Source organism: Phaseolus vulgaris, chromosome 8 (genome assembly GCF_000499845.2).
Source record: "Phaseolus vulgaris cultivar G19833 chromosome 8, P. vulgaris v2.0, whole genome shotgun sequence".
Lineage (NCBI taxonomy): Eukaryota > Viridiplantae > Streptophyta > Magnoliopsida > Fabales > Fabaceae > Phaseolus > Phaseolus vulgaris.
Genome location: NC_023752.2, coordinates 58,783,518 through 58,834,297, shown reverse-complemented (window position 1 = coordinate 58,834,297; position 50,780 = coordinate 58,783,518). Strand labels below are relative to the sequence as shown.

General features: G+C 31.1%; 7 protein-coding genes across 8 annotated transcripts; 4 read left to right on the top strand and 3 right to left on the bottom strand.

Moving 5' to 3' along the window:
* The first annotated feature begins 271 nt into the window (after positions 1-271).
* On the top strand, positions 272-5,298 carry LOC137824287 (glutamate decarboxylase-like). The gene is made up of 7 exons (XM_068629862.1): positions 272-434; positions 537-741; positions 2,054-2,254; positions 2,373-2,587; positions 2,682-2,935; positions 3,043-3,095; positions 4,474-5,298. The coding sequence occupies exons 1-7, from the start codon at positions 349-351 to the stop codon at positions 4,963-4,965; spliced, it is 1,506 nt and encodes a 501-aa protein (XP_068485963.1). The 5' UTR covers positions 272-348; the 3' UTR covers positions 4,966-5,298.
* A 2,231-nt stretch (positions 5,299-7,529) lies between these two features.
* On the bottom strand, positions 7,530-10,371 carry LOC137824286 (L-type lectin-domain containing receptor kinase VIII.1-like). Its single transcript, XM_068629860.1, has one exon. It carries the CDS (start codon positions 10,051-10,053, stop codon positions 7,954-7,956), a length of 2,100 nt encoding a protein of 699 aa, XP_068485961.1. The 5' UTR covers positions 10,054-10,371; the 3' UTR covers positions 7,530-7,953.
* A 13,927-nt stretch (positions 10,372-24,298) lies between these two features.
* On the bottom strand, positions 24,299-25,673 carry LOC137824482 (universal stress protein PHOS34). Its single transcript, XM_068630135.1, has 4 exons — positions 25,233-25,673; positions 24,876-24,985; positions 24,666-24,784; positions 24,299-24,557 (listed from the first exon to the last, which is right to left on the bottom strand). The coding sequence occupies exons 1-4, from the start codon at positions 25,405-25,407 to the stop codon at positions 24,470-24,472; spliced, it is 492 nt and encodes a 163-aa protein (XP_068486236.1). The 5' UTR covers positions 25,408-25,673; the 3' UTR covers positions 24,299-24,469.
* A 1,547-nt stretch (positions 25,674-27,220) lies between these two features.
* LOC137826218 (uncharacterized) lies at positions 27,221-28,640 on the top strand. The gene is made up of 5 exons (XM_068632105.1): positions 27,221-27,357; positions 27,486-27,589; positions 27,679-27,724; positions 27,964-28,080; positions 28,240-28,640. The coding sequence occupies exons 1-5, from the start codon at positions 27,267-27,269 to the stop codon at positions 28,503-28,505; spliced, it is 624 nt and encodes a 207-aa protein (XP_068488206.1). The 5' UTR covers positions 27,221-27,266; the 3' UTR covers positions 28,506-28,640.
* Positions 28,641-33,105: 4,465 nt separating this feature from the next.
* Positions 33,106-37,283, top strand: LOC137824480 (transmembrane 9 superfamily member 2-like). Its single transcript, XM_068630133.1, has 7 exons — positions 33,106-33,763; positions 34,573-34,613; positions 34,700-35,285; positions 35,390-35,527; positions 35,620-35,776; positions 36,113-36,597; positions 36,724-37,283. The coding sequence occupies exons 1-7, from the start codon at positions 33,600-33,602 to the stop codon at positions 36,941-36,943; spliced, it is 1,791 nt and encodes a 596-aa protein (XP_068486234.1). The 5' UTR covers positions 33,106-33,599; the 3' UTR covers positions 36,944-37,283.
* Positions 37,284-37,755: 472 nt separating this feature from the next.
* LOC137824481 (pre-mRNA splicing factor SR-like 1) lies at positions 37,756-43,592 on the bottom strand. Of its 2 annotated transcripts, XR_011083260.1 has the most exons (6): positions 43,425-43,587; positions 42,609-42,990; positions 41,127-41,207; positions 40,657-40,728; positions 40,327-40,465; positions 37,756-38,872 (listed from the first exon to the last, which is right to left on the bottom strand). XR_011083260.1 is itself a non-coding variant. In XM_068630134.1 (5 exons), exons 2-5 carry the CDS (start codon positions 42,894-42,896, stop codon positions 38,000-38,002), a joined length of 1,314 nt encoding a protein of 437 aa, XP_068486235.1. In that variant the 5' UTR covers positions 42,897-42,990; positions 43,425-43,592; the 3' UTR covers positions 37,756-37,999. The 2 variants fall into 2 exon arrangements, 1 of the variants encoding a protein (XP_068486235.1); XM_068630134.1 differs by lacking the exon at positions 40,327-40,465 and having other exon boundaries at positions 43,425-43,592.
* Positions 43,593-49,314: 5,722 nt separating this feature from the next.
* On the top strand, positions 49,315-50,226 carry LOC137826132 (protein OPI10 homolog). The gene is made up of 2 exons (XM_068631991.1): positions 49,315-49,586; positions 49,678-50,226. The coding sequence occupies exons 1-2, from the start codon at positions 49,484-49,486 to the stop codon at positions 50,142-50,144; spliced, it is 570 nt and encodes a 189-aa protein (XP_068488092.1). The 5' UTR covers positions 49,315-49,483; the 3' UTR covers positions 50,145-50,226.
* Positions 50,227-50,780: the final 554 nt, after the last annotated feature.

The window sequence follows — 50,780 nt, the reverse complement described above, 5'->3', positions numbered from 1 at the left end:
ACTATTTGTTAGAAACATTTTTTATATATGCAATACACCTTAAATAGTAGTTTTTCCCAAAGCTATAATTACCTTAAATTGTTTACTTTTAGAAAACTTAATGTAAGAGTGTTGTGCAAATAAATGAAGAATGAAAACAAAAAGTGTTTTGTTATGGGAGATGGAGAAGAGAGAACGCTAATACATGTTGGTTGGTGTGGGGTTACTTCTAACACACGTGGCTATCTCCACTCTATATAAGACCCTAACTCCTCTCACCACCTTCGCACTCTTCCACAACAGATTCATCATTCATCACATCTACACACAGTTTCTTTGTCTTTCTATCTCTCGCGATTATCGAGCGCCATGGTTCTCTCCAAAACGGCCTCGCAGACGGACGTTTCTGTCCATTCAACCTTCGCCTCTCGCTATGTGCGCACTGCTCTTCCAAGGTAAGTACATCGATCTGGATCTCTCTTTTTTGATCCATTGAATGAATGATTAAGATGATGGATTGCTGTTGCGTATGGAAATGAACGATCGATGATGCGTAGGTTCAAGATGGGAGAGCTATCGATCCCGAAGGAAGCGGCGTACCAGATCATCAACGACGAGCTGATGTTAGACGGAAATCCGAGGCTGAACCTGGCGTCGTTTGTGACGACGTGGATGGAGCCTGAATGCGACAAGCTCATTATGGCTGCCATTAACAAAAACTATGTGGACATGGATGAGTACCCTGTCACCACTGAACTCCAGGTAAGTACCGCTCCATAACAATCACTATTACTGTTATTATTAATAATCATAATCAATTAAGGATGAATGATGAGACAGAATAATTCATTTTCATCTAAATCATTGATCCCATACCTTCTCCTTTCTTTCTGAATCCTTCTCTCTAAAAATCCACACACACACACACACACACACACACACACATATATATATATATATATATATATATATATATATATATATATATATATATATATATATATATATATATATATATAAGTCAGGTTATGGAGCTTGTTTTCAACATTTAGGTGTTATATGTATCCACACTTTTAAAAGATAATTATTTGTCTCTTTTTATTATTTTTTCTTCTTCTAAATATATGATAAGTTTACTATTTTTCCTAAAATATTTTTAAGAAAATAAGTGTTGACAATCAATAAGATTTATCGTGTCAGAACTGAAAAGATACATAACTATTATTCTCATTTGACTAATTAAGAGTGAAATGATTTTAATTTTAAAATATGTTTTGAAAATTTAATAACCTTATAAGAAAGATTTATAATTATTGTTAAAGTTTGTTTTGAGTATCTTTTACAAAAATTGTAATTATAACTATTTTTTAGAAAATAATTTAAAAAATTATAGTAAATTTCTTTATAGATTCTATAAAAAAAAAACTATTTTCTACATTCTTAAAATTTTTAACATATTTAATGCCAAATTATTATTATTTTTGTTCTAATCATGGTGTGAAAAACTTATTTTCTTAATATATTTTCTATTTTCTTAAAGGTTATATATTTTCTTAATGTTATGTGTGAATGTTTTTTGATATTATATCTAAATACTCATTAATGAAACTAAAATCAGTCAATATTTATTATTTTTAATAATTTTTTCATTAATAGAAGAAAGTTTTTAAAATATATGTTTCCAGAATTAAAATTAACATAGATAAATTGTGAAATGAATGAAATTCATGTATAATTTATTTTTAAAGTGAAGAGTTGATGTTTTTAAACTTCAGAATTTACTAGCCATATTTCATAGTTGTGGGACCTTTGATTTGGGGGCCCATGTGGAAAAAAATCAAAAGCATACAGAAAGTCCTTTGGTCCAATCAAAATAGGTTGGGCCGGTCCTTTGTTATGACAATTGGCAGCCAGTTATGGGTGAATATATCCCATGTTTTCTACATGTGCTGTAATTATACATAGAGTGTATAATGTAACCATTCAAACTTGATTTCATGGTAGTAAAAAAAAGCTGAATAGTGCATAATGTTTTTGATCTAACGTTAGCATTCAAACGTGTATGCATATGCAGAACCGTTGCGTTAACATGATAGCTCACCTTTTCAATGCACCACTCGAAGACTCAGAAATTGCAGTTGGTGTTGGTACTGTTGGCTCATCAGAGGCCATAATGTTGGCTGGATTGGCATTCAAAAGGAGGTGGCAGAATAGAAGGAAAGAACAAGGGAAGTCTTGTGATAGTCCCAACATTGTTACTGGTGCCAATGTTCAGGTACCAAAAACACACTTGCATATCTTCACCCAATAAAATTTTATCGTGATTTTATATAGTTTTTAATAAATATTTAATTAACGAGACACTGAACTTAATTCATTCTGCTCATGTGAAGGTTTGCTGGGAGAAATTTGCGAGGTACTTTGAGGTGGAGCTGAAAGAGGTGAAGCTGAGCGATGGATACTTTGTAATGGACCCTGATAAAGCAGCGGAAATGGTGGATGAGAACACCATTTGTGTTGCTGCTATCCTTGGTTCCACTTTGAACGGAGAGTTTGAAGATGTGAAGCGCTTAAATGATCTGCTAGTACAAAAGAATCAGGAAACTGGGTGTGTGTGTGGGTCTTAACTATTTGCTATTTTGTGAATCGAGTTTAAGGTGCTTTAGAGATGGAATTGACATGTGAAATTAATTATTGTGTAGATGGGACACTCCAATTCACGTGGATGCAGCCAGTGGTGGATTCATTGCACCCTTTATTTATCCAGAGCTTGAATGGGACTTTCGGTTACCACTAGTGAAGAGCATCAATGTTAGTGGACACAAATATGGTCTAGTCTATGCTGGAATTGGTTGGGTGATTTGGAGAACCAAGGAAGACCTTCCTGAGGAACTCATTTTCCACATTAACTATCTTGGAGCTGATCAACCCACCTTCACCCTCAACTTCTCCAAAGGTAATTCACACATTCAATTGCTTTAAAACTACAAACTACAATACATCTGAGCTTATGCGTATAGATCCCTAATACTTTTTTTTTTTTGCATAAAATTTGCAATGCAGGTTCTAGCCAAATTATTGCTCAGTACTACCAACTAATTCGATTAGGTTATGAGGTATTATAAGACATACTTGAGCACAAAGCATACTTATATTTCATCGGTCATACATACTTACCTATTTTAACAATATGATAATATATATGAACAATTTATATTAAATATAAAAACAAAATGATTAAAATGTTAATATATTAAATTGTTAAATGATTGTATTTTCTGAAGAAAAGGTCACCCTATCATCTCTTTATTTATTTTTATCTCACCTAAAGTTATCCTTTAACATCATATAATACAAAATACATTCATTTTCTAACTTACTTTAACAATGTAATAATATATGTTAATAATTTATATTAAAATATCATATGATTAAAATATTAATGTACTGAGCTTTCAAGTGATTGTATTTTTAAGGGTGTCAATGTATTATCTTCTTTTATCTCATTGGTATCAAATAGTTATTAACATCTTCATTTTAAAAAAGAAAAAACTATTTTCTTATATCTATTTAACAACTCTATATAATAATAAAATATTGAATTAGTTATTTAATTAAAATATAAATTAAATTATTTAATAAAAAATTAATAAAAAGGGTTGTGAGATCGTATTTGATTTGAAAACCACACAATAATAGATATATTAAAAACTTTCCTTTTTCACATGGTGAGGTACTCTACACTTCTTGCAAATCTTCTACTTAGAAGTATATATTTGTTTTTTTTTAATATTATCGAATATTAAGAAACTTTTGAATAGGATATTATATTAGTCATTTATTGTAAACTAATTAAAAAATCTTGATTAATTTTTTTTATATCGTTTTAGTTATATTAATTCTGAAATGTTAATATGTACACCGTCTAATATATGAACGTTTACTAAGTCATGAACTATTTGGTGAAACTCTTTGATAATGTTTTGTTATGATGAACATTGTTTACATGTCTTTCTTTGTTTAGTTTAAGTGATTTATGTCGGTTATAAGAGTATCTCTTCTATAAATAAGATCTTATACTTTAAGTAAAAGATAACTTAGAATTAAAAATTTACTAATGAAATAAATTTTTTGTTATAATCTCATGTTTATTTTTAATAAATTTCTTACTTTGGATATAGATTGGATTTCAGTAAACCATGTTAAATTTTTATGTGTGATTATTTCTTATTTCTTTATTTTGCATTCCATCATCTGTCGATTTTCTATTATTGTTTTTTCTTTTGTGTGATAGAATCTCTCTAGAGGAAATTGATAGCTATTTCCTACCATCTTTATTATCTGAATTTAATCCAAATGCATTTAAAATGAAAAGAACTTTTGTAATGTCATTCAGTTGTGAGATGTGCACTTAAATTATTATTTTTATAACAAGTATAAAAACTTTTAAACTTAAAACGCATCAAAATTGAACTTGACTAATTGGGTTTGCAGGGATATAAAATGGTGATGGAAAACTGCAGAGACAACATGGGAGTGCTTAAGGAAGGACTAGAGGGAACTGGAAGGTTTAACATTGTGTCTAAAGATATTGGTGTCCCATTGGTGGCCTTCACTTTGAAGGAGCACAGCCACTTCAATGAGTTCCAAATCTCTGACCTGCTGAGGCGCTATGGATGGATAGTGCCAGCATACACTATGCCCCCAGATGCAGAACATGTCACAGTGCTTCGTGTTGTGGTTAGGGAGGACTTTTCTCGCACCCTTGCGGAGCGTCTTGTCAATGATATCACTAAAGTGGTGCACGAGCTGGAGCAGCTTCCTGCTAGGGTAATCAGCAGCGTAACGTCTACTGGAGAAGAAGGTGAAGACGCTGAGAGCAAAGTATTGCTTGCCAAGAAGAGTGAACTAGAGACGCAGAGGGAAATCACATCAGTTTGGAAGAAGTTTGTTATGGACAAGAAGAAGATGAATGGCGTCTGTTAGAGCCTTGTTTTGGATCAATTTTACCTATTTATGCAGAGCAGAGCAATTCATGCGTGACGACAACAACCTTTGGTAGGCACAAATTTTACTAAAAACTTAATTATCCTGGTATGAGAATTAGTGTGCATGAATGCTCATAAAATTTTAACTAGTATGACAAATTTTGTTTTATCAGTGCAAGCAAGTTATGTTCTTGTGTTCCAAAATTTTTGTTTCGGACAAGTTGGTTCAAGTAAATGTGTTCCACTGCATATAAACATTTGTATAAATGTTTATACATGAGTTATGTATTTTCTTCATATTTGATTACAGAAGTAAAAATAATATTTATTATTCTTTTCGTTCTTATAATAAACTATTTCTTCTATTTCTTTTCCTAGAGGCTTGTAGTGTTGTTCTCTTGTTTTGGACTTGGCCCCTTTTGACGCGTCAAATTAATAGTTGTTCATAAAGTGATAAGTTCAAAGTAAAGTAGTGTTTAAGAGAAAAATTATGTTGACAAAACAAAACTTTACTACATAGTAATTAACCTATACACTAAACTAAGTACAGAAGTATGATGAAAAACTATATTCAGGTTTTTGTGGGTACAAATTCATTATCAGTGTCATTTTTCTGTAGAAAGCCCCTTGTGTTTCTTTGAACAGTACTTTTTTTTTTCAAACTCAGATAGAAACAAAAGTATTTCTTTTACATCAATCAAAACTGTTAATTTAATTTATTAAATTTTCCTCATTTCATAAAAAAATCATACTTTTAAACTATCTCTAATAAAATTACATTTTTTGGAGGTGATGTTTAGATTAAACTTGAAAACATTTTTAAAATAGTAACATTAAATAAATTTAATTACATTTTCATCCACTGAATATGACATCTTTTTATATTTAAATTAAGAGGGAGTAGTATTTAGAAGTTATTAAGAGAAAGATTTGCAGCTTAACGCTCATATAACATATTGAGGATAACTGAGTATTCCCTTCACCAATAACATGGTTACATCATTTTAGATATGCTGAAATTGTTCTTAGCTACAATTTTATCACTCTTGTTGGTTGTATAAAATAGGAAATAATTGATCTGTTTGGACTTAAAGTTATTCCACTTTTCAACGCAAACAAAAATTTCCTATATTATTATTGTTCTGTCACAATAACTCATACAATATTGGCACGATCGATCGACCTTCTGTTACAAAAGAATAAAGAAAAGTGAGAATGAGTAGAAATTGTTAAGCTGTCATACTTAAATTATGAACATTTGCAACGTAATACATCGTTGTCATTTAGAATTCAAACAATCAAAGAAGGTAGGATCCAAGAATTTAGTCCTATACTATCATTCTGGAATAATTTTCATTTGGAAAAACAATCTGTGGGCTTGATGAAAAAAATATAGAAAACAAACCGAAAAAAAGGTCCAAGCAAAATGGGGAAGACACCCACAAAGAGTAGTTTGTACGTTGTATCACTGACAGTTTTGCAGGAAAGTGGAAAATTTCTAAATTGCAGAAGTGAAGATTTTTATTGAAGCTAGGGAATTCATTATCAATTTACCATAAAGGGGAAGTAATTCATTAAAGTAAACATTTGCCATTCACGATCACCTTAACCAGAGTATGTTACTAAATGCCTCTTCTCCATTGAAACAGGACAAGGCATTGCAAGAAAATAAAGATGAGTGAAAATAGTGTTCACATGCCCACAGAAGAAAAATTACTTTGTTGAGATTAAAAATAGATAACGATTCTGCTAGTGCTTTGTCATGTGTAGCACTAGTTCGTGTGACTTGTTAGAAAAAAGAATGACACATGAAACAGACGTTTACCTGGGCTAAGAAACTAGGACTACAAAGGTTCACTTTAATGTTGTTAGCATCAAGAAGCATTTCCTATTATTTTCCTGAACATAGTAAACTATGCATGATGCATCTGCCCTCTCATTAGTACTACTGCGACAACAAAGAAATAAATTTACCCTTCTTGTAATTTGCAACTAGAGAAAACACCAACAATCTTTCTATAAATTTACTTTTTCTTTAAAAAAATAACTTTACTTTTTTAGAAATGAAAAAAAAAAGAATATGTATTCACACACACAAATATGAAGGATTTTATTTACTTATTTATTTAATTATAAAAATGTATAACTTGGTAGATAAGCAGAAGGAAATGCCATCAATAAGGAAAGTAGTTTAAATTTGTAGCAGAATGAAATGGTATGCTAGTTTCCTTCCTTCATCAATTAAATTGTGAAAAACATCATTTATATCCAGTACCACTACGAATGGATATCCTAATCACAACATTCTATAATAAGAGGCAAGAAACAATACCATTTTCCAACTCTCAACTCTGCATATAACTCGTCACCACAGAATCAAAAAATACATTTAGAAAGTTGGGAAGATATGAACATCAATAAAATAAAAAAACCATTACCCCAGTTTCAATGACTGATAACCATATATAAAGCTGAGGCATTCTTTCGTTATATACAGTGTATATTTCTGTATGTGAGAGATACAAAATCCTGCATTGCCATAAATAGGGCAAAGGAGAAAGCTTCCTTGAAATTTCTAACTTTATTATACCGTGGTCACTTAATTCAAATTATCCAAAAAAGCTTGTTTAAAATCAAATTGCTTAATGTAAACCCACCCGATAAATGGGCGTAAATTAGAAGTAGAACAATAATCTATCTAATGTTACATCACCTTCCCTACATTTCATACCAACGTCTTGCATTGCTCCGCAGCATGAGATGAATCCCTCCAATTAATTTCAGCCAAAATGTGTACGCCAGCACTCTGCCATGAATCATTAGCTCTAGTGGCAGAATTGCTTCAACCCCAAACTTTCTTTCTCAGGGCCCTTAATTGCATGTTATTGTCATTTAGATACAAGAACAAATGAATACATATCTGTATTTACACTATATCAATCAATAATTAAAAATGGCCTGGTCCCAGAGACAGATTTGAATCAGATCAGACTATATCTCCAAGATCGAAGCTGTTCTCTGATGTGGATGTAGAGATGGTGATTATGCCATCACAGTCAGATACACTATCTTGCAAGCTCATTAGTAAGTAAGAGTGGGAAGTACTGAAACCAGTGGAGGGCTTGGTTCTTGGGACAATAGGCACTTCAGCTTCCCCCACCAGCATCTGAACCACACCCCTCATAGTAGGTCGAGCCAATGGATCAGGGTGAGAGCAAGCTAGCCCAACCAAGAGTACCCTCCTCATCTCTGCCTCATCAAACTCCCCCTCAAGCCTTGCATCAGCCGCCAATAGCAACCTTCCTTCCCGGTGCAAACTCCATACCCATTCTACCAAATTGCAGCTAATGCCACCTTTAGCACCCCCATTGCCATCCTTCTCTATCGGTCTTCTCCCACTGGCCACCTCAAGAACCACTGCACCATAACTAAACACATCAGTTTTCTCTGTAGCCTTTCCAGTGAGGAGATACTCGGGTGCCAGGTACCCCATTGTCCCAGCAGCCACGGTGGCATCCGGCGACTTATCATGCTCAGTTTGCCTCGCCAAACCAAAATCTCCCAACCTGGCATTGAACCCTTCATCCAGCATTATATTACTAGTCTTGATGTCCCTGTGAATCACCTGATTCTCACACTCTTGATGCAAGTAGGCCAAGGCCGAGGCCACGCCCAGCAAAATCTTGCGCCGGTGGGACCAGGGAAGCGGTGTCCTAGCCTCGAACAAAGCCTTGTCCAAACTCCCATTAGGCATCAAGTCATACACCAGCAGAATCTCCCCTTTTTCATGGCACCACCCTTGAAGCCGAACAAGATTCCGATGCCTCAGACTCCCAATGATAGACAACTCAGACAAAAACTCATTCTTCCCCTGACTACTATGGCTGCACCTCTTCACCGCAACAGTGTCCCCATTATCAGGCAAAACCCCCTTATACACAGTCCCAAACGCGCCATGGCCAATGATCCTATTCGCATTGAAACACTTCGTAGCCGACTTCAGCTCCTTGTAGGTAAACTGCTTCGGCGTTTTAATGATCTCGGAACCAAGCGAATCAAACTTGTTAACACGCTTAACCTTCTTAGAGTAAAACCAAATCAATGCACCAGCAAAAATAGCCAAAACAAATGCCCCAGCAGTCACAACACCAGCAACCGCTCCCAAATTCTGCTTACACAACCCATTGTGGCAAGACGATTTGCTTTTGCTCTCTTTCTCTTCACTATTAGAAGGAGCCAAAGAAGGAGGCGCCGAGTTCACCGCATTCGCCGTCGGGTTCAGCAAACTCACCGCCGGTGGAGGCGGCGGCGCAGCCGCCGCCGCAGCTTCAAAAGACGAACCAAAACTCCACCACTCTATTCTGTGAACCTCTGTGCTACCCTGCGTGGAACCTGAGAACCCCACATACATAAAATCATTCAAATACTTATCAACATCGAGGCTCGTCGACAAAACGGGATCTTTCGGTTTCAAATTGGAATACGAAACCCACACGCTCAACCCTTTGCTCGATCCATCGAACTCAATCCACGCGTTAATTAGGTCACCGCTCTTCAGATCGACCCCAAAGCTCTCCAAATCACCAACCTCGCTCGAAACGACGCTGTTTAAGTCCAGCCCGACGTGGTTCCCATTAATGTCCTTAAACTCTACGTCCATAAGCGTATCAAACTCCACGGCAATAAAGCTTCCGCCGCCCCCATCCGCGGCGGCGGCGGCTGCGCTGAGTCCAAGAAAGCCCCCGGCGTCGCCGATCGTTTCGTCGTCCGGCGCGAGGACGAAGGCGAGGCCGCCCCCGATGGACGAAGGATTGAGGTTGGCGACGGAGAAGGAAAAGAAGGTGGTGAAGCTGGCCGGAAAGCGGTTTCCCGGAAGGCGGAACCTGACCGGACGGGAGTACAGAGCTCTCCCGGCGCTGGAGGTGGGAACGGCAAGGTCGCGCGTGAGGCTTACGGTGCCGTTGTTAAAGTGAGCGTCGCCGAGAAGCTTGAGGCTTTCCAATGTGAGAGTTCCAAAGTCGAACTCGGTCCCTGCGGCTACGAAGTTGATGAAAGCAAAAATAAAGAGCATTGAGAGATGCGACATTGGCGAAGCAGAGATTGAATTGTCGAAATTGATTCTGTGTTATGTTTGTTGGGTTGTTTGGTTTGTTCTCCTAAAGAAGCAGAGTGAAAGTGATAGAGACAGAGAGAAGTTGAGAGTGAGAATTCACGGGTTCAGAGAATCCCAATACACTGTTCTTCGCTACCTCGACACCTGTCCCACTCTCTCTCAACGGTTCTTTCATTCTTTCTTCCCACACTCATCTCCATATTCTCCTATTAACCCTTTTACTTGCATTTTTTCTTATGACATTTTTAACCAACTTTATTCATCAATTCAACTTTATTATGTTTAATGATTGAGATAAATTTGATGTTTAAGAAAGTGATGAGACTTTGCGTATGAATGCGTTCAATCCAATTCAACTGCAGACAAATTCTTTGTTCTCTCTCTTTGTGCTGTTGTTCTCCTCATTTATTATTTATCATTAATATTTTTTATAAATAAAATACTACTTTTTATACTCTCCATTCAATGTAAAGGTGAAGAAGGGATAAATTAAGATGAAAAATGTTTTGTACAATAAAAACACATACATTGTTTGGCTGTCTAAAACTGTGCATAGAATCAAATTGTCGTTTCATGAATTGTTGGTTTAAATCTTATCTTATTATACTCAAGATCATAAGGAAGAGGTATACGCAAAGACAAAGAAAATGCATAATTATTTGAAGTGGAACCACTGATTATAAACTAGTACAATTTGAAATAAATATATAAGGTTATGTGTGAGATTCTAGAGTTATTATTTATTGTTTGCTCCTTTAGTTTAGGGAGGGGAAATTTATCTAGTCTGGTGTTAAACTCTCTCCTTTTTTTAAGTATATTCCATATATTATTCTTGTAACTGTTTAACTTATATAACAATTAAAGTTGTTGACTAATATAAAATATACAATATAATTGTATGTTGGAAATATTCATTTATTACATTTTTAATTAAAACTATATTTTATATTTAACATAAACACATAAATAAATACATACATAAATAAATATTTCATATTTTATATTTTATATTCTTTCTCATGGTGATAGAAATTTAACATACATACACAAATAATTTTGAATGAATTGAAATTGGAAAACAAAAAATAACATGTAAAAGAAAAATGATGAATTGATCAATCAAGCTTTCTTTCTCCTATGGTTTGAGTTTCTCTTTTTTTTCAATTTTTTCTTTTCTTCTATTAACGATTTTGGGATCGGAGAGTGTGATGATGTTCATATTAAGGTTAGGATTCACTTGATGGTAGATACAAAATAAATAATGATTTTATCAAAATAGAGTTGTTTGAAATAAAATTGAGAGAGTGATTGAAAATGAAAGTTATTTTATTTTATATGTGAAATTTAGTGTGATAGCAGAGTGAGGGTGAGAGTATGCTCTCTTTCTTTCCTTTTTTCTTAGAAAAAATGTAGAGTTAGTTTGCATAGAAAAATTATTCCTTAACATTAATTTAAAAGATTAAAAAATAATTTTATTTCTTAAATAATTCATATGAAATAAAAAATACTCTATTATACTAATAAAATGATATATTAAATAAGGATAAAATTAGAAAAATTTGTGTACATCCAAAAAAAATTATAAAAGAAATTCTCTTTATATATAAGTATAAATTAAAAAATATATCAGAAAATAACCACCACAGAGTAGTTGATTTAAATAGTTTGATTTTGTTTTTGCAAATAAATATATTTAAATAAAAAAATATTATTCAAAAACACATTTTATTATTAAAATTAATTGCAAGCTGAAAAGGTGTTTTTATTAGTTAAAGAAAATAGATGTCGCATATTTAACGTAGCCAAAGCTTTAGCAGAGAAGAACAGGATAAGAAGGAGAAAAGACTGTCTTTTTTGTCTAAAAAAAACATTATTAATAAAGATTAAAAGGTGTTGAAAACTTTAACAACAACAAGTGCAAACCATGGCTTTTATGAGCCAATAACCATAACCCAAAAAGTCTTATAGTACCTTAATTTTGGTGTTCATCATGTCGTGTAACTCTACCTATCAATCAAGACTTCGCACTAACTTCAGTATACTTTTTTTATTATTTTTGCACATTCAATATCTCTCTCTCAACATACATACATATATCTTTTACAGCAACTTTAGTATACTTGGGATTGAATGTTGCCCAGATTCTTGTAACAAATACCATGGGATTAGAAAGGAATAAAGGGAGAAAAAAAGGTTTCATCTTTTATGCTTTTAAAACAAGGATGAAACTGTGGAAACGGTGAGGAAGTTCCTTGCTCTTTCTTCTTTTTGTGTGTGTGAATGTGTATCACTTTTTCTTCCTTTAGTTATTCCCTTTCCTCGGAAATCAGAAAATGATGGCTTCATTTGAGTTTGACAAGGATATGTTATTTTAGAGAATGAGAAAGTGAGAGCATAGAAAGAAGTTTAGAAGAAAAGAGGCAACCGCAAAATGTTGCTGAAGTGAAGCTGGTTTGGTGGAATACAATGGAAACATATTGATAAAAAAATGTTTGGTTGAGAATTGGTGAACACGCAACGTTGTTTGAAGCAATTTGATGAGAAGATAAGACAAAGAAGCATTGGAAGAAAAAGGTGTTCTTAGAAGAGTGGAGAGAGTAGTTTCAACATTTGTATGATTGTTTATTATAGATAAGATGATGGTGGAGAAAGGTATGGTTATGGAAGGAAGGTTTTGGTGCATACTTTACCAAGCTTCTACTCAAACTCTAAAATGCCTTTTTCTCAAAATTAGGTTACTTCTTCTCAAAGTCCACAAACTCAGATCTATTTCTCATTTTTATTTCCACCAACCACTTCTTCAAGTTTCTCACCCTGCAAACAACTCTAAATACACACATACTGTTCTATCCATTTTTACTTAATTAATTACATCACACATTCCCATTCCGTAACTCCCAAACATGCTACTCTAATGTCATATCTACTATTTTATCATAATTTCTCATCAAAATGGATAAATTTAAAATTTATTATATGAGTATAAATAATAAGTTAGGTGGCTTTACTTTCAATATAATTTCATTCGTATTTTAATTTTTAATTGTAAATTCTTGGATTGTAATTATCGATAAATTTATTTATTGTTTTAATTGAAAATTATTTAGTTGGGTTTGTTTTGGCCTTAAATGTGGTGGAAGCGTCTTAAATGGTCTGAATGAAGAATTTACTACTGTAAGTGAGTCGAATCACACGAAAGTTCAAGTTGTTTTTTTTTTAATCTTTAATCTCTCATTAACATGAAACAAATATTTTGCAAAGATATTTTTCGAATTTATGAAATTAAAAATTCCTTATTAAACGCACGGAACAAAAAGAACAAATCTCATTTGAAGATATGATTCAAGTAAATCTTCTTCAAATATCTATTACATCAGCACTAATAAGTTTTTCTGATAAAAAAAAAATCAGCACTAAGTTTAATTATAATGAAGGTGCAAATCTGAACGGAGTTGTGAAACAAGATATTTCGAAGAGTAGCAAGAACGAGATCTGGAACTGATCATAAAAGAAGATGTTTGTTTTATTGATAAAGAAAGAAAACATTTGATAATTGTTAAACAATATAGTGAGACTAATTTTGATTTTAATTTTGTGTAAATAAATATTATAAAAGAAATGTCAAATAAAGAAACGAGGATCGATTTTTGGATCGTAATCGTGCAACACACTCTAAATCTACTTTTATTTTATTTTTGTATTTTTCTTGTTTTGCTTCCACGTGAAAGGCTAAAAACTTTTAGGTTGATTTCCTTATGATTTTTCATTGAAATCTGAAGTTTTGTACAATAAAATTTTGTTCTTCAATTTTCTATTTGACATTGAATACTCTATATTGAAATCTTGTAATTTAATTGCAAAATGATAGGTGTCACTTTATATTTAAGAAGTTGTATTTCTCCACTATTTTTTTTAATCATGAAAAAATATGATATGATAAACATTTTTGTCTTAAAATGGTGTTGTTCAATTTACATTGTTTTAATTTATGTAATTTTGTTATTATTTTCTTGAACATGACTTCTAATTATTATTATTTTAAACTTATAACAAACATAATTTTTATTTTTTTTTAGTGAAAATCATGGAAGACAAGTACAATTTCTATTTTTTTTAAAATTGAAATTATACATGAGAAACACAATTTTTGTTTTATTGTTTTAAAAAATAAAAATCATATTTGTAGAGCAAGATTTTAATTTTAAAAAATAAAAGTCGTGTTTACATGACTTCGAAATAATAAAAATAATAATAAATTGTAGAAATCAAAATAAAATAAGAGAAAAACAATAGGAAAAATAAGGAAAGTTGTTCATCTCAAGTACAATTTTTTTATGGCTGAAAACGAAGGTTTAACTCATACGTGTGAAATACGAGCTCTTCAGTATAAAGTTATGCTTTGCAAGTATTTCCTTTTTTGTTGCATTAATTGTGTGAAAAAAAAAGGATGGAAGAAAAAGTACAATTTTAGAATTACGTATTGAAAAATATTTTTTATAAAAGATTTCTTAATTCTTTATTTATTTTTAATTTAACTATTATAACAAGTACCTATGACTATTAAATTAAAAGCAAGTAAAATATAAAAAAAGAGGATATCATGATCTTTTCCCACTTGTGTATTTATAATTTGCATCTCTACACATCAATAGAGATTTGAAGTTGTATTCTATATGGGAGGTTCATGATTCATGTGATAATGTTGGGTTGGTTAAGAATTTTAGTTCCTCAAAAATATGTAAATTACATTAAGTAAAAAAAGTTAGGAAATTTCCAATTTATATTTTTCTCTCTAACAACCTTATACGAACAATCTTTAATGTTTATGAGCTTAAAAATAAAAGATAATTTTATTAAAAATATATTATTAATATAAATTTCTGATTAAAAGATTAATTTTAAGTATGCGTATATAAATATATTTATGTATTTTTATGGGTAGTGGATAGTCACATGTGTACCATGATATCTGTCCTTGTCGAATTAATATGCTAGTGAAGAAAAACTCATATAAATGGGCACCCATTAAATACTCCCAACGAATTTTATTTATAGTTATTCGTACATGCTGTTATGCATTTTTTTTATCCTATGCAAGAACTGATTATTTAAATGTATTTGACAGTTAAAAGTATAAAAGTACATTTTAAAGCTAGTGAATTGTATATGTGGTTAAGTAGTTGGTTTTGATTGATTCAATTTAATTAATAATTTCAATTTTAAATTTTATATACAATTACGTTAAATACTGTTAAAATGTTATATCATTATCATCTTAGGGAAGGGCACAAGTTTTATTTCTGAAAAAAAAAAAGTAATTAAGAGGTGGGAGGTGTACTAAAAAACACAAGGATTGAAGTTTGTACATCGAAGTGGGACAACCGACCGTACCTTTATTTTAAGTTCAGAGAGCAAATTATCCCAACAAACTACCCTATATCTTTCTCCTCGTTCTTCCTCTGTCCTGATTAAAATAATAATAATAATAATAATAATAATAAAAAAAGTACCCTATATCTTTCTCCTTGTTCTTCCATTCTCCTAATTTAAATAATAATAAAAATAATAATAATAACCGTACTGGTTCGACCAGACGACTCAGTGAGTCGGTCAGCGTTTGGACCAGTTAACCACCTAATCATGGTGATAATGTCACATGATGACACGTGACCGACCAACCCTTGACGACGAGTCAATAATTGACTAAGTCAACAGGGTTAATCCACAATTAAGGATTATTTAGTGCAACCTTAAACAGAATCAACCTCTTAATTCGATCCACCAGTGAAAACTCATTAAGGTAATATAAATAGCACACATTTCAAGAAGAAATGTACGTCATTATCTACGGTACTCTGACATCCGAGTGCTAACATCCCGACTGACTTGAGCGTTGCAGTGCCTTTTGCAGGTACCACCCCCACCTGAGGAGCCAGACGACTGAGAGAAGGAAGCCGAAGAAGGAAGCTTGGAGCATCAATGACCGACCGAAAGTAGAGGCAGAAGGAATCGTTCTCTAGGTCCCAAACCCGTTTGAGAACAATAACAAAAATTATTATTATTAAACAATTAGATTTTGAGTCTAATTCAATACTAAAATTATTAATATCTTGATAGTATTGATCTAATTGAGATTATGTTGATCAGAAATCTCCTAAACCCTAAACATTACATTCAAAGCTATCTGATTTTTTTTTAATAAAAATACATGTTAAGAATTAAAACAACAAATAAATAAAATTAATAAAATTAATTAGAATATTTTAATTAGTATGTATTTTTAACTTCAATTAATATTAAATGTTAACTTATTTCAGATGATATTTCAACTTACTTTTATAATTAGGTTGATTAGATAAAATTTATGTTTTAATAGCATTAAATATTTTAACAACGAAATATTAACTTGAATATTGTATTATCTTTTACAAATCTCCTTCACTTTAACCGAGTAGAATAATTAGATCAATAAAATAAAGACGGAAACATTTGATCGACATATACAAAAATATGTTTTAGTAAGAATGAATACATAATATATTTAATAAATCTTATAATAATAGAGAAGTAACTTTAAATCTAATTAAATTATATAAAATTGATTTATAAAATAATATTTATATATTATAATTTGAGTTTGTCTCGAATGAATACGTGTTGATATTATAAAATATATCTCAATTAACCTCATAAAATGAATATAAGTTTTTAGTCCACTAAAATCTCGAGGAATCATTTACAATTTGCAACTTTTGTACCTGATTAAACCGCAAAGACAGTGTTTAGAAAGTTGTTGCTCATTGAAGCTATTGAAGAATGATTTAAATATGAGTGGTCGTGGTCTTCAGTTTTCACACGGTTGAACTAAATGTCTCAACATCTTCAATGCTTCATTTTCTCTTTCATAATGCAAGTAGGACACCTTTCTCTTTCCCAACATGCCTTTTTTGTTAACAAAATTCAACACGCAGTCTCTGTCAGGATTCAAATGTCAAGATATATATACTCTTATCCTCTACAATCATACACAACTATTCATTCTCATTTTCTAATCTTTTCTCCTTTTTTGCATCACAAATTGTATATTTTGATTTCAGCATGACAACATTTCATAGTGTTGTACTCTGTGTTCTTATTATACGAATGATTGCATTATCAAAGGTGATTTGGTTGTATTTTGGTAATTTTTAAACTTAATTTAATCTTATAAAATCTGTTTATAAGGTGTAAAATCTGTTTATAAGGTGGTATCTGTACTTACTTATATAATATTAAATGTTTTTATCTTTAATCGATGTGTGATTTCTAACACATTTAATCACGCAAAGTATGTCAGCTCATGAGTGAAACTATATATTATGGGTGATCTAGTAGTGACATGATAAAAAGTGACCTAATAAAACTAACAAACTTTCACTAGCATATATTTTAAATGACTATTTATATCATATTAAGAAGTAAATTTTAAGTTGAACTTATAAGATGAGTTTTGCATTCATAGAAATGTTATTATCTCAGTTAGATCTCCAACATTAATAAAAAAAAATTGACTTAATTCTTTTATTTGGTTGCAATGTTTTCATTTTAAGTTATTTTTAAAAATTTTATGACTATTATTTTTTAAATATATATAGTTTGTTTAAATCTTTATTGATTTTATTTTGAAAAAGTATCTCTATAAATTAAGGAAAGATATCATTTATAAACTACTATTAACTTCCTTTTTTAAGTGATGTGAAATTTGTAATAAAAAATATATTGTTATTTTTTCATTTTATTTAAAAACTCTTGAAAATCTATATCTATTTTTAAGAATTTAAAATTTTGCAAAATCATAATTAGTTTTTGTAATTTCTGGATAGTTATACAAATTTCTGCGCATATTATTTTATAATACATTACTTTTAGGTGAAAACATTGTCGATTAAAGAAATCAAGTTAGTCGAATGATGTATTAATTGTTGCAAAGTTTGTAACATGTCGATTCTTTCTTATAAAAGAAATTTAATAATTTTATAAACTTGTTAAACTGAATGTTAATTCTTCATATGATTCAAGTTTAATTTTATTTTCCCGTTTAAATACCTGGAAAAATTTCATCACTTCATGAAAATCAAACCAAAGATCCCATGTACACCTCCACCTCAAGTCAACCCTAATGCATTTTATATGTATTTTTATCACAGTTTGATTCATAAATCACAGAACATTTTATCATTATTAGGGGAATAATGATACGTAGAACACACACAGATGCTCCAAAGCTAGGGTTTACCATTTCTTATTAACAATTGATAGCCAAGTTAGTGTTCTTATAGCCAAATTAATTATATTAATGTTTTTATTATCATGATAATAATATTAATATTAATTTAATTTTTTAAAAAGTCATTTATTATAATTTGTATGTAAAATAGTAGTTATTACATAACTTTATCTGCCTAGCCAAAATTACGTATCAAATTTATTAATAAATTATTCTCGTCAAACTGTTTCATTGTAACATATAATAAAAAAAAAATTAAATTTGTTTTACTGTTAAATTGATAAAGAAATTAGTTGTCATATGGTTGAAGGGAATTTTGCATTTATGGAAGCACGTGATTCCATGAATAGAGTACAAGCATGCGAGAAATGTCTGAATTTTTTCATGATTTGTGGGAGCTTGTTATCTTAATGAAACGTGCTGCGTATGGAAAGTACTTATATATGAGTTTGCAGTAACGTGGATGAATATTGATAAGGGTCCCATAGTTAGTGAGCATAGCTGGAAATATACAGAAAGTGTTGATTCCTATAATCATTTATCATTTATGTTTGAATAATTCAAGTGCCCACACAAATTTCTCAAAACTTTCACTCAATTTTACTTTCCCACATCAATATTTTAATAATTAATAGATCTTCTGCATTTTTTTTTCATTTTTCCTTTTTTTTCTGAGGTCCTCCTCAAGCTTTTCTCACCACCTACTTTTCTTTGAATTTTTTATTTTTGATATTTTAAAAAATGTAAAAGGTTTGACATTTTTTCTCAAAAATAAAAAATTTGGTTGTAAAATATGATTTTTTTTTTCCAAAGTCTTGTATTGTGCATTGTTAATTTTGTACGCATGTGATCGTGAGGTCTGCTTGAATATAAAAACAAGTATTACTATATTATTCAACTATATTTTATTGTTTTTTTTATTGGTTTTCATGTAATTAATTATTAATCTTCTGAGGCTTTTGTAGGAAGTTTGAAAATATATTCTAAAGATTATTTTTTTTATATAGAAGACTTTACTCAAGATTGTATAACTGGGAATGATATTCCAATTAGGTAACATTTCATCATTCAATCATTCAACTATCATATATAAAATAAAATAAATACAAAGAAGCATGAGACCAAATTCATGAAACATAGAAATTTATACTTATCATCTAAACATGTTACTAAAAAAGTCATGACTAATACAATAAGACTTTTGTATCAAACAAAATATTTCTTCAAATTCATACTGGGAAGACTATCAATACATTTATTCATTTTTTATAAAAATATGAAAAATTATAAAATTTAAATCTATGTATGTAAATTATTGAAAACGACAATGAATATAAAATCACTCTCCAATCACAACATTATCCTTTAATAATTCACAATTCAATTCTTGCTCATGTGTTCTTAAAAAATTTGATAGATTGAAAAAAAAAATCAATATATAAATTATTATTAATTGTAGAACTATATTAGCATACTAAAATAAATAGAATTTCTTGTACTACCTCTGGAAATAATAGCACAAGAAACAAAATCAGAACTTTTATACATTTTAACTAACCTACTAGAGGTGGTCTCTATATAATCATAGTTACATTAAAAGCTTTTACAATTACGAATATTAATATTTAAAGACTTCAAAATAATAAATGTTTTTATACTATTGTTGATGACATTAGAAGACAGATTTTGTCCGCCCATTAATAATAAGATTCTGGATGGATATAATATGTATCAAAAGAATAATAATAAAGTTATAATAATTTCTCATTTTCTATATACCTCATAAATGGAAGCACCCAACCTTATATGTAAAGTGCAGCACCATTACTATAGAAAATAACCTGTAAAGCAAAAATAAGAATTTCAGTGTTTCATTTAATTATCAATGGTAAGAGACTTGATACAAAAACAACACTATAATTATTTACATAAGGTACAATGATTTTTTTTTCCACAATGCAATATTGCTATATTTATAAATCATATGACATAATGCATTTTTTATTTTTCTAAGAATAAAATCATATTTTCCCAATGGATATAAAAAATAATAGAGTTGTTATTAATATTTATTAAGAAAACATTGAAAAAAATATTAAAAGATGATTAGTCTATAAAATTAAATTTTAGATTCAGAAAGTCAATTACTTATAAAAAACAAGTATATATTAACATCAACAATAATCAATCAAACATGTTACTTCTTACTTCTAATTTATTTCACCCTAAAATAAAAGATAAACACTTATATATATATATATATATATATATATATATATATATGAGTATATATGGATCAGAATTACGTAAAAAAATATGAGTATATAGATAAATTTTAAATTTTTATTATTTTTAAATTCCATAATTGAAGAATGTAACATCTAATTAATTCATTATTTATATCAAGTTTGATCTCAATTATAAATTTTAATTTAGCCGGTTAGTAGTTATATAATTATTAATTTAAAATATTAATTTGTATTAAAAATATTTAAGATAACAAGACTTGAATCTTTTAAGCCTCAAAAGTAAAAGGTTGCGGCACATGTGATTAATTTTTATCTATGAAATTTTATTTTTTACTAACACTTACTAAATTTTAATCGTTTTATTAGAAAATAAAATAGTAGTTCTTATTTAATTACGTTGTTATAATTTAAATTATTGATGTTTTTTATCGTATATGTTCGTGACAAAAACACATTCTATCGTACAGAAAAAAGAGTATAATAACATTTTTTTACGTGAATTGCTTTAGGTATCAATTGGATTTCATGGTGTACAATAAATGACAAAGAATCTGATGACAAAGAAGACAAAAATGGTTATTACAAGTGGGAATCACATTCACAAATTCATTTCACTCTAATTAAGAAAAATGTTACTTTAACACTTATATATATATATATAACAACTTTAACAACTATATACTGTTTATCATTATAATTTAAAAAATATTTAATCTTAATAATTTTTTAAAAATATATCAATACTTAAAAACTAAAATATAAATTATTTGGATAAATAAGTTTTCTCGAACGTATGCATAAGAAACAAAACTTGGTGTGGAGGATCCAATTTTCACGGGTAGCCCAAAGCCTAACCCAATATATTAAATTAAAAAAAAATATTATTGAAGTACTCTTTTATTTTTTTCAACTCTTTCTTTATGTTTATGTATTTTTTTGACTCATTCCCTTTGTGTTCAAAAGTATTTGTAACTGAGAAAGGAGAATTGGTTGTGTAAGAGTCTGACATTTTGTATATTTTAGTTGTAAGTTGTGAGAAGAAACAAAATAAGAGAACGCCACACACACTCAACTACTTACACCAACATATGCATGTACCACTATTGGCATGGACCATTTTGATTCATCAAAAAAATTGGTGTTTTTGAGATCTGATCTTACCAACCATGATTAGTTTATGTAATGCTGCCAAATTATGAATGCTTTCTTCACTTTTGCTTCCCAAACTCAGTTCTTGACACCATGCTTGATGTGAACTTACTTTCTAAAAGACACAACAATAATGAGCTTTAAAAGATTGACTTTAAGCACGTTAATGTTGATTTTGGATAAATAAGGAAGTTTCTATCATAATAATGAGTTGAGTTGGATGATGACCTTTCATCACCCACTTTTCAAAAATATCTGATTATTTCTTCTTCCAACCCATTATACTGAATTGGGGCTTTAAATGCCTTCTACAAATACATTATTGTCGGCAGTAGCAACATATCTTCAAGCCAAAACCCCAAACTTTGTGATCAATTTCTCTATGCAAAAGGTTATTTCATCCATGCTAATTATATTACATTAATGAATTACTCTCTAATTTCATAAATTATTGGATAATAAAACTAGTTGTGATCATCTAATATGATGGCGATTTATTAGGTTTCGTTTGGATCAAATTTATTTTAATTAGATTTAGTTGAATTAAGGATGTCAAAACAATTCATTTTTATTCTCTAATTAATCTTTCAATTTATTTATTAAAAAATTATTGGATCAAATCCATCCATTAACTTTACAAATCACTAATGATATATTTGTATTAATATTTAATGATCAGCATTAGCCCAATCGTTTTTTTATCACTAAATATATTTAAATTCATTTTTTTTTTTAAAAACTCAATTTATTTTTTTGAAAATCTGTTTACAAAATTATTTTGAAAATTGTTTCAAAACTATGTTTTTAACTTTTAAGGTATATATAACTTTTATGTATGGATTGCTTATGCATCCATAAAAAAAATTGTTAATGGATTTGATTGATTTTTTTTTATCAAATGGATAAAAATATTAATGATAAAAATGGATTATAATTTTTTTAATCAATTCTTTATAATGCGAAACCAAATTTATTCCATTCGTATAATTTGTCAATCTTAGATTGATTTTTTTTTTTCATTTTATAAACTAAACTTATCATAATTTGGTCCAGTTAGAGCATGGTATTAAATTTTTTTAAAATTATCTCATTATAAAAAAAACCTCAAACTTAATATTTTTAAAAAATTATCAGGTTATGACTATATTTATAATAAACATATAAATAATATTTATATAGTAAACTTATATAAAATATTTATATAAAATTTATATTCATATCCGAAATTAACTTTCTCTTTCAGAGTTTTATAGACATGTCATTCCCTACTCGTGTTCATAATCCTTAAACAACCTATATATTAAAAACTTAGTATATAAAATCAGAAAACCCTCACAAAATATTAAAGAAAAAAACCCAATCTAAACAAATACACACACAAAATGTGTCTAAATTATTTGGATTTAACTCATTGAAGGTTTAATTAGGTATGCTTATTTAATTAAATAAGAAAACACAAGCTTTAGATTAAGTTCACTCATTTAAACGAGTTAAGCTCAATTTATACAAGCTTAACATTAACATGTAAATAACCTTTTGACTTGAACAGCTTTGTTTATATCTCTATTCAAGGTGCTACTTAATATAAAAGTTTATTATAAAACACAATTAGCTATGCAATGGCACGCATAGTATTTTGGACAAATAAGTGGAAGAAAGCTACGAAAATGATTTTTTTTTTTTTTTGAAGAGAACCTATGTATGGTTTTTAGTTGGGAGGCTATAGAGTGAATTTAAAAAGTAAAAATGAAAAAAAAAAATTGGTTTCATGTTTGATTAAAAAATATTCAATTTTGCCTTAATTCTACCTTGAAACTCTGTTTAAAATGGAAATAAAAGCAAAATTGTTTTGGAAAAGTCAATTTGTAAAATGAAAAATAATCAAAACATAAACTTTAATCTTAAAATCCACCAAGTCTCTGCTTACTTTGCATTTATGCTTGCTTTTATATTCATGGATGTTGTCGTGGGCCAGAATTTATGTGCGTTGAATTGAATTTGGAGTGGTAATTAGGTAGAACTCATGTTAAGTATCTCTAACCAACGACAAATTAAGCCCATAATTCTACATGCTTAAATTGGACATGGCTTCAAGACTGGACCAAACCCTAACAACTTATTTATGGATCCAATCAAATTCTTTATGGTCATTGCTTTCTGCACCCAATATTTTGAACTTGCATTCGATGTCTAAGGTGATACGATAAAAATACTTTTTTTTTAATAAATAAGAGAGATGCAGATCAAAACATATTCGAGATTTGATATTCCAAATATATTTTCAAATTTTAAATTTTCAGAATACTTTTCTAAAATTTGGAAATTTTTTCCAAAATTTTCAGAATCTTTTTTCCACAATTTTCATATTATATTTTTTAAAATGTATTTTTTATATTCCGAAATTACTTATTCAAAATAGGATTTTGATTTTCTAATTTTGTTCTTAAATTTTATTTCAAGAACACAAAAATCTATTTTAGATTAAAAAATTGATTGGGTACAGTAAAAAATCATCAGGAAGTCTGGGTCACCATTCTTTAATTTCATCCAATCGTAACCAAACCAAACTCAATATATTTAATGTATATTTTATATGACATAACATCATTACAAGAGATGTACACAAAAACACAATCATTGAAAAGTAACAGCACAGTGTTTTCGATTCTTCATATAGATGCATATATACTATTTAAGTACTTATTATTGTTATTCACAATGGGATTCAATGGGAAGATTGTTTTGCCTTAACCACTGTGACGGGACAAGAGGCATTTGTCATCACATGCTTGCTTACACTGCCCAACAACACCCTGCAAGAAACAGTGTTTAAGAGAGATTAGAAAAAAAATGAAGAAAATAAGTTGTGATCTAATGAGGTAACAGGAGGGTGCTTGGTGAATGAATGGTAATAATGATACCTTTTAATGGGACCTAAACCCCTGCTTCCAATAACCAAAGAGTCGAGGTGAAGATCTTCCACAGCATTACACAACTTCTCTCTTGGATCTCCCCAATACACCTTTGCCACTGCCTTTGCCTGTTTCAAACACCAACACAGACACACAGGTTTTCTTCACATATTAACTGCAGAAGCAAATAACACAATAAGAAACAAACAGTATAAATACCCCTTTTGTCTTGGAGGCAGTATCAAGGATATCTATGACTTCAGGATCCCTAGGAATCCCATATTGCTTAGCAAAATTCAACTCCCTCAGTTCCTCCAAAGGCACCAAAGCTGCAAACCCAATAACCAACCAAAGACAAAATGTCAACCAAAACCACAACTTACCATGTACAAAACATTCTCCAACCAATATGAAGAACAAAACTTATATATAGTTCCTTAAGTACCATTTGTATCATTTTTTTAAATTCAAACAAGAGATTCATTTTGGTAATATTCATAATGGAACTCTAATTCTGATAAGAAACAACACAAACAACATGAATTGTACACGAGAAAGGGAAAGAGGAGCACTAACGTGAACCAGTGACCTCAAAAAGCTCCTTTCGGGTGTGATGAGCATGGGGAGGCTGAACATTGATCAAAATGATTTGATCACCTTTGTTGATGAGATTTTCAACTGCCCAACGAAGGGCTAATTTGCTAGTGGCAGAAAAGTCCATGGCTACTCCAACAGTGCGTGTGTTCGGCATAGTTAATTGATGCTGCCAAAGACTGAGGGTTGAGTTCAGTTTTTATAGTTGGTGTTTGCGTTTGGTATTCAGAGTTTTTCATTATTTTGGCCACTGCGCCCATGGTTTTTGAAAAGTATCAGTACACATGAGAAGATTGTTCGTGAAGATAAGCGTTGGAGGGATTTTGTGACAGATGAAGATGGTGTGGTGGAATATGGCATAAAGGCGACATAGAAGAAGACAATGAATGTTGTTTTCCCACAGATTATTCCACAGAAAAACACAAGTTATTCCATGGTAGTGTGCCATATGTCCTGTCTCTCTGATTGGCTTCTAACTGCTTTCTTTGACTTATTAATTACTTGATTAAAAGACATTACTAGAAGCAACTTACAAAATTATTCTTCTTAATATCACTACTCCTTTTTAGCTTAAAGAACAAACATGCATAAATAATAAAGGGAAGAGAAGAAGCCTTATGATTCTAAAATCTAATGTCTAAATGTTTGTTACTAGAAAAATCTCCTAACAACTTGCTTACATATATTATTACACCTTTTGTTGTTCCAAATCCTTAGATTGACGATAACTATAACTATATATATATATGTGTAAATTATTTTTTCATATGGGTGCTAATGATTTGGTATGAAGATAATGAATGGATATATAACTTAATAGTATTAATATTATTTAGGTTCAAATACAATCTTATAATGCAAAATAAATGAGTTTTGATTTTTAATTTTATGAAAATTTATTTTTCATTTCTCTAAAATTGAAAATATTGTTTTTTTATTTACAAAATTACATGACACTAATTAAATGTGATATAATATTAACAAGTAAAACTTCTAAAAAAATTAAAATTATTAAAAGAAGTGTTATTTTTCTATTTAAAATAAAGATTTGGGATAAAAAACAATGATTCCAAAGTTTAATAGGATAAATTTTTTTTAACATAGTTAAAACTAAAATGTACTCAATTTATAAGAATTAAAGATAATAATTTTAAAATTCAGAAAAATAAACGAAGAATTTTTTAATAAATTCAGAACCAGTATGCATGCATAACATAGGAATTAGAAACATATGTGGGGGTATTATTCATTTGCCTATATATTTTATGTATATAAATGTAACATATGTTTAGCGTTAGAGAGATATTAATCTATATGCACCTTGCAATCAACACACTTGTAAGAGTAACGTGTTATGAATTGTTTATGTGTTTGTCTCCGTTTTTATTCAAATATGAAAAATATATATATATATATAACCAATAAATATTAAAATGATTGAAACGTTGTATAAATTACTTTCCATTAATATTTGAAACGGTCAAATAAAATTTAGAAAAAATTACCAGTATTTCTTTTTCCTCCTTAGGAACTTGTGTGTTCAACTAAAAAAGTAAAAAAACAATTATAACCAAAGTTATAATAAGTATAAAATACAATAAAGTGCAAAGATAAGTAATATTGTGAATTGATGCCGGGGAATGGAAATGTGATGAAAAATTTGGTAAGTTGTGATTGGTGCCGCAAAACTAATAAGATGATAACTGTGTTAGTTTTTAACACCAGTCTTAATTGGTGCATAAGATAGGACAAAGTGATGAGATATTTTTAGCTTAAGTAACAATGCATCATCATCTTCACTAAACTGCCCTTTCTTTCAAAAATAACAAACTCTGTTTTTAATTTAATTATGTATATCATCCTTTTCAGTTTTTGTCAACCATACTTTAATCTTATCCTCTTTCAAATTCTATTTAAAAAATTATATATATATATATATATATGTATGTGTGTGTATCTTAAATGAATTTTAGAACACAATTCAATTGGGTTGCAGAAAGAGAAGGCTTTCCCGCTATGTCACACTCACACCTCAACAACTTGTTTTCTGACTGCTTCAGCTCCATGGAATTGAAGATTGGAGCCACTGATACAAATCAAACACTTGGTACATATGCTATATACTATTTTCCTTTTTAATATTCTTATTTATGCTTCATTTGTTTCTTAGAATGCTAATGTAAACACTATTATCTCTACTTGGTTCTTATGTTAATGTGTTTTTGTCTACACCAGACCCTTGGTTTCAATCTGATACATCATCTGGGTACCTTCAAGATGCCATTGCAGGCAAGGGTATTTGGTGCAAGGAACAAAATTTACCATCCTGCTGTCAAAAGGTTATATAAGTTGCTTACAGTGTTCATTCATAGCAAAAGTTTTAGTTATCAAATTGTTATCACTGAAATTTCATTATCTGGATGATCAGGAAGATAAATTTCCAATATTCTCCACAACAGTTCCACCTCTTCATGGTACGTACGCTTTGGTATCTTTTTCTGCCTATGTTCAGGCTCGTCAATTTGTTCTTTTTGCTTTTTTCTCAACTGTTTGATGCAAATTCTGTGGCCAAGTATGTGAAGTTTGGTGGAGTGTGGAGTTGTATTATGTCATAGTAATTGAAATGGAACATAACCACACCTTTGACAAGTTGACACTGCTGTTTTGGCATTATGTCAATACATATCTGATTATTTTCTCATCACCTTTGTAGATTGTGGCTTTACGCATAAAAAAAGGAGCATCAGCACAAGCCTGTCGTCAACAACACAAGGTGACACACATGAAGCTGCCATCAAACATGATCCTGCTCAAAATAGCTATGCATCTGGTGAGTTAAATGGGAGTGATATGATGCTCTAGTTTCATTTATCACATGCTTTTGGCCCTTTTCTCTCTATTCCACAGCTCATTTATCTTGATTTGTTTTCAAAGTTCTACTGGTTCACTTACAGTGTCCATTTTGTTCCTTGTATCTTGGTGTTACCAGGTGAAAGGAAGAAAATTGCTTACCCCTTTAAGTTAGTGAAGTCTGGAGGAGTTGGAGGAGAAACAACACTCAAAGATATCAATTATCAAATTCTCACCACCCCATCAGCATCAAAGCCAATTCCTCATCCTGTGAAAGATTCTGTGAGTCTTCCATGCAAATTAGTCAAAGGAAGTTTTGGTTTGTCTGGAAAAACAGTTACATCCCTCACCAGGATTCATACTAGGGGAAGAGGTTCCATTACCATTATTAGGACCAAGGATTAATAAAGAGAAGTACCGTCATTCATGTGTTACATATGTCAATGTCAGTCCTTTTTTGCTTAGACTAGAACTCCTTGTGATTGCTTTCTTTCTTTATACTAGATATGTTACAATGTAATGACAAAAAGACTTTCTGTTGCAGTATAACAAGTTCCACTCATTATGACTATTCACTGTTGAACTACAAATTTTTACTGGTTGCAACATAAGTTAACTGACCATTTTAATTTTCAAATCGTTTGTCTCAAGTCAATCATGAAAATCTTCCAAATTCGTATATAAAATTGAGTTTTCAATTTATACTCTTTCAGAAACTCCCATCAGAGGTGATGTTATGTTGCAAATACATACCTTGCAAGGGCGAGTATGATTGTTCATAAAAACTGTTTTAAGAAAAACCCTTTCTTCCTTAAACCATAGTATTTAATGTCAGTTCACCCAGGTCTATTTATTACTTCCAAAACAATTATATCATAATAATAATCTATTCAGCAAAAAGGCAATTTGCATACACTTATATCATCATGGTTCAATAGTTGATGACTTGATAAGACTAACAAATTTTGATTAGGAAAAGTTTTAGATGACTCTGATATCCCATTAAAAAGAGAACTTTAAACTTAATTCAATCTTATAAGATTGACTTATAATATGATACTTGTTTATATACACTTGTATACTATGAAATATTCTTATATCTAGTCGACGAGTGATCTCTAACCGTTTGTGTAAGATTTGTTTGTGTAACATTTGTTTGAAGTTATGAATTTAAGCATTTGTATACTCCACAAAAACCAAAACCAATGGAGTGAGATTAGTTTAGAATGAGAAGCAGATGAGCATAAATAAACGAAGTAATCCAAAAAAAAAATCTTAATAGAGATTTTGTCTTTTTCAAACACTGAGTCACCCAAAGTATATGAGAGAATCTTTGAAGGGGTTATGATAGTGTGTTGTGAAAGTGTGTTATGAAAGTATTTGGGAAGCGTTGATGTATGCATTATTTGAGGAAACACGATCCTGAAATCCGCTTCTATGTTTGATTGGAATCCATGTCTATACCTCATTTTTAGCTCTCCGGTCATTATCACCTAACAATCAACGACTGTGTTTCATGTCACACACGTCACAATTGGTTACCATGACACACAGTTCCTATAATATCATCAAATCTTCATTTTCAGGAAACATATATAAACCAATAAAGCCTTTTTTTTTATCATCAAGGAAAATATTATTTTGTATTAAGCAACCTTAATTATCATAATGCTTCGAAATGCAAAAATGATATTAATTTAATCATGGAGAGGGCAAAATTGTAGAAGAAGCAGCTGGGTCTAATCTTAAAATTGGATCATTGCTTATATTTCAATCACTAATAAATAATTAAACTATCATAATGGTGTATTGTATTAGATTTTACATGGTAGGAGAAGTTGATAAAGGAATAAACTTTTAATGATGTTTTTTTTTTGTCTTTATAATAAAGCCTCCCTCGTTTTTAGTTTATTTTCCATTATTGTCGTGTAGAAACATTTGATAATAGTATATGATGATATTATATTATGTTACGTTATAAAAGTGTGTGTAAATCTTGTTTAAGAAGAAGGTTGACCTTTTAAACAATAAAAATGTTTTAAACTAATATAAAAACAATGATGTTAGATTTAGTAAATCTTTAATAAAAAAAATGTCTAATGACATTAATTTTAAGACGTCCTTTAATTTTGATATTCAAAGTTATAATAAAATATAGATCAATTTTTTATTTTACAATTCAAGTTTTATATATTATATTAAAAAAATATTACTTACTCGATAGTCAAATATATCATTTTACAATCTTTTAAATTTCTTGATCTTTTCATATGGACCCACATTTTAATAAAAATTATAATATAAAACAATAGTCCATTTAAAAAAATATAATTTATGCTTCTACTTTTAACATTTTTGTAATATGAAACAATCTTCTTATTAACATATTAGCACTTCACTATAAATGTATATTTCTTTTTAACTATAACAAAACCTCTTTAAATATCTATAAATGTAGGGTTTTTTATTCTATTTCTTGTCCATTGCACTCTTGTAAAATGCATGCTTACCCTTGATGCAATAAGCAACCATAACAAAAAACAAAAAAGAAAGGTTTGAAAAAAATGGCATACAAGGACCATCCACATATGAATGAGTCATTAGTGATTCTTCGGTTTTATGAAGCAACGATACCCTTTTTTTAATCTTTCAACTATTTCTTTATTCAACTCTCTATGTCTTCACTTCTTTATTTTATTAATTTCTTCAAACTATTTATTTAATCCTTAAAATTATTTATTAACTATACAAGTTTTATTTAGTTTATACCTTAAAGCCTCTTACCTAACCAAGTTGGTCCATTTCCACACATAAAAAAAAACAGGTCCACATCCAACAAGGACTCAATCAAAAGTTTTCAGCGTATTCTAATGATAACCAAAAAAGTTTTTTTTATCCAAAAGTCTCAGTTCTTGTTAGTTTTTATATCTCTTAACTGAAGAGATGTATTAAAGATATTTTTGCAAAAGTTTCTTATAAACATTGTTAGAAGAATAAAATAAAAAAAACAAATAAGTTTTTTTATGAGATCAAATTAACATGTATATAAATTAAATAAAAATGCTTATGAAGAAATTTATCATATCTTTTAGTTGTATAGTATTTTTACAAGCATTAATTTTTGTTTTTCCTTTGCATGATTAATTTTCATGTATTGACAATTGAGAGACAATACATTGTGATTTTCTAATGTATTGTTAAATAATTTGAAAATTTTAACAATGTATAAATATTTTGTTTTATCACATACATCATTAAATAAATTATTTAAGTCAAGGTACATATTAACTGATGTCTTGAAAACCTCCTATTAAAAATTAAATTGTATTTATTGACATGAGTGTAAATTTGAGTATGAAATGAGTTATGTTACAAGGGAAATACTTATTAGATATATGCTCAATATCTTCAACGTTATTAGTCATCATTTTGGGGTTTTGGATAATGAATAAACCATATCATGGTTAAAAAATAATGAATAAAGCATATCATGGTTAAAAAATTAATAAAAGAAGATTTTTTTTATTAATGCTCTTTTATATGATTGTTTATATGATTTTTAATAAGAAAAATATCTTTTGAAGACACTATCAACAATAATCTTTAAACTAAACCCATATATATATATATGGGTGATAATAATTTTTTATACTAATTGAATCATTAATTTGTCTTTTGTGTCATATTTCTTGTTGATTTCATGATAAATTTAAGATTTTTAACACTTTTTTTGTGGGGATTTGTGGGGATAGAAGTGATTATATTTTTTGTGAAAATTTTGTAGGAAAATAGAAGCTTGAAGATTAGATGATGAAATCATTTCAGCATCTCTTGGTCTAGCGATCAACACATTTGTCCAATAAAAAAAATGTGTGTTAGCCCAATAAGAGGAACACTTGTCCAACTAAAGACATTAGTCTTACTTACAGAGAAGTACATTCGTCCAACGAATAAAACAAGTAAATATTGTTTAAAAAGATGTCTCTCAATGAGAATGTACCTTTTTGAGTGGTTGAAAAAGAGAAATCAAAAGAAGAAGAAAATTTGTTGTTTTAGGGCAAAAGGAAAAAAAGGAAAAACTAGATTTGAGAAGGAAGGAGGAGATCTAAGGAAACTTCAATCTTGTCATTCTCTTAGCAATTTTCTGAGCTCTCCATGTGTAGGAGTAGTTAATTCGTTGTAATTAATCACATCTTTATGCAGTATTTTTTTTCGCAATAGAAATATATAATGACTCTTATGTTTTGTCTTGGTTTCAAGATTGGACAACTTAGATGTGATTCAAGACATAATTTTATATCTCTTAGTCATTCTTAACATTTATCCTTCATGCAAATTTTATGTAAAAAATTTATATTTTCAAATTAAGATTTAGAGTCTCTCACTAAAAAAATTAGAACTAATAGATTTGTTGTGTGAGTATTAAAGTTATATTAAAGATATTGGTAAGAAGAATTACATTGAATTGAGTTCATAAAATCTAATCCATAAAATCTTTGCTTTAATTAATTAATAATTTAAGTTTAAGTTGATAGTTTTAAATGCTTTAAGATTAGAAAATATCACAACCATTTACATTTACATTTATATATGAACTAATGCTTTTAAATTTTTAATCTAAATTAGTAAGAATTAAGTGGAAATTATCAAAGATATCAATTTGTGGTGTAAATTATCAAAGATATTCAACTTTCGTAGGGACTCCAAATCTACTGCATTAACGTAAGGTTGTCTAACTCCACTCAAATTCACAAAGCTAGCTGCCAAACTTTTTATTTTGAAGAAAGTCAATTAAGCTTTTGAGTAAAAGGTAATTATTACAATACTCATATTTTCTTTATGTATAAGTTTTAAACATTAGCAATAAAAGTTAATTAATTTAAATATTCAAACGCGTATTCACGAATAACAGTTAATAAAAGTTAATTAATTCAAGAAAGTAAAAAAAAAAATGAAAATGGTAACGTCTAGGAGAAAGAAAAGGTGGCAAAAAGCTGTGTATTGTAAGAATACGAGGAAATGAAGATGCAATGAGTTGAATAGTGATTATCACCACAAGAAAAACGAAGTTGTCTCGAGAAAGGAACCAATGGAGGAACAACCTTAATATGAAAAATGATAAGATGGCATAAGAAAAGTGGACGGATATACATATGTTGTTGAAAGGCAAGAGAATGTTTTGGCACGATGTCGGGGTGCCATTTGTTCGTGTTAGGCACGTATGTGTCCTCATTCCCCATTCACGAAGATGATTCATTTTCAACACCTTAGAAAACGACCATCACCATTCATTGCAATGTAAGAAGAAGAACAGGGTCGGGGAAATTCAAATCTTCTTAACCCTTTTTAATTATTTCGTTCTTCGTTTGGTTGAAGGAACTAACGTGGAGATTCTCTCTTCCTCCTTCTCACTCTCATGCACTTATCTGGCTTATAAGTGCAAGAAGAAGCCCTTGCATTGCATTGCATTGGAGACTCTCTCTCTGTTTCTCTCTCTCGATGTCTGTGTGTATGGGAAAGTCAACGGCGTGTTTGTTTGGTGCCTTTGTGATCCTGTGCTGCTGCATAAGCCATGTCACATCTGATGCAGCGGATCACCGTTACAACAAAGGAGATTCCGTTCCCTTTTATGCCAACAAAGTGGGACCCTTTCACAATCCCAGGTCAGATTTTTAATCTGTCATTCTTCTCACTTTCACCATTTCATATTTGTGCTTCAAAGCAATTCAATCACAAAAGATATTGATAATATATATATAGCCTTTTTTGTTGTGTTATGATGGGGTTACCATTTGGAGGATGAGATTTCCTCTGGAATTGGATGCCTGCTTGTTTCATCTCAGAGTGTTGCTCTGATTTATGTGTAATGAAGATTCAATGGCCTATTTATGGTGTGGATTTGGATTTTGGAACCCACTCAAGACTATGATCAGTTAGATCTAGTTGTTTGAGTAGTGAAAGGGATGAATTTTTCACTGAATTTGACTTGAAAAGTGTGCTATTAGATATGAATACTTTCAATTTCACTGTAGGAAACTCAAAATAAAAAGGGATATTATCTTCCTTTGTTTCAATGTGAAATTCAGACATTGTAGGTTGCGTTGAATGAAATTTAGAATGAATTCAAGCGATCAGGCTGGAAGAGTTGACCTTTAAATTGTTTTAATGTAATTACCTTCAGAATCAAGTAATGTTCTATATGTATCGCTGTGGATTTTTACCTCAACAATACCATTTCCTTTTATTCGAACTTCATTATTCTATATCGAAGAAAGAAAGAACAATATTTTCTTTTACTTAAAGACCACTGAATCCGTTAATCTTAATGCTTGTATATAAGAATGAATATTGGAATAGTCTAATGCATGTACTAATTTCTAAAACTTAGTTATCATATTCATAAATTCCATCCTCAAAATGAGATCACTTTGTTAATCATTTGCGCTTTCGTCTTTTTTCCTCCTTTCCACAGTGAGACATACAAATATTTTGATCTTCCCTTTTGCTCACCAGGTTAGTTTGCAAGTACCCTTCTCTTTTCCTACTAATGTCTTTGGTTTCTCATATTCCATACAACTCCAAAACTTGTTGGCTGCCAGCTAATGTGGAAGAAAAGAAGGAAGATCTTGGTGAAGTTTTGAACGGGGATCGATTAGTTGTTGCTCCTTACAAACTGAACTTCCAAATTGACAAAGAACCTGAAAGTATCTGCAAAAAGAGGCTTACAAAAAAAGAGGTTGCTCAATTCAGACATGCTGTCTTGAAGGATTATTTTTACCAAATGTACTATGATGACTTGCCCATTTGGGGTTTCCTTGGAAAATTTGACAGTGAAGACAAGGATGATCCAACTGGGGCCACAGTCCATCTTTTCACGCATGTCCATTTTGAGATTCTGTACAATAATGATCGCATCATTGATGTTTTCATTCGAAACGATCCACGTGCAGTTGTGGACCTGACACAAAATAGGGAAGTAGAAGTGGATTTCATATATTCTGCCAAATGGATTGAAACAGACACTCCATTTGAGAAGAGGCTAGAGAAATACTCACAAACATCCTCACTGTCACATAACTTGGAAATCCATTGGTTTTCTGTCATCAACTCATGTGTGACTGTTCTACTATTGACTGGATTCCTGGCCATAATTCTCATGCGTGTGCTCAAGAATGATTTTATTAAGTAAGAATCATTCTCATTTATTCTTCTCAGCAGTGTGTTCATTCATGGATTTAAACCTCTTAATTCGAGGAACTTTTCGTATCAACCATTTCAAATCTTGACAGGTTTACTCCTGATGAGGAAGCAGTCGATGACCAGGAGGAAAGTGGATGGAAGTATATCCATGGTGATGTGTTCAGGTACCCAAGATTCAAGTCTTTGTTTGCAGCAGCACTTGGAACAGGAACCCAGCTATTTACACTGTGAGTTACCAGCTTAGGTACTTATCTTTTAAAGGTGTTGACCTTGTATTGTTCAGCTCTTTCCTGACAATGGTATTTCATCCTTCTTTCAGTGCAATATTCATCTTTATGCTTGCTCTAGTTGGTGTTTTCTATCCATACAATAGGGGATCTCTGTTTACTGCATTGGTGATCATATATGCATTAACTTCCGGCATTGCGGGCTACTATGCAACTTCTTTTTATTATATGGTTGAAGGCAAAAACTGGGTACGTTACATTATACCCCATAGGCATTACTTTGTATCTGAGTAGCAAGTGAATTTGATTGAAATTATTGATATAACTCCTTTTATATATCGGCATATTCTGTAGTTTGTCTTCAAAAACCCACACGGATCAAACAGATTCTTGGTTACAAATCTGAACTGTGTTGTCTGATTTTATTTAGTAGTATATTCTGATTAGGCAGAAATATTATTAAAGCATAGTGTTTAATTGATGTGCCATAATTACTTCTGGATGTGCCATAATTGCTTTAAACAAGTGAAAGTACACTGCAATTGAATGAAGTACATTTCTGAGGTTTTGATTTGGTTTTGACAGGTGAAAATTTTGGTGTTGACTGGAAGCTTGTTCTCTGGACCTTTGTTTTTTACATTCTGCTTTCTTAATACTGTTGCACTTGCCTATAACACCACTGCAGCGCTTCCATTTGGAACAATTGTGGTTATTTTCCTCATATGGACTCTTGTAACCTCACCTTTACTAGTACTGGGAGGGATTGCTGGCAAGAATAGCCAATCAGGGTTTCAAGCTCCATGCCGTACCAATAAGTATCCTAGGGAGATTCCCCAGCTACCTTGGTACCGTACAACTCTTTCTCAAATGGCTATGGCAGGTTTTTTGCCGTTCAGTGCCATTTACATTGAACTCTACTACATATTTGCTAGTGTGTGGGGACACCAAATTTACACCATATACAGCATTTTGTTTATTGTTTTCATCATCCTATTGATTGTCACTGCTTTTGTCACTGTGGCATTGACATACTTTCAGCTTGCTACTGAGGACCATGAATGGTGGTGGAGGTATGTAGACTGTTACATTAGAGTTTTCTCACTCTCTTCCTTGCTTATCAGTTAGAATTTAGGTTACCCTTTTATGTAATTCATGTTCCTCCATTCTCATAACTATTTCGTTGTTGGCTTGATTAGGTCTTTCCTTTGTGGTGGATCAACTGGCTTGTTCATATATGGGTACTGCTTGTATTACTATTATGCAAGATCAGATATGTCTGGCTTCATGCAAACCTCTTTCTTTTTTGGCTACATGGCTTGTATTTGCTATGGCTTCTTTCTCATGCTTGGAACTGTGGGTTTCCGTGCTGCCTTGATCTTTGTCCGTCACATATATCATTCTATCAAATGTGAATAACAGCTTATTGGAACCAACCAGACGCTTTCTGATACCTTCGATACAGGAACTTTTCCCCTAATGTCTTTAGTTGTTGTAGCAAATGATTTGTCAAAATATAGTGGGGAAAGATTTTAAGAGCCTGAAGTGCTTTACGCAAGTGCCACAACCCAAATTTCTACCCGTGCTTCATATAATCTCAGAACATGTGCAACAGTAGTGTAACTCACAAAATTCTCTCTTTGAAATATAGAAGTTTTGAAATATAGACTTCTACCGGTGCTTCTTATATTCTAACATAACATGTATGACAGTCGTGTAACGCAAAATTCTCTTAGAATTATGGAAGCTTTTTTAATTAGATTCATGTGTGATTAGCTTATGATAAGAGCATCATATTATTTGCATCCAAGATTCCTAATTCATGAAACGATTCTTTTCGGATTCGATGCTACTTGCCGACGTATGCAATATCAAAATAATACCCCTTTACCTCTGAAGTTGGGCTTCAATTTTTTTGCAATAACCACTATTTGCGGTTTTCTTATACTTTAGATATAGGATATGGTGAATATCTAAGGACCGCAAAAATGTTGCAAAGTAAAAAAAGTAAGGATATGACACCTAATGTCAATAAATCAAAGTAAAATCGCTGAATTATAATGGTAATAAATGTTTAAAAAAGGTAATAACGTATTTGGAAACCTTGACACATTCCAAAACTTTCGCCAAAATATGATTGAAGTTTTTTCCACGTTATATAAAAGGAGTTTCAAAATACTGTGTTCGTGGATTATTGATCAGTACGGAAACGCCATAAATAAATTTTAAACTATCACAACGTAAATACGGTACTACATAGAATTATCTTTAGTCTAAAACATGCGATTACAAAGCATGAAATTCGATGCACCAGGGATAAATTTTAGTATACATCATCTATAAACGCTGATATAGATAGCATTCACCATCAATCTAAACATCTGCCAACCAAGAGACAACAGCAAAAGGACTAAACCCAATATTTTTTCAGTGAAAAGTCATCCAACATCTGGCACGAGCATTCCGTGATCACTTTCAATACTTCCAAGTAGACCCGCCAAGTCTAATAACCTCTTCCCCTCCACTATCCTTTCTAGGAATTTTTTCCATGTTGATATCTCTTTTATTATCCCCTAAATCACCATACATATCTTTAAGCTTAGCTAGATTACTGGATGCAGAAGTTCTTTTACTCCCATCTCCCGGTGGACTAGAACACGATTCATACCGAGCAGTGCCAGCTTGCAGGCTCTGACTTCTACTCCTGCTCCTACTTCTACTCCGACTCCTACGATAGTGCCTACTACCATTGTCATAATCCCGGCTGCTCTCTCTTTCTGTGGGCTTAGATCTCCTATCATAATCATAACTCCTCTCTCTATCTCTTTCCCGATCCTTATCCCTTCGGATTCTGTCCCTCTCTTGATCTCTGTCTGAGTCACGCTCCCTGTATCTTTCCCGGTCTCGATCACGCTCCCGCTCCCTGTTTCTATCTCTATCACGGTATCTGTCCCTCTCCCTGTCCCGTTCCCTATCGTGATCCCGCTCCCTGTCTCTGGACCGTGAACGCTCTCGTTCCCTATCCCTATCAGGATATTCCCGGCTTTGGCTGCGGCGACTTGGAGATCTTCTTATGTCATCACTACCATTTCTTTCATGAGAAGGTAATGTTCGGCGAATAGGTGAAGAATCCCTTGTGGAGGCACGATGTGGAGCCCGCTGACCAAAAGAGACAGAAAGAGCAGCCTTAACGGAGGGTGGTCTGCGGGCAGTATCATCAGAACCATGACGGGTAGATTCCCCAGTTGAACCAGAATGTGTAGTGGGGAGCTTCATCTTTTCAAGATGAGACACAACCTGCCGCAATACAGGAACAGGGATGCGAGGAAACAGTGTGTCGAAGTAATACTGCAACAGCAGAACAGATTCATCAATCCTTTAAAGTGCACAGCAGAACAGATTCATCAATCCTTTAAAGAGCAGTTAAATAATACGGAATTAAAGGGGTGAAATAAACTTGGGAACTACAGCAATCAATTCTGTCAACCAGGGCACATTATGTACCAAGCACAACACAACATTCCCAAAGTCATAAAACATCCAACACACAACAAATATGCCAACAATGAAGAGGTGGTAACCACATAACACAGAAACATCAAATATTGATATAAATACTAAAAAATCATGAGAATAGAAAGAACAAGATTAAACTTTTGTGACTCTAGAATCCTTCCATGCAATAAAAACATAATTAGTTGTTTCCGTTCTTGCACTTGTTCCTTCTTAATTTGAACCAAAAATATAATTAATTTGAATGTTGAATGATTCAAATACATTAAATTTACATTAGAATTACTCATACAAACTGAGATCAATAATTTAATATACATTCCTAGCAGAAATATCAAAATGCAAATGAAAATATGAACTGAAACAAACTTACAATCCAACAAGCCAGGCATTACATAGAAATTTGGATACATTTACACCTCAAAACAAGAAACACATAAACTAGAGTACAAGGAAAACTTAATGACATTTGTCACTGAACCTCCCACATTTCAGAATGGACTCCGTATATTATACAGAATGGCAGTTAAAACATGTCTACATTATAATATGGCCACCCCTGCCATCAAGTATGAAGTATTAGGCTTTTCAAAGATTGAAGACACAAATTGACAAACAGAAAGAAATTATTTATCAATTCAGCCTACAATTTTCTCTAAGACCTCAAATTAAGCTTCAAAGAGGATAATCCTAAATGACTTGAAAAAAAAGGCAGACAAGGATAAATATAGCTCTGTAAGACTTGAAAGTTAAAACAGATTCCAACTCCAGAAGTACAAACCCAAATACAGGTGGTGTAAAATGTGAGACCTGGATCTCCTATACTATGTCAAACAACTCGGTAAATAAAATTTGAAGGTGAAACAAATGCAGATTAACAATGCAAAAGACAGACATCAGCTCAATCTCAGAAAGATAAGGAAATAAGAGAAGAAATGTGAAATGAGAAAAACCTCATTATAGTCCCTGAAAGATACATGTCATTAGTTATCTCTCTTTTAGATTAATTTATCAATTTGATTATGTCCATCCAAATAATGAAGGGTGAATGATCAAACTAGTGTAGAGTAAATTGACAACAGGCATGTATTTCAGGCAGAGATTCTACTCTAAGGCAACCACATGAAGTATTCTTTTTTACTAAAAGCCTCAGACTACAGTGACTTTAGAGATGAGAAATCAACCATAATGAGCATGCGATTTAAAAAAAAAGAAGATTCTTTCGGACTAAATCTTATTAGAATTACTGGTAGGTATATAAGTTTTATGCCCAAAGATACCGAAAGCACCTCATACTGTTACTCCAAATTATGGGATGGTGAGAGACATATCTGCATTTGCAATCTTGTGATGCATCGGATTCTGGTAGGAAAGCTCTGAAGAGAGAAATCTCAGTTTGACTAGTCTTTACTCGAGTCAAATGATTTTCTTCCCTCGCAATTGTGTGTCGTACATTAATAATCTCAAAATAGAAAAGGTCAGGGTAAAATTTGCTAATTATTATGTAAATGCATTTCATTGTCTACACACAAAATGGAAGCACGAGCTCAAAGATGATAAACCAGGAAGTATGCTCTTTATGTAAAATATAGCCTGATAGGGATTTAAAGATAACAAACCTGTCCAAGTAGCAAATCACGGATGTAGACACCCATTGTAGTCATTCGACCATTAGATCCAGGAGAAAATTCCTGAAACACAGCATCATAATCCACATATTACTTAAGGGAGCACTTTAAATGATATTCAAAGATCAAATATAATTCAAGCCAACAGAAACTCAAACAAGTAAATATCTTCCAAAGCAAAGAAACATATGGACACAAAATATATTAACCAAAGACAGATTTGTTCATTAAAAGCAGTGGTATAACCAAATATATTAAAACAAAAAAGAAAACTTGGCCCATAAAACATTGATGACAAAACATTCAATTAGAATGGCTCCATGTATAGCAATGGTATTTTAGATAAATGGAAAATGGAATAAAATACAAAATATATCCAGGATTCAGAACTTTGAACAAATCCAATTTGAGTTATGAAGAAACTATCAAAATAGAGTAAAATCATAGACATGTCATCATACCTCGTCATCTTTTATATATGGCTCAAACCAACTCCACAGTGTCTTCGGGTCTCCACAATATCTCAGATAGAGAAACCCAACCTATAAACAATAAAAGAAGTAAATACAGAAACATAAGATTAACATATGAGAATAACCACCAAAGAGAACATTGCATACAGAACAGTCTCAACTTGGATGCTAGGCAGAATCATACCATCCTTCATCTCATTAAACAAAACTTAATATCAATATAAAAAAGTACAAGATTATTCCTTACATCATAACAAATTGAAGTAAAAAGGATGAAATGAATTGAATTATTAAAGCTAACCCAGTTCAGAAAGCATCCTACCTAATAGGGTATGGGGAGGGTAATGTATGCAACCTTACTGTGCAAATGGAGATATTGTTTCAAAGATTTGAACATATGATCTCTGGATCATAAGGCAAAAACACTTACAGATGTGGTAAAGTCCACTCTCATGGACTCAAATTATTACAAGAATGAAATCATTTGCTCTTTCAAGGAAATTCTTTTTAAGGGCAACTGAAAAGTGGGGATATTGATAATGTCTTAAGCATTATGTAATGTGGTTTCCAAAACAAAATAAGTAAATTGAAAATTGTCCACAAACCAAAAGCACTTAAAATATCAAAGACAAACACAATTAGAGACACAGAGCTAAATATAATTGGAGGACCCAAGCACAAAACAGAGCAAAAAAAAAAGAGAATGCAGTAGATAAGCATCACCCCCTACCAGAAGCAGGAGCATACTGAAACAGGAGGAAATATAGTAGTCAAAGTGTCAAACCACCAACAAACAACCCCCAGATCAACCTAAACCACCCAACAAACAACCTCCAGATCAACCTAAACCACCATTGACCCTCGACCATCCCCGCACAAACCACAACTTATAGCAGCGAAAAATCAGTGCTCAAAAAACAGTGAATAAGTTTGGAGGGAAGGGTCAAATGAATGAGTAAAGCGGTTATAATAAGGGTTGGGGCCCTAATTCAATCAATCAAAGCAAAACCAGCCCACCTCACCAAATCATTTTTTTGGTTGACAGAAACAGAATCATAGCAGCAAGCATAAACTGTAAACACATACAGTCCTCAACCTAACTTGCTATTTTGGCTACCTTACATTTGTTAATTCAACAGAAACCCACCAACACACAGTCCAAGCTCAGTTATGATATATAATTCTACAATTATTCAAGATAAATTATGCTACAAATAAGTGATTCCAACATAATTAAATAGTCTCATGTGAATGCATCTTCTCTAGCCGTACAATATGACCAACTATTCAAGGCAAAACCATAAATTCCCCCACTTAATAAAAATTGATTAAAAACGGTCAGAAAGTCATCCATCCCCAAACCAACAAAACGTTCAAGCACAAACACATATCATGACCAACACAAAAAATTTACACCACTTAAAACAAATCAGTAAAGTCCCATATACATGGTCAGTCACATCCACGTACCGCTCTTATGTAAGGAGAATCGGGGTGTTTCAACAGCCCGTGCATTTGCTTGACAGTGAGCTTCATCGTAAAAAATTTGTAAAGAAGACAGAAAGCAGTTGAAGGACCGCGACAATTGCCAGTCATCCACGGCTCCACATGATCAACTTGATTATAGATCTCATCAATAACTTCATGATACGTTTTTAATCGATAGAGCTCCTTAAAGTAATCAGATGACAGAATATTCATGCACAGCACTTTTTCTAGCAAGGAGTCAATTGGTTTGCCACAAGTCTGTATCTCCATGATACCACAAAACAAATTATTGCTCCCACAGTTATAATCTTGAAATGTCAAACACTATATGAAGTCACAATCCCATTAAGTCACAATCCAATTCCTACAGCAAAAGACAAAACAAGTGTAAATATACAATAATTATAATTAAAAGTAGGAAATAACAAGCAAGAAGCTTATAATTTCAACTAAAGCACAAAGACAACAAATTAAAATAGAAAAAAAAAAGTATCTAGGTTTAAATTTCAAAGAAAAAATTTAGTTGCCACGCAAAAAACTTAAAACAAATTAACAAGCACTGGAGGATTTTTTTCAGCTGAAATTTCAAAGATTATATTAACATAGATCCGCTCAGGGAGGATGAAATTGGTGCTTGCGTGAGCAAGTTACTGGGATAAAATGAATAAACGAAATCGGTGGATGAACAGAAGCGCGTGAAGAAGGAAATAAAGGAAACTGTAATCAAGATTAGGGATTTGGAACGAGAAGAGAGAGGAAATGAATGAAAGAAAGTTAGAGAGTTGAAGAAATTGGTACCAAATGGTGAGAGGGTGGGGAGAAAAACGAAGGTTGGAGAGCGGAGACGAACCCTAGCTTGTGAGGCTCTATTGATTCTTTTCGATTGGAAAAATTTGGGAACGTTGCTTCTAACCGGGATACATATACCTCAGACCCTCCTTTTTGTAAAAAAAAAAGAACCAACTGGACCCGCTGAAAAAGGGAAAAAAAAGATATTAACAATTTTTTATTTTATTTGGTTCAATTTTTATTTAGATAAAATTGGTTTCAAAATAATAAATAATTATATATGCAATAATTGAAGTTATAAATCTACGAGGATTATTGAATATTTTATCTTAATCATTTTATCTAACTTCAATAAGATTCCTTTTTCAAAAGAAATACTTATGTTTTCTGTCAAATAAGAAATAATTTTCATCCGGGGTATTTAAAAAGTAAATTTAAAAGGTTGGTTTTTCTAATTATACCTATACTAAGTTTTGAAATGTAAATATAATTATGTTTTGTAGGTTTATGTCTAATGAAAAAGATTTTAAAAAAATCAGAGGTTATATTTATATGTTTATTCATTTGAATGATAGGAGTATAATATACTATTTAGTTAATAAAATAAAATTATAATAATGTAAATCAAATATAAATTAATCACATAAAATATATTTTTTCACTTTCATTTAATATACTATTATATGTTTATTATTTTACAAATTTTATATATATGTAGGAAATGTATATGTTTCAAGATGTATTATTCCTCAACTTTGATGTAGGAAAGATATTTCAACATAAAGATTTGATCCATATAAAAGGACATGAGCACCACCATGAATAGGAGAAAATAATTTTGAATATATTTTCATTCCCATGTCCAAGTCTTTGTTTGTATCACCATGACCATTTCTATTCTATCAAGATTGATAAACATAACATTATTTCTATGAATTCATATTGTCCACATTTCATATTGTCCACATTGTAACAATCCTCACAACTTTTCAGATTTGATTGTCTTTTCTATTAAGCCTTGCAAGCTCAAAGTTTAAAAAATGTTGTTTAACACTTTTATGATGCCCTATCATTATCCTTATTCAAGAATCAAACAAGTTTTAGATTTGGTTTGTCACCTTATAAGTGAAGAATACATGATTGATAAATTTCTCAAAATTGTCACACATGACACATGTAGATCTACCAACTTGGATACCTTTCCATATTAAGTTATCATGTGTAGCAATCTTATTTTATAACACCCTCCAAATAAAGAATAAAGTTGATGGCAATGCTTTAGTATTCAACAATTTATCGTATAAGTGATCATCCTCCCTTATTAGATCACTCTACATTATCATGTATGCAAATTTATAGTATAACTTTTTGTTCCACCTCCTTTCCATACCCTTTCATATAGTTTTTCCCTTTGTATATTTGACTCATTAATTAGTTGTAACATTTCCTCTATCGTTGGTTTTTTTCATTCAAACAATTCCCTCCTCCAACTAAATCTCGAAGGCACTCGTTATCCAATCATTCTCCGATCTCCCCTATCCAAAGTCCTTTTTTTTTTAATTAGCATACATTCTTTGGTATTTCTCCCTTAAATATTTATTTTCTAACCATATGTCATCCCAAAATAAGATCATATCCACAACCTTGATTTTCCATATTATATCATGCCTAAACTATTTTCCCTTTCTCTATATTCACATATTTTCTTAAGATTTCTCCACCACAAGGACTCATAACACCACTCCTTAATCTCATTTAGTGATTATCATGTTGCATATTTTGACTTTAGAATATCCACCCACACACTCCTATCTTCCTTTCCTAGTCTCTAATTCCACTTATCTATGAGGACTTTATTGAAATATATTAGATCTTTTATCCCTAAACTACATTCTAGTTCAGGTTAGCATATCCTTTTTCATTTTATCCACGCAATCTTTCTTCCATCTTTACCCCGACCCTAAGGCTATGTTTGTATCTATGCAGAGAAAAGCGTTGAAACACTATTCACAATGAAAAGAGCTAAAAGTCTTCTAATAACAACAAAAAAACACACAAATCCAAAAGAAATTTTCATGCAAAACTTTCTTCGCAACTTTGCGAAGAAAGTGATATATATATATATATATATATATATAATTAATTAATTCTAATTTAATTTTTTATCCTTTTTATTTTAAACTTAAATTATTATTATTTATTTAAAATATAACTATAATTTAAATATAAAAATATAAACATTATAAAAAAATAATTATTATAAAAAAAATAATTAATCATATTATATATAATAAGTTATAAATATAAATAATAGTAAAAATATTTTTTTTAATAATTAACAAATAAATTTATATAATAATTATATTAATTAAAAAAAAGTAAAGATAAAAAATATAATGTTATTTAATATAAAAATATTTTTTTTATCAAATATTTATAATTATAAATATTTAAACAATATTTTAATTAAAAATAATTATAATTTATAAATAAATAAATCAAATTAATTTTTGAATAATTTTTAAATGTAAGGGCAAATATGTAAAGTTACATTTTTATCAATTAAAAAAAATACAATTTCAATAACACCCATCACATCACTCACAAACTTTCATCACACTTTCCACTCTATTTACCTTAATCAAAACACCATAACTTTCTTTACACTTTATCTTCAAATCATCTCAAATCCACTTCCTCGTTTTCACTCTCTAATCCAAACAAAGCTTAAAGAAAATCTCTTTGAAATTTCACAATTTATTTTCATATAACGAGTGATATTTTTATAACGAGTGATATTTTAAACAAAGACAAAAAGTATAATGAAAAAACTCCCTTTAATTATATTTATTCATTAATATATAATAATGCAGATAATACAATAGTTTTTAATATTTAATTATATTATTTAAATCATAATAATTTTTAATTGACTATATTTGAAGGTATTAAATATTTTTTACATTACTAATAAGCTCAAATAAGTTTTTTTACCCCTAAAATTGGTTAGTAAAAAATTAGTATTTTCAAAACAATTTCATTGAATTTAATATCTAATATTTAATAAATAAGTAAATTTATTAATTATTTTTTTATATTTTAAATTAAAGATGTTTACATTTGATTTTTTTAACAATATGATACACTAAAAAATCACTTTTAGAGACCACCAAATTTGATCGCTAAAAACACTACAATCGACCACTAACCATATTCGCAATAGAAATAATCGCCAAATAAAAACGGTAGTGAAAACCTTAGTCACGAAACATTTAGCGACCGAATTATAAATTGGTTGCAATTTCGCAACCGAAATTGTGGTCACTATTTCGCAACCGAAATTGCGGTTGCTACTTCGTCACCAAAAAATTTGGTCACAATAATTTAAGGAACCAAATTAGCGACCAATTTTTGAAGAAAATCCAGTGGCTAAATCGATCGCTGAAGTAAAAGATGATAACGACCAACCTTTTTGGTCGCTAATGGGTTGAAACAATTAATTAAAAAAAACTATGACAGCTAAATTGGAGACTTATAGCGACGAAATCCTATTTGGATCGCTAAACAACAACTTTGTAGATTTAGCCACAAAATCAATTTCACTGGCTATTTTATACCTATTTAAAATTATAATTTGATCTGTTTATAAAAAAAATTCAAATCTGCTTAAAAAATACTCAAAATTCAATCAAGCTAAATAGGGATGAACTCCAATACATAATTAAGAAATAGTTGTATACAAATTAAAAGTAAACCATATTAGACAATGAAAATTATTGTAAACAAGTTAAAAGAGTACAATTTATTATATAGTTCAATATACAACTAATCTTATTATGCACCATCATCTCTAATGTGGTATCCTTTGTGATGTCCACGGGTAGTAGGAAGTGAATGGCCTAATATGAGATAATTCATTTGAATGTGTTGTATGATGAGTTGCATCTGCTCATTTTGTTTGTGCATCTACTCATTTTGTTTACAAAATTGGTTTTTGTATGTAGTATTTTTTTTATTCAATGAAAAAAAATAAGAAAACAATCTACTATAGAAACTATCATTTGAAAGAATATAACCCATATAAGAGAGTGAAGTAGAATCAAAACTATGCCCAACTATTAGAAAATGTCATGCAAGTTAGAGAATCAAATCTAACCTTTAGTATGCTACAAAACTGAATGTTTGACTTTGACGGTTTGTGCTAACAGATATTAAGAATACTAAAGAATGAAATAAAGGAAGTGAGAATTCATTAACACTCTTACCTTGCACTTAATGGCCATCACCTACTCCACCACCACTTCCACCTCCAAACCCTCCTCCTCCACCTAGACCACCTCCAGCCCCATAACCACCACCAAACTCACCTTTTCTGCTCGCACCGCCTCGTACTCCTACACTGCCACTTGCTCCTCCTCCAAGGCTTCCACCAGCACCACGACCAAGTCCATCACCACCATCCGCTCCCCTCCAATGCCATCACCACCTTCTAAACTACCATCACCACTTGCTCCTCCTCTAGTCCCGTCACCTCCTCCTCCTCCTCCTCCTCTAATGACTATGTGTATTGTTTTTTTTTTAACAATACACACCAACACAACAACCAAATATAGGTTAGGATTTATGAGAACTTACCAACTCCAATAAGTTAAAAGCTAACAATGACTCATGAAGCTTGAAATAGGGCAAGAGAGAAGATTGGAGAAATGAGAACTCGAAAAGCCATAATAAACAAAAGAGAAAAGGAAAAAATAATGATTTTTTTTAAATTTTAATTATATTATTCAATTATAATTATATGATAAGTTTCGATAAAAAGATAAATATTAGAAATCTCACATCGACTAAAAATAAAACTAATTTATAATATAAGTAGATGTAAACCTTATTTTACTAGCCGGTTTGGTATTGTTGAATTACAATTAAAATTTAATTATTAAGATCTTTCTTTAGTTCATTTTGCTAGGTAAAATTAGAGGTAATTTATTAATTATCTATAGATAAACATATTACATAATAAAATATTTAAATATCATCTAATTTACAATGATGATTTTATTTGTGATACATTATGCTGATAAAAAAAAAACTTGTGATACATTATCTAATAATGTATCATGATTATTTGTGATGTCACTATCAAAGAAAGGATAATACAAAGGGATTCACTTTACTAGTTGTTTTACATCCATTTATCTCTTATTTTTCTATCAAGTCAATCGAACCACAAAATATTTGAAACACGTTCTCTGATTTTCTCACATTTTTATATCCTACTAAACAACTAAACATTCAATTTATTTCTTATTTATATTTCTCTTTTCTCGATTTATTATCTTGTCTTTCCTTTAACCTTTATTGTTTTTATCTTCGAAACCAAAACAAACTTAACTATCTATCCTTATATGATTTTCAGGCACTCTATTCAAACTTTGTAGAAATTGTTCTACCCTCTCCTTTAACACTTTAGCTAAGAAATATTTGACTATTAAATACTCTATGAGTTGTATTTTTTTTTTAAGAAATGATACAAATTATGAAAAGACCACTCTATAAAAACTAGTTAAAACAATTATCTAGAAAAATAGGCAAAAAGAACACTATTTTTTTAAACATACTTGACATCGAAAAATAGTCGTTAAGAAAACTATATATAAAGCTTTCTCTTTCATTTTATTTATTTTTTCAACCAAAAGTATTTTTAAAGTATACACAATCAAATATTATTTTTAAAACACACAATTAAGCCATTTTCTTTTATCTTCTTAGGTTATTCATTGTAGAAGGATGAATACATGTGTTTTCACAAATAAAAAAGTATTTATTTTAAAACAGAACTCCAAGTTGGATATATACGGAAAGGAAAATACATAAAGGAGTAAATGCATGATGTAGAGACGAATATGCTCCCATGTATATCCAGAATGTTCTAGACACGGCGTGATCTTTCTCTCTTTCGAAATCCTTAGAAAAACTGATGAACTTTCTCGTCACTGTGAGTGATCACTGAATATTTGGGGAAGAAACTAAATTGTGATAAGAGGAAACAGAAGCAAGAGATTCTCAACATGTTCGGAGTAGTTTTCCCGAACCGGAGCTTCCCCATGGACATTTCAACCTTCGCACAAATCGACACCTTCCACTGGGTCCTCGATATGAACACTTTCGTAGGTAACATAAACCCTAAACTCAAAACCCCACATTCATTTCTTACACCGCCGCACATTAGCTTTCAATTTCACTAACCCTCTAACGTGCGCAGGCGAGGCGTACGACCAGGTTCGCGACCTCTGCATCTTCCTCCTGAACGGCTTCACGCTCCCGCCGGATAAGGCGCTCGCCGTCTACATCCAGTCGCCGGGATCGCCCTTCGTCTTCTGCGGCGCTGTCACGGTGGCGCGTCCATCCGCCGTACTCACCCTGTCGTGGCCGGAGCCCGGCGCCCCCGGCCCGCTGCAGCTGACGGCTGACTCGCAGACGCTGTCGGCGAAGATCGGCGTGTCGGTGGAGGATCTGGCGTCGTTGCCGTCGCTGGACGTGGGGGCGGAGACACGAATCGAAAGGTTGGCGATGAAGGTTGGAGAGAATCTTTTCAATTTCATGCAATCGTTTTGCGGTGTGGATGGGTCCAAGTTGGTTGTTCCCATGGATATCTTGAACCGGTGGTTCAAGAAGTTTCAAGAACGGGCCAAGCGTGACCCTGAATACTTGAAGGGTTTCGCTTTGTAAGTCTAGCCTGTGTTTTTTTTTTTGTTAATTGTTTAGAATTGCAATGACAGGGAATATAAATGGAATATTTGTCTTGTACTGATTCTAGCTTACATCTTTTTTCTTCTTCTTAGAACTTGTGCTTCACTTCATGATTTTGTGTTATGTACCGAGAGTTTAGGACTTGGAAGATTGATCCGAATTTGAAATCTGTCTTTGTTATACTGAAACATAGAATGCAGGTAATGTGAGGATTAATTATTAATATGTGTTAATGCTTGTTAAACCTTTTTGTGGTTTTTTCTTGATCCGTGTTTGATAGTAGTACATATACACAGGTGCAAGGTTAAGTTAAAATGCTCAGGCGACATTGTTATAGTTGGAGTAGGATTCCTCATGATGTGTTGCTAGTTCTTGTCTACTATGTTTAGTTTCATGTTTCAGATGTGATTTTTTGAAGTTAATAATGGTTATAAATTATAATTTTTGCTCTCACTTTATTCTTTACGTGATAGCAAACATGTTATATACTGTTTTTTTTTTCTGATCGCTCATGGATTGACTGGTGAAAGCAAGAACATGGTGAAAGCAACTCAGGTTTGGCAGAATGAAGAGGCTGTTGCATGGTTGGTTAGAAGCTGCAGCATTTTTTTTATT

What these genes read in the sequence shown, in the direction of transcription:
- LOC137826218 (XM_068632105.1), top strand. Translation starts at nt 27,267, where the DNA reads ATGTCACACTCACACCTCAACAACTTGTTTTCTGACTGCTTCAGCTCC. An exon ending in TACCATCCTGCTGTCAAAAG is followed by an intron (nt 27,590 to 27,678) that starts GTTATATAAGTT and finishes CTGGATGATCAG; the next exon opens with GAAGATAAATTTCCAATATT. An exon ending in TCAAAATAGCTATGCATCTG is followed by an intron (nt 28,081 to 28,239) that starts GTGAGTTAAATG and finishes TGGTGTTACCAG; the next exon opens with GTGAAAGGAAGAAAATTGCT.
- LOC137824286 (XM_068629860.1), bottom strand. Translation starts at nt 10,053, where the DNA reads ATGTCGCATCTCTCAATGCTCTTTATTTTTGCTTTCATCAACTTCGTA.
- LOC137824287 (XM_068629862.1), top strand. Translation starts at nt 349, where the DNA reads ATGGTTCTCTCCAAAACGGCCTCGCAGACGGACGTTTCTGTCCATTCA. An exon ending in CAAAAGAATCAGGAAACTGG is followed by an intron (nt 2,588 to 2,681) that starts GTGTGTGTGTGG and finishes ATTATTGTGTAG; the next exon opens with ATGGGACACTCCAATTCACG. An exon ending in CACCCTCAACTTCTCCAAAG is followed by an intron (nt 2,936 to 3,042) that starts GTAATTCACACA and finishes TTTGCAATGCAG; the next exon opens with GTTCTAGCCAAATTATTGCT.
- LOC137824480 (XM_068630133.1), top strand. Translation starts at nt 33,600, where the DNA reads ATGTCTGTGTGTATGGGAAAGTCAACGGCGTGTTTGTTTGGTGCCTTT. An exon ending in GGACCCTTTCACAATCCCAG is followed by an intron (nt 33,764 to 34,572) that starts GTCAGATTTTTA and finishes TCCTTTCCACAG; the next exon opens with TGAGACATACAAATATTTTG. An exon ending in GACCATGAATGGTGGTGGAG is followed by an intron (nt 36,598 to 36,723) that starts GTATGTAGACTG and finishes TGGCTTGATTAG; the next exon opens with GTCTTTCCTTTGTGGTGGAT.
- LOC137824481 (XM_068630134.1), bottom strand. Translation starts at nt 42,896, where the DNA reads ATGGAGATACAGACTTGTGGCAAACCAATTGACTCCTTGCTAGAAAAA. An exon ending in ATTCTCCTTACATAAGAGCG is followed by an intron (nt 41,208 to 42,608) that starts GTACGTGGATGT and finishes TATTGTTTATAG; the next exon opens with GTTGGGTTTCTCTATCTGAG. An exon ending in CATATATAAAAGATGACGAG is followed by an intron (nt 40,729 to 41,126) that starts GTATGATGACAT and finishes GCTGTGTTTCAG; the next exon opens with GAATTTTCTCCTGGATCTAA.
- LOC137824482 (XM_068630135.1), bottom strand. Translation starts at nt 25,407, where the DNA reads ATGCCGAACACACGCACTGTTGGAGTAGCCATGGACTTTTCTGCCACT. An exon ending in TTTTGAGGTCACTGGTTCAC is followed by an intron (nt 24,986 to 25,232) that starts GTTAGTGCTCCT and finishes TTGGGTTTGCAG; the next exon opens with CTTTGGTGCCTTTGGAGGAA. An exon ending in GGTTTAGGTCCCATTAAAAG is followed by an intron (nt 24,558 to 24,665) that starts GTATCATTATTA and finishes TGTTTCTTGCAG; the next exon opens with GGTGTTGTTGGGCAGTGTAA.
- LOC137826132 (XM_068631991.1), top strand. Translation starts at nt 49,484, where the DNA reads ATGTTCGGAGTAGTTTTCCCGAACCGGAGCTTCCCCATGGACATTTCA. An exon ending in CGATATGAACACTTTCGTAG is followed by an intron (nt 49,587 to 49,677) that starts GTAACATAAACC and finishes TAACGTGCGCAG; the next exon opens with GCGAGGCGTACGACCAGGTT.